The sequence below is a fragment of the Heterodontus francisci genome, unplaced genomic scaffold (assembly GCF_036365525.1).
Source record: "Heterodontus francisci isolate sHetFra1 unplaced genomic scaffold, sHetFra1.hap1 HAP1_SCAFFOLD_545, whole genome shotgun sequence".
Taxonomy (NCBI): Eukaryota; Metazoa; Chordata; class Chondrichthyes; order Heterodontiformes; family Heterodontidae; genus Heterodontus; species Heterodontus francisci.
In genome coordinates, this window is record NW_027141258.1 from 736,382 (window position 1) to 806,080 (window position 69,699).

Sequence of the window (69,699 nt, forward strand, 5' to 3'; positions counted from 1 at the left end):
CCTCTCCACTGTCCCCATCAAACACTCCCAGGACAGGTACAGTACGGGGGTTAGATACAGAGTAAAGCTCCCTCTACACTGTCCCCATCAAACACTCCCAGGACAGGTACAGTACGGGGGTTAGATACAGAGTAAAGCTCCCTCTACACTGTCCCCATCAAACACTCCCAGGACAGGTACAGTACGGGGGTTAGATACAGAGTAAAGCTCCCTCTACACTGTCCCCATCAAACACTCCGTGGACAGGTACAGTACGGGGGTTAGATACAGAGTAAAGCTCCCTCTACACTGTCCCCATCAAACACTCCCAGGACAGGTACAGTACGGGGGTTAGATACAGAGTAAAACTCCCTCTACACTGTCCCCCATCAAACACTCCGTGGACAGGTACAGTACGGGGGTTAGATACAGAGTAAAACTCCCTCTACACTGTCCCCATCAAACACTCCCAGGACAGGTACAGTACGGGGGTTAGGTACAGAGTAAAGCTCCCTCTACACTGTCCCCCATCAAACACTCCGTGGACAGGTACAGTACGGGGGGGTTAGATACAGAGTAAAGCTCCCTCTACACTGTCCCCCATCAAACATTCCCAGGACAGGTACAGTACAGGGGTTAGATACAGAGTAAAGCTCCCTCTACACTGTCCCCCATCAAACACTCCCAGGACAGGTACAGTACGGGGGTTAGATACAGAGTAAAGCTCCCTCTACACTGTCCCCCATCAAACACTCCGAGGACAGGTACAGTACGGGGGTTAGATACAGTGTAAAGCTCCCTCTACACTGTCCCCATCAAACACTCCCAGGACAGGTACAGTACAGGGGTTAGATACAGAGTAAAGCTCCCTCTACACTGTCCCCCATCAAACACTCCCAGGACAGGTACAGTACGGGGGTTAGATACAGAGTAAAGCTCCCTCTACACTGTCCCCATCAAACACTCCCAGGACAGGTACAGTACAGGGGTTAGATACAGAGTAAAGCTCCCTCTACACTGTCCCCCATCAAACACTCCCAGGACAGGTACAGTACGGGGGTTAGATACAGAGTAAAGCTCCCTCTACACTGTCCCCATCAAACACTCCCAGGACAGGTACAGTACAGGGGTTAGATACAGAGTAAAGCTCCCTCTACACTGTCCCCATCAAACACTCCCAGGACAGGTACAGTACGGCGGTTAGATACAGAGTAAAGCTCCTTCTACACTGTCCCCCATCAAACACTCCGTGGACAGGTACAGTACGGGGGTTAGATACAGAGTAAAGCTCCGAACCAGTGCAAAATCAAAACAGGCCGGAAATTAATTGCTCCTTCGAGTCTACAGCAACTTGTTAACACCTGAAGGTAGCAAAAAAGGTCACAAGGCCCTTCAGGGCAGCAAACGTGTCACAGAGCCGCTGAACGAACTTTTAAGACACGTGACGGAAAACTCAGCCAAAGGTGGTAGGTCTTGAGAGAGGCGCTGTCGAAGGAGTCTTGGTGGGTTGCTGCAGTGCATCTTGTAGATGGTACACACTGCTGTCACTGTACGTCGGTGGTGGAGGGAGTGAATGTTTGTAGATGGGGTGCCAATCAAGCGGGCTGCTTTGTCCTGGATGGTGTCGAGCTTCTTGAGTGTTGTTGGAGCTGCACCCATCCAGGCAAGTGGAGAGTATTCCATCACACTCCTGACTTGTGCCTTGTAGATGGACGGGTTTTGGGGAGTCCGGAGGTGAGTTACTTGCTGCAGGATTCCCAACCTCTGATCTGCTCTTGTAGCCACAGTATTTATATGGCTGGTCCAGTTCAGTTTCTGGTCACTGGTGATTCCCAGGGTGTTGATAGTGGGGGATTCAGGGATGGTAATACCATTGAATGTCAAGGGGTGATGGTTATGGGTGGCTGCTGGGTGCAAATTGGCTACTTCGTTTCCTGCATTCCAAAAATGACTCCACTTCGGGAAAGTTTCTTTGGTTCCATCTTAAGCACCTTGGTTACATTTACTCCTTTTAATCTTCTGAATTCAAGGGAACACGAGCCTAGTCTGTGCTCTCAAGTCTCAATTTAACCAACCCAGCCCCGGTATTGTTAGGGTGAATGTGTGCTGTTGATATCTCCTTTGAGAGTTGCGGTGCCCAAAACTGAAGGCAGTTAACACCAGGTTTGGAGGGAGGCGGGGGGGGGGGGGGGGAAACTGACTAAAGGTTGAGTAATGTCTTGGATGAGGGAACTAAATGTAACATTTCCAAGTTTGCAGACGAGACAAAGCTGGGGGGAATGTGAGCTGTGATTTGGACAGGTTGGGTGAGTGGGCAAATGCATGGCAGATGCAGTTTAATGTGGATAAATGTGAGGTTATCTACTTTGGTTGTGAAAGGCCGATTATTATCTGAACGGTGTTAGGATTGGGAAAGGGGGAGGTGCAATGAGACCTGGGTGTCCTTGGACACCAGTCGCTGAAAGCAAGCGTTCAGGTGCAGCAAGCAGTCAGGAAGGCGAATGGTGTGTTGGCCTTCATTGCAAGAGGATTTGAGTACAGGAGCAAGGATGTCTTACTGCAGTTATACAGGGCCTTGGTGAGACCACATCTGGAGTATTGTGTGCACTTTTGGTCTCCTTGTCTGAGGAAGGATGTTCTTGCCTTGGAGGGAGTGCAAAGTAGATTTGACGAGGCTGATTCCTGGGATGGCAGGATTGACGTATGAGGAGATTGGGTCGACTAGGCCTATATTCACAAGAGTTTAGAAGAATGAGGGGGGATCTTATAGAAACCTATATAATTCTAACAGGACTAGACAGGCTAGATGCAGGGAGGATGTTCCCGATGGCTGGGGTGTCCAGAACCAGGGGTCGCAGTCTCAGGATATGGGGTGTGCCATTTAGAACTGAGATGAGGAGAAATTTCTCCACGGAGAGTGTGTGGAATTCTCTACCGTGGAGGCCAAGTCGTTAAATATATTCAAGAAGGAGATGGATAGATTAATGCCAAAGGGATTTGGGGAGATAGCGGGAACAGGGTACTGAATTAGACCGTCAGCCATGATCTTTTTTGAATGGCGGAGAAGGGCCGAATGGCCTCCTCCTGCTCCTGTTTTCTGAGTTTCTACGCTTTACACCAGCTGCGTCAGAGAGACTTTGATAGAGCGTCGCTGTTTTGTGCAGCTGAAGCGATCTACCGGTTTATTGTTCTAATCGATTCCTTCCTGTTGTTTGGTGAGGCAGGGCCAGTGTTGCAACTTAAATCAACATCGTGGAAGGAGACATTGAAGGAGACCGGGATACTGCACGGCATCCAGGTAGGGGGACTCGGCGAATGTCGGGGTTGGTGGGAGGAGGGGGGGGGGGGTGGGCAATGGGGGTCGTTGACCGGAGTGTTTGCTGCAGTCTGGAGCGAGCCCTACACTGTACCCAGTTCAATTTCGCCGCCACCTGTCTCGACCCTCCTCGCCTCGAAATTATCGGGCTCCAAAGGCCGCCACGCAGGACTGCATGAACGGCACGCTCATGCCGCTGAACCTCCACAGCATCACTCGATTCCGCCCATCTCTCAGCTCATCGGCTGCTGGAACCCTCGCCCGTGCCTTCGTCGCCGCTGGGCTTGACCATTCCGAGGCTCTCCCGGCTGCTCTCCCACATTCCACCCTCTGGAAACGTCAGCTCATCCCAGAACTCCCGCTGCACACCCCCCCTGCCCCCGTGTCCTAACTCGCACCGAGTCCCGTTCACCCGTCGCCCCTCCTGCGCTCGCTGACCGACGCTGGCTCCCGGTTCGCCAAAGCCTCGATTTAAAATACAAAAAATTCTGATCCTCGTTTTCAAATCCCTCATGTCTCTTCCCAGATCTCTGTAACCTCCTCCAGCCCCGACAATCCCCTGAGATATCTGTGCTCCTTCCAGTTCTGGTCTACTTGCAGGTCCCCAATCTGGTGACCGTGTTTTCAGTTACTTAGCCCTCAAATTCCATTCTCAAACCTCTTCGTCGTCTCCTCTCTGTTTGACCAAGCGTTTGGTCAGCTGTTCACATATCTCCTTTATATGGCGCCAGGGTCAAGTCGTTAGATAATCGCTGCTGTGAAGCAGTTTGGGATGTTTAACGGTGTTAAAAATGTTTAATAAGTGCAGGAGACTGGAGCCAGCCGATGCTGTACCTGTCCTGGGAGTGCTTGATGGGGGACAGTGTAGAGGGAGCTTTACTCTGTATCTAACCCCCGTACTGTACCTGTCCTGGGGAGTGTTTGATGGGGGACAGTGTAGAGGGAGCTTCACTCTGTATCTAACCCCTGTACTGTACCTGTCCTGGGGAGTGTTTGATGGAGGACAGTGTAGAGGGAGCTTTACTCTGTATCTAACCCCCGTACTGTACCTGTCCTGGGAGTGTTTGATGGGGACAGTGGAGAGGGAGCTTCACTCTGTATCTAACCCTCGTACTGTACCTGTCCTGGGGAGTGTTTGATGGGGACAGTGTAGAGGGAGCTTCACTCTGTATCTAACCCCCGTACTGTACCTGTCCTGGGAGTGTTTGATGGGGACAGTGTAGAGGGAGCTTCACTCTGTATCTAACCCTCGTACTGTACCTGTCCTGGGGAGTGTTTGATGGGGACAGTGTAGAGGGAGCTTCACTCTGTATCTAACCCTCGTACTGTACCTGTCCTGGGAGTGTTTGATGGGGACAGTGTAGAGGGAGCTTCACTCTGTATCTAACCCTCGTACTGTACCTGTCCTGGGGAGTGTTTGATGGGGGACAGTGTAGAGGGAGCTTTAGTCTGTATCTAACCCCCATACTGTACCTGTCCTGGGAGTGTTTGATCGGGGACAGTGTAGAGGGAGCTTGACTCTGTATCTAACCCCCGTACTGTACCTGTCCTGGGAGTGTTTGATGGGGGACAGTGTAGAGGGAGCTTTACTCTGTATCTAACCCCCATACTGTACCTGTCCTGGGAGTGTTTGATGGGGGACAGTGTAGAGGGAGCTTTACTCTGTATCTAACCCCCATACTGTACCTGTCCTGGGAGTGTTTGATGGGGACAGTGTGGAGGGAGCTTGACTCTGTATCTAGCACCCGTACTGTACCTGTCCTGGGGAGTGTTTGATGGGACAGTGTAGAGGGAGCTTCACTCTGTATCTAACCCTCGTACTGTACCTGTCCTGGGGAGTGTTTGATGGGGGACAGTGTAGAGGGAGCTTTACTCTGTATCTAACCCCCATACTGTACCTGTCCTGGGAGTGTTTGATCGGGGACAGTGTAGAGGGAGCTTCACTCTGTATCTAACCCTCGTACTGTACCTGTCCTGGGAGTGTTTGATGGGGACAGTGTAGAGGGAGCTTCACTCTGTATCTAACCCTCGTACTGTACCTGTCCTGGGGAGTGTTTGATGGGGGACAGTGTAGAGGGAGCTTTACTCTGTATCTAACCCCCATACTGTACCTGTCCTGGGAGTGTTTGATCGGGGACAGTGTAGAGGGAGCTTGACTCTGTATCTAACCCCCGTACTGTACCTGTCCTGGGGAGTGTTTGATGGGGGACAGTGTAGAGGGAGCTTTACTCTGTATCTAACCCCCATACTGTACCTGTCCTGGGAGTGTTTGATGGGGGACAGTGTAGAGGGAGCTTTACTCTGTATCTAACCCCCATACTGTACCTGTCCTGGGAGTGTTTGATGGGGGACAGTGTAGAGGGAGCTTTACTCTGTATCTAACCCCCATACTGTACCTGTCCTGGGAGTGTTTGATGGGGACAGTGTGGAGGGAGCTTGACTCTGTATCTAACCCCCATACTGTACCTGTCCTGGGAGTGTTTGATGGGGACAGTGTCGAGGGAGCTTTACTCTGTATCGAAGCCCGTTCTGTACCTGCCCTGGGAGTGTTTGATGGGGACAGTGTGGAGGGAGCTTTACTCTGCATCTAGCCCCCGTACTGTACCTGTCCTGGGAGTGTTTGATGGGGGACAGTGTAGAGGGAGCTTTACTCTGTATCTAACCCTCGTACTGTACCTGTCCTGTGAGTGTTTGATGGGGACAGTGTAGAGGGAACTTCACTCTGTATCTAACCCTGTACTGTACCTGTCCTGTGAGTGTTTGATGGGGACAGTGTAGAGGGAACTTCACTCTGTATCTTACCCCCGTACTGTACCTGTCCTGGGGGGTGTTTGATGGGGACAGTGTAGAGGGTTCTTTACTCTGTATCTAACCCCCGTACTGTACCTGTCCTAGGAGTGTTTGATGGGGGACAGTGTAGAGGGAGCTTTACTCTATCTAACCCCCGTACTGTACCTGTCCTGGGAGTGTTTGATGGGGACAAGTTTAGAGGGAGCTTTACTCTGTATCTAACCCCCGTACTGTACCTGTCCTGGGAGTGTTTGATGGGGGACAGTGTAGAGGGAGCTTTACTCTATCTAACCCCCGTACTGTACCTGTCCTGGGAGTGTTTGATGGGGACAGTGTGGAGGGAGCTTTACTCTGCATCTAGCCCCCGTACTGTACCTGTCCTGGGAGTGTTTGATGGGGGACAGTGTAGAGGGAGCTTTACTCTGTATCTAACCCCGGGACTGTACCTGTCCTGGGAGTGTTTGATGGGGACAGTGTAGAGGGAGCTTTACTCTGTATCTAACCCCCGTCCTGGGGAGTGTTTGATGGGGGACAGTGTAGAGGGAGCTTTACTCTGTATCTAACCCCCGTACTGTACCTGTCTTGGGGAGTGTTTGATGGGGGACAGTGTAGAGGGAGCTTTACTCTGTATCTAACCACCCCCTCCCCTTTCTCCCTGCAGGTGGGGTGTTCTTCAGTGCCGTCGAGCAAAGCCTGGGTCAGCAGGGGACCCAGAACCTGGACAGCTCGTCCCCGAGACCGGCTGTCCAGAATGTGGTCAGCACCCAGTATGCCCTGCAGCAGGTACCTGGCATTTTGGCTGCACTGGAGCTCGCGGAGAGTGTCGGCGTCAGAGGTGGAGGAGGGTGTAAGATGCAGACCAATTCTCCTCTACACTACAACGCACACCAGAAACAGGTATTACGGTGCATTTCCAGCATCGGTATGGGCCATTCAGCCCAGCTCTTCCATGCTGGTCCACACGAGCCCCCCTCCCCGCCCTCTCAACATCTCCTCATATCTCACCTCCTGCGTTTTATCTTGGTCCCTCTTAAATGCATCCGTGCAACCACTCCATGTGTTAGGTGATCTTGTTGAAGCGTGTAAGGATGAGAGGGGGGGGGGGGGCGCCGTGATCTTGTTGAATGGCGGATAAGGCTCGAGGGGCCGAATGGAGCCTCCCCCCACCCCCCCGCTCCCTTTCCTTCAAACTTCGCACAGCCTCTCGAGCCGCCTTTAGCCATTCAGCGAGATCATGGTTGATCTCAGTCAACTCCACACTTCCTCAGCCTATCCCCAAACCCCCTAGATTTCCTCAAGTGCCTCGAAATCTTGGATATACCATTCTGGAGTCTCCGGCGAGGTTGGAGACTGGGAGGGGAGGGAGGGGAATCAACCTGAAGTGACTTACTTCCTGCTCCTACAAGGTTACTTCCTGGAGTCGCTCCCCCCACCCCCCCCCCCCCCACCTTCCGTCCTCTTGCCAGCTTCACCTCATTCAAACCTCTGCTGCCCCTCATGACAACTCGTGCCAAGTCTCGTTCGCCTCCTGCGTTGGCTGCTGGTCTGGCCGGGTCTCGGCTTTTGGGATTCCCCTTGCGTTCCGATCCCTCCGTGGCTCTCGCCGTCACCCACCTGTAACCACCTCCAGAGGCCACAACAACTCATATTTCTGTCGACTCCTGTGTGGCGCGGTGGGACGTCCCACAGCGCGTCAGGCGGAGCAAAACCATCTCGGGGTCCAATATGACACCAACAGTTGCCAAGGAGAGGGATGGAGTTTGTGTTTCGGGGGAAATGGCTTCATTCTTCCCAGTATTTAATTGGAGGAAATACCTGCTGATCCAGTACAGTTGGATAGGCAGTTCTGATCTAGAGACAGTGGAGAGAGGTGATGGTGAGGTAGAGCTGTTGTCGGCGTATGTGAAAACTGACGCTGTGTTCAAATGATGTCACCAAGGGGCAGCATGTAGATGAGCAACGGGGTGGGGCGGGTTGTCAAGGATATATCCTCGGGGCAGGGTGCGGGGACACCAGAGGTAATGGTGCAGGTAGACGTGCCATTGCAGGCGGTTCTCTGGCTGCGATGAGATAGATACAAAGAGAGCAGTCCCGCCCGGCTGGACGACAGCGGGGAGGCGTTGGAGGAGGATGGTGTGGTCAGCCACGCCAAAGGGTGCAGACAGGTCGAGGAGGACGGGGAGGGAAAGTTTACTGTTTGTCACAGTCGCGCCTTAGACTTCGATAAGAGCCGTTTTGAGGAGGTGTTGGTGGGGGAAGAGGGAAGCGTTAGTAACTGAGGAGAGCGAACCAGGAGCAATATCCGCTAACGTAGTTGTTATGGAGGGAAGAGATTAAGGGAGGGTAGGAGGGCGGTGAACTCGGGAGAGGGAGCTTGCTGAATTGTCAAGGAGTTGGGAATCACTGGTCAGAGGTGCCAAGGCTGAGGGAGGGAAGCAGTGAAGGGAGTTTGGTGCGAAAATGTATCGAGCAACGATTGCCATTTTTGCGGGAGAGAATTCCAAACGTCTCCTGCCCTTTTGCGTGTGGAAGTGTTTCCCAGTTTCACTCCTGAAAGCTCGGGCTGTCATTTTCAGTTTTTGTCCCCAACCCAGTGGAAATACTTTCTTTCCCTACCCGATCCGTTCCCCCTTCGTATCCTGAAAACTTGGATCAGATCACCCCCATTACCTTCTAAACTCAAGGGAATACAACAGCGAGTTTGTGTAACCTTGTAATTTAACCCTTGATGTCTCAGAATCTCCACTGCACACCCTGCAATAACCATTATCTCCTTCCGAAGGTGCAGGGCCCAGAACTGCTCCCAATAACTCCAGGCGTGATCTACCCAGGGCTTTGTACAGCTGAAACATGACTTCCGACCTCCTTGTATTTTGCACCTCGAGATTGAAAGGCCAGTGTTCCAGTAGCCATTGGGATTATTTTCTGCAGCTGTTGGTGACATTTTAATGATCTGTACACCTACACCGCTGACAGTGCTGCCTGCCTTTGTGTCATTGGTGAATGTGGATATGTGCCTTTCGATCCCATCATCTGAGATGTTAATACAGTGAATAGTCGAGGCTCCCACGGAGATCCTTGTGGGAGGCCCACCAGTCGCATCCTGCCACTTCGAGCACCCTCCCATTATCCCTGTGTCCTGCCCCCTCGCCCAATCTCCTCACCAGATCAATAATTCGCCTTCAGTCCCACGAGCTTGGACTGCAGCGAACAGTCTCTCATGGGGAACTTCACCAAATGCTTTGCTGAAGTCCGTGTAAATAACATCCGTGGACGTTCCCCTGTCCGCTACTCTTCAGGAAATTCACGCAGACTCGTCAGACGTGACACCCCCCCCCCCCGACCCTTTACAAATCCACGCTGGTCAACTGAAAATTTTCAGTGTTCAGCCCCCACCCCGCCATTCTGAATTGGACTGCGGCAATTTCCCAACATCACGTGCTAGGCTAATTGGTCTATAACTCCCTGCTTTCCCCCCACCCCTCAGTTATTTTTCTTAAGTAGCGGAGTGCTGCACTGTTGGCCCCATCATTTGGATGAGCTATTCGACCTTGATGCTCCGTCTACCCTTTCGAGTGGACTGCAATAATCTCGTGACACGATTTTGAAAAGAGCAGGGTGGTTGCCTCTGGCGTCCTGGCCAATTTTCATCCCTCCCATCAACATGGCGAGAAAAGAGCAGGCCACCTGGTTGTCGACACGTGGGAGCTTGCTGTGCACAAATTGGCTGTCTTGTGGGCGTGGAAGGCGGCCTCTGCTAACTGTCTGACTCTTGTCCGCAGATTACACCGAACAAGGAGAGAATGACCGGCAGCAGCCCCGTCTCGCCGGCTTCCTCGTCCTCGCCCGCCTCCAGCGCGGGCTGCTCCCCGGCCCACCTCGGCTCCCTCGCCAACGACTCGCTGGACGGGCCCGGGGCGTTCGGCTCCCCCCGGCTCCAGCCCAGGGAGGCGCTCGCCTGCGGGCCCTGGGCCCCGGACCTCGGCCACTGCAACCAGAACGTGAAGGGGCAGCCCTGGGACAAGACGCACGCGGAGATCGCCGAACAGGCCAAGCATGTGAGTAAAGGCCGGGCACCCAAACACCCCCGGGCCTGCGCCCACCAATCCCAGTCTCCGTTCCCAGCCTGTGCTGAGTGAGCTGCTGCCCCCTCTCCCCACTTTTGGTCTGACTGTGCTCCCACCACCCCCCACCCTCCCCAACCTTTCAGTTTGACCCTGCCCCCTCCCTTCCTCTTCCCACCCCCCCCCCCCCCCCCCAAAACCCTCTGACCCTCCCCCTCTCTTGCCACCCCCCCACCTTTTCGGTCTGACCCTTCGCCCTCTCCCCTTTCGGTCTTCAACTGTACCCTCAGCCGCCTTCCCCGTTTACTGTCCGTTTCTCAGGGATGGATGTATTTGAAGCTTGGGCTTTGCAAACTACTCGCAGCATGAAACCTGATATTTGTCTCTCTCTCTCCCTCTTTCCCCCGCCCCCTCTCTTTTTCTGTCTCTGCCCCGGAATCAGGAAGCCAAGATTGAGCATCGGATTGCCGAGCTGCGGAGGGAGGGGCTCTGGTCTCTGAAGAGACTGAACCGGGTGCAGGAGCCCACCCGGCCGAAGACGCACTGGGACTACCTGTGTGAGGAGATGCAGTGGCTGTCGGCCGACTTTGCCCAGGAGCGGCGCTGGAAGAGGGGCGTGGCGAGGAAGGTGAGGTCCGGCAGAGGCGAGCGGTGGCCTTCTATCTCCCGCGTGCGCGGGGTGTGGGGGGGATTGGGGCACCTGCCCTGCGACACTCCCTCCCTCAGCGTCTGTGGCAAGCCACAAACGCAGCGGGCCATTGAAAAATAGAAAGGTTCATCACTGCGGTTGACGCGTTCCTTGCTCAGGGCTCGCGTCCAGAGATGCAGTTGGCTGTTCGGTTCGACGGTTGGGCTTGTGGTGCGAGGGGAGGAAGGGCAGGGTTTCGAGGTGGATGCAGCCTGGCGATAGCCAACCGCGTACCGAGTGTGGCACTGAGCCAGGCGTGTGCCCAGTCGCCGTTTTCCCCCCACCCTCCAACCTCCTGCCCTGGCCTTGGCACACGGTTTTCTACCCCATGGTTCTGCCTGTCTACTCCTTAACCCCGTGACTCGATTGTCACCCAGGTCGCCAGGACGGTGCTGCGCTTTCACGAGGAGCAGCGGCAGAAGGAGGAGCGGGCGAAGCGGGACGAGCAGGCCAAACTCCGGCGCATCGCCTCCACCATCGCCAAGGAGGTCAAGCAGTTCTGGACCAATGTGGAAAAGGTAAGAGGGTCAGAGGTCAACGGCCGTCAATCCTTTAGGAGGCTGAACGCAAACGTTACGTTTGGCAGTCTTTCTCTTGAGCTTTCAGAGCTGAGTTTGGGGGTGTTTCGAGAGAGGGGCAGGGATTTAAAATGTGCCACGTGGATCATATGTTGGAGGAGAAACTTTTTTGTGCTTAAGGCGAGATGTTACTGTTGACTATCTTCCCATTTCGGCCAACTATTGTCCCCAGAACACTCCCAGAACAGATACAGCACGGGGGTTAGATACAGAGTAAAGCTCCCTCTACACTGTCCCCCATCAAACACTCCCAGGACAGGTACAGTACGGGGGTTAGATACAGAGTAAAGCTCCCTCTACACTGTCCCCATCAAACACTCCCAGAACAGATACAGCACGGGGGTTAGATACAGAGTAAAGCTCCCTCTACACTGTCCCCATCAAACACTCCCAGAACAGATACAGCACGGGGGTTAGATACAGAGTAAAGCTCCCTCTACACTGTCCTCATCAAACACTCCCAGGACAGGTACAGTATGGGGGTTAGATACAGAGTAAAGCTCCCTCTACACTGTCCCCATCAAACACTCCCAGGACAGGTACAGTACGGGTGTTAGATACAGAGTAAAGCTCCCTCTACACTGTCCCCCATCAAACACTCCCAGGACAGGTACAGTACTGGGGTTAGATACAGAGTAAAGCTCCCTCTACACTGTCCCCCATCAAACACTCCCCAGGACAGGTACAGTACGGGGGTTAGATACAGAGTAAAGCTCCCTCTACACTGTCCCCATCAAACACTCCCAGGACAGGTACAGTACGGGGGTTAGATACAGAGTAAAGCTCCCTCTACACTGTCCCCATCAAACACTCCCAGGACAGGTACAGTACGGGGGTTAGATACAGAGTAAAGCTCCCTCTACACTGTCCCCCATCAAACACTCCCAGGACAGATACAGTACGGGGGTTAGATACAGAGTAAAGCTCCCTCTACACTGTCCCCCATCAAACACTCCCAGGACAGGTACAGTACGGGGGTTAGATACAGAGTAAAGCTCCCTCGACACTGTCCCCCATCAAACACTCCCAGGACAGGTACAGTACGGGGGTTAGATACACAGTAAAGCTCCCTCTCCAGTGGCCAATGAAATGCTCTGTGGGTGGGGACAGCATGGGTAGTGAATGGGAATGTTTAAATTTGAAGTGCCAAAGAGAGCCCTTTAAACAGGTCACTGCCTTATTGCCGTGGGCAGGGATTTGGTAGCTGGGCTGAAAATGATTCTCCGCTGCAACCCACGGCTGGCTATTTCAGTGCCAACCGTGTTACTTAGCCGGAGGGACAATGTTTTAACATTAAAGTCTGCATGCGTGGGTTTGGGGATGGGTGTGTGACAAGCGAACAGGACTCTTGAGAGTTAGGATACTGGAGCTGCACTGCAGCAACTGGCCAAGGCTCCTTCGACAGTGCCGCCCAAGCATGCGGCCTCTACCGCCTAGAAGGACAATGTCCGCGGACGCACGGGAGCACCACCGCCCGCAGACGTTCCCCCCCCCCCCCCCCTCCAAGCCACACACCATCCTGACTTGGGAGAATATGGACTGTTCCTTCACTGTCGCTGGGTCGAAATCCTGGAATTCCCTCCCTAACAGCACTCCGGGTGTACCGGGCTGCGGGGGAAGGGCGGGCGGAGTGGAACTGGGACAGTCGTTTTGAGTTGTTTTGCAGGGAGAGCTGGCACGGACCTGACGGGCCGGGTGGCCTCATTCTGCGCTGCAACCGGTCCGGCGGTTCCCAGCCGCCTTATTTAACGGGTGTTTGTTTGTTTTCCGTATTCCTCTCCCTGTCCAGGTGGTACAGTTCAAGCAGCAGTCCCGCCTGGAGGAGAAGCGGAAGAAGGCCCTGGACCTGCAGCTGGACTTCATCGTGGGCCAGACGGAGAAGTACTCTGACCTGCTCAGCCAGAGCCTGAATGAGTCACAGCCGGCCAGCAAGCCGGGCTCGTCCCAGCTGGGCTCGTCCCTGGCTGGATCGGCCGCCTCCAGCCCCCCAGTGTCCGGCTCCGTCACCGAGGATGAAGGTGGGTCCGCGCCCCGACATCCGGTTAAATTTGAAATTCTCCCCCCTCCCTTTTGTAGGGTGGGCGGGGGTTGAAGGGCAGGGCGGGGGCTGAAGGGCACAGCGTTGTACACGCAGGGAAGAGCTAAAGGCGGCCCCCTAACTCGGGCTCCCTATTTTCCACCCCCCCCCCCCCCCCCCCCCCCCCGCCTGCAGATTTTGAGCCACACGAGGAAGAGGACGACGAGGAGACCATCGAGGTGGAGGAGAAGCAGGCCGGCAACGACGCCGAGACGCGGAGGCGGGAGATCGAGCTGCTGAGGCGCGAGAGCGAGCTGCCGCTGGAGGAGGTGCTGCGCTCCCTGCCCGCCGGCCTGGCGGAAGAGGCGGCGGGCAGCGGGGAAAGCAGCGACAGCGACTCGTCCGAGGAGCCGCGGCCCAGGTCCAGCCGCACGCCGCAGGTGGGTGCGAGGGCCGTTCACGTGGCGGCTTCCCCCCGCTGGTCGCTTTTGGCCGTCGCGCCACCCCCCTCGTCGGGGTCGTGGGTGCGAGCCGACCCTCCCTGCGCGCGTCGCGGAGACTTGAGTCCAGGCCGAGGCTTCTGTGGTGGCGCTGAGGGAGCACGGCGCCCGCGGAGGGGACGGGACGGGAGCGTGTCGCTGTGCGGGTCTCCCCAAGCGCCGTATCGTGAGCGCTCTCCCTGCCACAAGCTCTTGTACGGGCTGATTCCCGGGTTTGGCCAAGCTGAACATTTATCTTCCTTCCCGCTGCGCAGAACGCACACCAGCCGAAGAGCGGCCAAGTCCAGCAGGGGTCGCGGGATGCGTTGGAAGACAATGAGTTCACCGCCGACGAGGAAGAAGGTGAGCGCTGCGTTGCGGCCTTGTCAACAGCTGCAGGGTCCCCATGCGGGGTTTTCGGGACCTCGTGTGAAAGTCTGTTCACCAGCCAGCCCTGGACATGTGGGCCAGCAGGTCGTTTGACCTCGCAACTCATTCGTCTGAGTAAGCGGGATCTTCTCGCCTCCATTCACCCTTCAGACATAAATTGGTGAATGGGCTCGGTGTTGGAAATGCTGGATACTGTAACCGCACCTGCTCTCCTCCCCCTCCCCACCCCAGATTCCTCAGGGCTCAGCAGTACTGAGGCCCTGAAATCCAATCGGGGGGGGGGGTTTACAGAAATAATAACAGATACCCTGGAGTGAGTTACAGACTGGAATCTAATCGAGGGGTTCGGTGGGGTTTATATATAGAATAACAGATACTCGGGAGTGAGTTACAGACTGGAATCTAATCGAGGGGTTCGGTGGGGTTTATATATAGAATAACAGATACCCGGGAGTGAGTTACAGACTGGAATCTAATCGAGGGGCTCGGTGGGGTTTATATATAGAATAACAGATACCCGGGAGTGAGTTACAGACTGGAATCTAATCGAGGGGCTCGGTGGGGTTTATATATAGAATAACAGATACCCGGGAGTGAGTTACAGACTGGAATCTAATCGAGGGGCTCGGTGGGGTTTATATATAGAATAACAGATACCCGGAGTGAGTTACAGACTGGAATCTAATCGAGGGGCTCGGTGGGGTTTATATATAGAATAACAGATACCCGGGAGTGAGTTACAGACTGGAATCTAATCGAGGGGTTCGGGGGGGGTTTATATATATAATAACAGATACCCGGGAGTGAGTTACAGACTGGAATCTAATCGAGGGGTTCGGGGGGTTTATATATAGAATAACAGATACCCGGGAGTGAGTTACAGACTGGAATCTAATCGAGGGGTTCAGGGTGGTGGTTTATATATAGAATAACCGATACCTGGGAGTGAGTTACAGACTGGAATCTAATCGAGGGGTTCGGGGTGGTTTATATATAGAATAACAGATACCCGGAGTGAGTTACAGACTGGAATCTAATCGAGGGGTTCGGGTGGTTTATATATAGAATAACAGATACCCGGGAGTGAGTTACAGACTGGAATCTAATCGAGGGGTTCGGGTGGTTTATATATAGAATAACAGATACCCGGGAGTGAGTTACAGACTGGAATCTAATCGAGGGGTTCGGGGTGGTTTATATATAGAATAACAGATACCCGGGAGTGAGTTACAGACTGGAATCTAATCGAGGGGTTCGGGTGGTTTATATATAGAATAACAGATACCCGGGAGTGAGTTACAGACTGGAATCTAATCGAGGGGTTCGGGGTGGTTTATATATAGAATAACAGATACCCGGGAGTGAGTTGCAGACTGGAATCTAATCGAGGGGTTCGGGGGGTTTATATATAGAATAACAGATACCCGGGAGTGAGTTACAGACTGGAATCTAATCGAGAGGTTCGGGGGTGGTTTATATATAGAATAACAGATACCCGGGAGTGAGTTACAGACTGGAATCTAATCGAGGGGTTCGGGTGGTTTATATATAGAATAACAGATACCCGGGAGTGAGTTACAGACTGGAATCTAATCGAGGGGTTCGGGTGGTTTATATATAGAATAACAGATACCCGGGAGTGAGTTACAGACTGGAATCTAATCGAGGGGTTCGGGGGGTTTATATATAGAATAACAGATACCCGGGAGTGAGTTACAGACTGGAATCTAATCGAGAGGTTCGGGGGTGGTTTATATATAGAATAACAGGTACCCGGGAGTGAGTTACAGACTGGAATCTAATCGAGAGGTTCGGGGGTGGTTTATAAGTAGAATAACAGATACCCGGGAGTGAGTTACAGACTAGAATCTAATCGAGGGGTTCGGGGGTGGTTTTTATATAGAATAACAGATACCCGGGAGTGAGTTACAGACTGGAATCTAATCGAGGGGTTCGGGTGGTTTATAAATAGAATAACAGATACCCGGGAGTGAGTTACAGACTGGAATCTAATCGAGGGGTTCGGGTGGTTTATAAATAGAATAACAGATACCCGGGAGTGAGTTACAGACTGGAATCTAATCGAGAGGTTCGGGGGGGTTTATATATAGAATAATAGATACCCGGGAGTGAGTTACAGACTGGAATCTAATCGAGGGGTTCGGGTGGTTTATAAATAGAATAACAGATACCCGGGAGTGAGTTACAGACTGGAATCTAATCGAGAGGTTCGGGGGGGTTTATATATAGAATAACAGATACCCGGGAGTGAGTTACAGACTGGAATCTAATCGAGGGGGAGGGGTATTAATTGATGTCTTCCTCTGTTATGCTGTATCTGGTGGCTTGCATGCAGGTGAAGATGAAGAGGAGACAATCGACGCGGAGGAGGAGTTGGAAGGAGATGTCGACCACAAGGCCGAGCTGGACGACCTGGCTAAAGAAAGTAAGTGACCTGACTGAGCCACGATTTGCTTTTATATTAAACCCCCTTTCCGCTTTTCTCAAATCGCCCTTTGTTCCCTCCGCCAGGCGAGTTGCCAATGGAGGACTTGCTGAAGAAATACAGCGCGGCATTCTCGGATTCCTTCGAGACGCCCGAGTCCGACTCCGACGACAGTTCCGACATGGAAGAGGAGGACGATGAGGAAAGTGACGAGACGGCCACAGAGTACGAGGAGGAGGAGGAAAGTAGCAGTTCAACAGGTGAGGAACTCACTGCTGTTGCCCCATTGTCTTGTTTAAAAAAAAAGCAAACCAATCCCTAAACTAATCCCACTGCCCCCGCTCTCTCCCCATAGCCCTGTATCAATCCCCAAACTAATCCCACTGCCCCCGCTCTCTCCCCATATCCCTGTATCAATCCCCAAACTAATCCCACTGCCTCGCTCTCTCCCCATAGCCCTGTATCAATCCCCAAACTAATCCCACTGCCCCGCTCTCTCCCCATAGCCCTGTATCAATCCCCAAACTAATCCCACTGCCCCCGCTCTCTCCCCATATCCCTGTATCAATCCCCAAACTAATCCCACTGCCTCACTCTCTCCCCATAGCCCTGTATCAATCCCCAAACTAATCCCACTGCCCCGCTCTCTCTCCCCATATCCCTCTATCAATCCCCAAACTAATCCCACTGCCCAGCTCTCTCCCTGTGGCTCAGGCTGGTGTCTGGGGCTTTCCTATTGTGTTGTGGTCCATGGGCTCACTTGCTTCCCTTGCCCTCAGGCTCTGAAAACTCAACCGCAACAGATGAGGAGGAGGAAGAGGAGGAGGAGGAGGAGGACACAGAAGAGGACATCGGGGTGGAGTACCTGATCCAGGGTGAGCCCGGAGACGGGGAGCTGAGCAGAGATCTGGCCCAGTCTGACGCCAAAGGGCCGAAGAAGGAGATCACGGACATTGCGGCAGCAGCAGAGAGCCTCCAGCCGAAGGGTTACACGTTGGCCACCACCCAGGTACCCGAGTGCCCGTGAGGTTGGTTGGGCGGGGGAGGAAGAGGCTGGAAGGAGCAAGTAGCGAGGCGGGCAGGTGCAGCGCGGCTGAGGTGTAGTCGGTCCATGAACTGTTCCTTCTGAGACCTGCGTGTGTGCCCGGCCACCCGTGAATCGCAAAGGGACAGCGCAGCGTGCGCAGAGAACAGAAGTAAAAGGGAATGCTGGGGAGGGAAAGGCGGACAGGAATGTGGGCGAGGGTCTGAGGGGAGCAGTCGAGAAACACCCCCAAGGCCCTATGGCGCAGTTGACCGCGCGGAGAGCGGGAGAACTTCCAAAGCATGGTTGGCACATGATGGCAGTCAAGTGGGAAGGTGGAGGGGCTTGGCGGACAGGCATGGGGCAAGGAGCAGCCCGATGAAAGAGGGATGAGGAGAAGGTGCTGGGGGACAGGTAGGGAGGTGGCAGTTGCCGACGAGGTCAGCATTTATTGCCATCGAGGGTGAAGAGCTGCTGTCGTGAAGTTCGAGAGAAGTGTGGAGTCAACCATGTTGCAGGGCCTGTGGAGTGACGTCAGTCTGATCCAGCTGGTGAAGGACACCAAATTTCCTTCCTTAAAGGACATTGGTGAACCAGATGGGTTTTATAATGATAGTCCAGCAATTTCATGGTCACCATTGACGAGACTCACTTTTTATTCCAGATTTATTGAACTAAATTTTATAAATTACTCAGCTGTCATGGTCGGGTTTGTGTCCTGATCACTAGTGTGGGGCTCTGGATTGCTGGTCCTGAATCGTAACCACCATGCTACCATTTTCCTTACCGCTCCCTCCTTGTCCAGAGGAGGGCTGAGTGACATTGAGTGGGAGGATTAACTTGGCTACCGTCCCTCGGTGACCCCTTGTGGCCAACCCCCCAACCCAAGCACGCGACCCATCCCTGCTCACTTATAATTTCCCGTAAACTCGATTTGTTCCCATCTTAGCCTGTCGCGTGCCAGGACCTTTTAAGGAGGCTGGCCGTGAATTTGTTATCCCGGCCTCGCAACCCTTTGGTGCAGCGGCACCGCGCGGAGATGCTTGTGGTCGGACCGTCCTTGAGTCCCCCGCCTGTGTGTGTCTGTGTTACAGGTTAAGACCCCCGTTCCTTCGCTGCTGCGCGGGACCCTCCGCGAGTATCAGCACATCGGCCTGGACTGGCTGGTCACCATGTACGAGAAGAAGCTGAACGGGATTCTGGCCGACGAGATGGGCCTCGGCAAGACCATCCAAACCATCGCCCTCCTTGCCCACTTGGCCATCGAGAAATGTATGTTGGTTGCTTGCCCCTTTTGCGACTTGGTTTCGACGGGTGGGTTGAGGGGGGGAGTTCCCAGTGATCGCGTGGGAGGGTGGAATCTGAGGCGAATGCGTTGCTTTGGGTAGGGAGGCGGCCACTGGCCTGGCCGGTTTGGGGGGTGGGTGGGGGCCTGGTGGGCCTGAAGAGGCCGCACTGCCCTGCCCTGGGACGTGTCTTGGCCTGGCAGAGGGGCTGGTGGAGGAAGCTGCTGCGTATTTGTCCTGAGCCTCAACATCTTTCCTCCTTTCCCAGGCAACTGGGGCCCCCACCTGATCATCGTGCCCACCAGCGTGATGCTGAACTGGGAGATGGAGTTCAAACGCTGGTGCCCCTCCTTCAAGATCCTCACCTACTACGGCGTGCAGAAGGAGCGCAAGCTGAAACGGCAGGTGAGAGCGCTCGCTACGTCCTGGCCCCGTGGGGGGGGGGGGGGTGGTGGTAACGGGTGACGCCGCGGAGCTGGTGCGGCCGGGTGGTGGGTTGCGCATTTTAAGTCACGCTCTGTTCTCCTGTTTGGCCGTCCCAGGGCTGGACCAAACCGAACGCTTTCCACGTCTGCATCACCTCCTACAAGCTGGTCCTGCAGGACCACCAGGCGTTCCGTCGGAAAAACTGGAAATACATGATACTAGACGAGGCCCAGAACATCAAGAACTTCAAGTCTCAGCGCTGGCAGTCGCTGCTCAACTTTAACAGGTCGGTACGTCCCCGGACCCCCCCCCCCCCCCCCACCCCCCGTCTCCCTTCAGCTCCAAATCCTGCCCTGTTTGCAAACCGAAACAAACTCTCTATGCTCGCGTGTCCCCCTTCCCAGCTAGCACCTGGCCCCCCATATCACCTCCCCCTTCGGGCTGGCAGTTGATCCCTGTTTCTCATCAGCTATCTCTCTCTCGTCGACAGCCAGCGGCGCCTGCTACTGACCGGTACTCCGCTGCAGAACAGCCTCATGGAACTCTGGTCCCTCATGCACTTCCTGATGCCACATGTCTTCCAGTCGCACCGCGAGTTCAAGGAGTGGTTCTCCAACCCGCTGACGGGGATGATCGAGGGCAGCCAGGAGTACAACGAGAACCTCGTCAAGCGACTGCACAAGGTAGGAATCTCCGGCCTTGCTTGCAGCCCTCCCTCAGTACAGCCCAGGCCCCATCTGCACTTGGAGTGGGTGTTAAAACTCGCGGGGATACTGCTGGGAGGGGGGGGGGGGCGTTGGATTTCCTGCTGCCATTCATTCTTCCATCACTGCTGTAAAAACCTCATGAGCCCGTGTTCGGACAGTGATAGGAGGAGTTCGTTGTTCATTCTAGTTCTCCTCCTTTGTGGGTCACAAAATACATTTACATTTTTTCCCCAATACGGTCAGTCGTACTCTATCCCAGAATAAAACAAAGCAACCAGGTTTTGTTAACTAACAACAAAATGTATCAGTTTATGGTGGGGAGGGGGAATCAGACGGCAAAGTGGAGTTAAGCCATGATATTACTGAATGGCGGAGCAGACTCAAGGAGCCGAATGGCCGACTTCTGCTTCTGCCCCTCTTGACTTCTTCTATAGTAAGTTCAAGATCTAGACCAGCAGTGAAGTAAAGCATAAACACACAGAAGGTTCACCAGACTTGTTCCCGGGATGGCGGGACTGTCCGATCAAGAGAGTTTGAAGAAACTGGGCCTGTATTCTCCAGAGTTTCCAGAGAAGAATGAGAGGGTTGATGTATCTAAAATGTTTCCCCTGGTTAGGGAACCAGGGGACAGAACTTCAAAATAAGGGGGAAGCCGCTTGGGACCGAGATGAGGGGAAATGTCTTTACTCAGAGGGTTGCGAATCTTTGGAATTCTCGACCCCAGAGGGCTGTAGAAGCTCAGACATTGAGTATGTTTAATGCAGAGATTGACAGATTTCTAAATACCAGTGACCTAAAAGGATATGGGGAAAATGTGGAGAAAAAGGCATTGAAATGGATGATCAGCCATGAATAGCTAAATGGCCTATTCCAGCTGCTATGTTCATGTGTCAAAGTTCCTTTTTTACCTAAGTGCTTGCGCTCTCTCTCTCTCTCTCACCCTCTCCCCCGCACACACTCCTACACCGGTTAACCGGAGCAATAAAGGGATTTGTTTTTTTTTTTGGAGCTCTACTACAGACAGACACTTGCACTGAGTACTAGCTCATTCTTGAACAAAACAACAGATGAGATGAGATGTGTTGTGTTCCAAAACTGGCATACGGTCTACCCTCCCGAGTACACGTAGACAGGTCACTGGGATCTTGTAGAACAGTTCTTCTCGGGCGGCGTTGCGAATTAATTTAGCAGGCTTTTCTTCAAAGACCGGAGACGAGATGAGCCGACGCCGTGGACTTCTCAGGCTCTTTTAGAGAGTTGCTGGGACAGCTGAGCTGGGTTGCGGTTACCTCACCACCTTTGGAGGTTCTCTTCCTTTTTTATACAGTTCAACCCTCACTTCAAAAACAATTCAAAAGCGAAACCGACACATCAGTCTTGACCTGTCACTTCTTTGTAAGCAACTTGTCCAGAGTTCTCTGTTGCTTATTGAGCTGGAAGTCAGGTGGTTTCCCAGAAATGCTGGTCTTCCTCACAAGACCTCTCAGTGCCCCTTTGTAAACAGTCTTTGGAAATGTTTTTTTTTTTTAAAAGTCAAGTGACCTTTACATAACCCCCACTTTGGAAAACCAGAGACATGGGGCTGGAGATCGAGAGAGATCATGAGGGTTTTTTTTGTACTTTCGGCTGGGAGCGCGTTTAATTTGGAGGTGTTGGGGACCCACTGGGAGACCAGATAGGCTAGCGAACGCGGAGGGTGGTTGGTGAACGGGACCTGGTGCGAGGTCGGACATTGGACCGGCAGGAGCTGAGGATGAGCTGGAGTTTATGATGGGGGCGGGTGGTGGGAAACCAGTCAGCAGAGCATTGCGCGAGTTGCGCCTGGAACTGGTGAAGGGCACAGGCGATGGTTTTGTCAGGGTCGGTGATGACCATTGTGTTTTTCCCCCCCCCCCCCCCCTGCACCCACACCCAGGTCCTCCGGCCCTTCCTCCTTCGCAGGATAAAACTCGACGTCGAGAAACAGATGCCAAAGAAGTACGAGCACGTGGTGCAATGTCGGCTCTCGAAGCGCCAACGCTATCTATACGACGACTTCATGTCCCAGGCCTCGTAAGTGACCGCAGCACACAGGGAGAGAGCTAACGGGAGCTTCAGATTCCTGGGTCAGTGTAGAGGGAGCTTTACTGTGTATCTAAACCTGTACTGTACCTGTCCTGGGAGTGTTTGATGGAGGACAGTGTAGAGGGAGCTTTACTGTGTATCTAAACCTGTACTGTACCTGTCCTGGGAGTGTTTGATGGGGGACAGTGTAGAGGGAGCTTTACTGTGTATCTAACCCCCGTACTGTACCCGTCCTGGGAGTGTTTGATGGAGGACAGTGTAGAGGGTGCTTTACTCTGTATCTAACCCCCGTACTGTACCTGTCCTGGGAGTGTTTGATGGGGACAGTGTAGAGGGAGCTTTACTGTGTATCTAACCCCTGTACTGTACCTGTCCTGGGAGTGTTTGATGGGGGACAGTGTAGAGGGAGCTTTACTCTGTATCTAACCCACGTACTGTACCTGTCCTGGGAGTGTTTGATGGGGACAGTGTAGAGGGAGCTTTACTCTGTATCTAACCCTGTATTGTACCTGTCCTGGGAGTGTTTGATGGGGGACAGTGTAGAGGGAGCTTTACTCTGTATCTAACCCTGTACTGTACCTGTCCTGGGGAGTGTTTGATGGGGGACAGTGTAAAGGGAGCTTTACTCTGTATCTAACCCCCGTACTGTACCTGTCTGGGAGTGTTTGATGGGGGACAGTGTAGAGGGAGCTTTACTCTGTATCTAACCCCCATACTGTACCTGTCCTGGGAGTGTTTGATGGGGGACAGTGTAGAGGGAGCTTTACTCTGTATCTAACCCCCGTACTGTACCTGTCCTGGGAGTGTTCGATGGGGGGCAGTGTAGAAGGAGCTTTACTCTGTATCTAACCCCGTACTGTACCTGTCCTGGGAGTGTTTGATGGACAGTGTAGAGGGAGCTTTACTCTGTAACTAACCCCCGTACAGTACCTGTCCTGGGAGTGTTTGATGGGGATAGTGCAGAGGGAGCTTTGCTCTGTATCTAACCCCCGTACTGTACCTGTCCTGGGAGTGTTTGATGGGGACAGTGAAGTGGGAGCTTTACTCTGTATCTAACCCCCGTACTGTACCTGTCCTGGGGAGTGTTTGATGGGGACAGTGTAGAGGGAGCTTTACTCTGTATCTAAACCTGTACTGTACCTGTCCTGGGGAGTGTTTGATGGGGACAGTGTAGAGGGAGCTTTACTCTGTATCTAAACCTGTACTGTACCTGTCCTGGGAGTGTTTGATGGGGACAGTGTAGAGGGAGCTTTACTCTGTATCTAACCCGCGTACTGTACCTGTCCCGGGAGTGTTTGATGGGGGACAGTGTAGAGGGAGCTTTACTCTGTATCTCATCCCTGTACTGTACCTGTCCTGGGGAGTGTTTGATGGGGGACAGTGTAGAGGGAGCTTTACTCTGTATCTAACCCACGTACTGTACCTGTCCTGGGAGTGTTTGATGGGGACAGTGTCGAGGGAGCTTTACTCTGTATCTAACCCTGTGCTGTAACTGTCCCAGGAGTGTTTTGATGCGGACAGTGAGAAACTGCATGCCAGGTGTTTTGATACTTGGTTATATCACACTTGGACCACTGTGCACAGTTCTGCACTCTATTATAGAATGGGTACAGAGGCACTGAAGGTGCAAAATGGTTTTACCTGAATGATACCAGAACTGAGAGGTTAGAACTATCAGGAAAGATTGACCAGGCTGGGGCTCTTTCTTCTAGAAAAGAGCAGGTTGAGGGGTGACCTGATTGAGGTCTTTAAGATTATGAAAGGGGTTTCGATCGGGTAGACGTGGAGAATATGTTTCCACTTGCGGGCGAGACCAGAACTAAGGGGAGGGGGGGGTGGTGGGCATCGATATAAGACGGTCACGAATGAATCCAGTGAGGGAATTCAGGCGAAACGTCTTTCCCCAGAGAGTGGGGAAAATGTGGAACTCGCTCCCACCGGGAGTGAAACCCTATCGATGTATCGAAGAGGGAAGTTAGTTGAGATGGGACGGAAGAAAGAGTTTGTTCGGAGCGTTGCGTCCAATTCCGGGCAGCACGAGTTGCCCAGGACGCCGAGGAGAGAGAGGGGGCAGAGGAGATTTACTGACTGGATTGTTGCACCAGACAGCTAGCACAGACACGATGGGCTGACTGGCCGTCTCCTGTGTTGCGGGGTCGATCCGATACAGTTGAGTTTTTCTTGCCCCTGCGCTGATGGACGCAGCAGCTGCCTCTCCATCCTGTACCCCCTGCTCCGATGGGTGAGTAACCTGTGTTTTCTTTTTGTTATCTACACCGACCAGTACCAGAGAGACCCTGGAAACAGGGCACTTCATGAGTGTCATCAACATCCTGATGCAACTGAGAAAAGTGTGCAACCATCCGAATCTCTTCGACCCCCGTCCCATCCACTCCCCTTTAATCACCGCAGGCATCTGCTACACCACCGCGTCCTGCGTCCTCCGCGCCCTGGAGTACGACCCCTTCAAGGTAAGGTTTGCGCAGGGACGCGTGTCTATATACGCACGCCGCGCCCAGGAGGTTGAGAGGCGGGAAGGATCTCACCAGCCCCAGCTGAATAGAGGGCGGTGGGGGGGGCGGCAGAAGGAATCTGCCTTCCGTGCCTGTTCTTCAGCTGGTTCCCCCATTTGCGGGGGGTGTGACATACTGTGGGGGGGGGGGGGGTGGTGGCATGTGGAAGTGGTGGGCGTGCAGTCCTGCTGACCTGGAGACCCTGACTGTGCTTGTCGCTTCTCCTCAGCAGGTGGACCTTGGCATCTTTGACCTGATCAACATTGAGGGCAGGCTCTCCAAGTACGAGTCGGAAGTGTTTCTGCCCAAGAACAAAGTGACCAAGAAGCTGATTGAAGAGATCGCGGAAGCCCCCGACCCACCTCCGCGCCCCAAACCTGTCCGCATGAAGGTCAACAGGTGGGTCCTCCATGTCTCCTCCTGTCTGTATTTACAGCACCGATTATTCCCCCTCCCCTCCCCTTTGTGTCTGTCCACCCCCCCCCCCCACCCCCTCAAAATTCTTCCTCCAAATATTTCTCCTCCTCCTGCCTCAACCACCTTCATTCCTTTCGTTGTCCCTGTCTTCTGAAATGTATCCTTCGGTGACCGGCTTCTAGCAGCCACCTCACCGTCAGATGCAAATCAGGCTGAACCTTTCACCGTTGCCCGTTTCTCTCGCTCTCTCCATTTCAGGATGTTCCAACCGGCACAGAAGCCTGATGGCCGAACGGTGGTGCTGGTCAACAGCCCACGGCCCCCAGTCCCGGTGATACAGCATCCATCGCAGCCGCAGCGCCCGCCTGGGAGCACCATTGCTGAAATGCTCCAAACAGTGCAGACCACCAACTCCCTCCACTCCATCATCAATCCCGTAACGCAGGCAGTTGTCTCGTCGCATGGTAAGGTTCCGTCTCTCCCTCTCCCTCCCTCTCTCTCTCTCTCTCTCTCTCTCTCCCTCTCTCTCTCTCTCTCTCTCTCTCTCTCTCTCTCTCTCTCTCTCTCTCTCTCTCTCAGTCCTCCTCTCAGGGCGATATCTGTACACTGACTGGTGTCTCTCAGTTCCCTCTCTCTCTCTCAGGGTGATATCTGTACACTGACTGGTGTCTCTCAGTCCCTCTCTCTCAGGGTGATATCTGTACACTGACTGGTTTCTCTCAGTCCATCTCTCTCTCAGGGTGATATATGTACACTGACTGGTGTCTCTCAGTCCCCTCTCTCTCAGGGTGATATCTGTACACTGACTGGTGTCTCTCAGTCCCCTCTCTCTCTCAGGGTGATATCTGTACACTGACTGGTGTCTCTCAGTCCCCTCTCTCTCAGGGTGATATCTGTACACTGACTGGTGTCTCTCAGTCCCCTCTCTCTCTCAGGGTGATATCTGTACACTGACTGGTGTCTCTCAGTCCCTCTCTCTCAGGGTGATATCTGTACACTGACTGGTGTCTCTCAGTCCCCTCTCAGGGTGATATCTGTACACTGACTGGTGTCTCTCAGTCCCCTCTCTCTCTCAGGGTGATATCTGTACACTGACTGGTGTCTCTCAGTCCCTCTTTCTCAGGGTGATATCTGTGCACTGACTGGTGTCTCAGTCCCTCTCTCTCAGGGTGATATCTGTACACTGACTGGTGTCTCTCAGTCCCCTCTCAGGGTGATATCTGTACACTGACTGGTGTCTCTCAGTCCCCTCTCAGGGTGATATATGTACACTGACTGGTGTCTCTCAGTCCCCTCTCTCTCAGGGTGATATCTGTACACTAACTGGTGTCTCTCAAGTCCCCTCTCAGGGTGATATCTGTACACTGACTGGTGTCTCTCAGTCCCTCTCTCTCAGGGTGATATCTGTACACTGACTGGTGTCTCTCTGTCCCCTCTCTCTCAGGGTGATATCTGTACACTGGTGTCTCTCAGTTCCTCTCTTTCAGGGAGATATCTGTACACTGACTGGTGTCTCTCAGTCCCTCTCTCTCAGGGTGATATCTCTACACTGACTGGTGTCTCTCAGTCCCCTCTCTCTCAGGGTGATATCTGTACACTGACTGGTGTGTCTCAGTCCCTCTCTCTCAGGGTGATATCTGTACACTGACTGGTGTCTCTCAGTCCCCTCTCAGGGTGATATCTGTACACTGACTGGTGTCTCTCAGTTCTTCTCTTTCAGGGAGATATCTGTACACTGACTGGTGTCTCTCAGTCCCCTCTCTCTCAGGGTGATATCTGTACACTGACTGGTGTCTCTCAGTCCCCTCTCTCTCAGGGTGATATCTGTACACTGACTGGTGTCTCTCAGTCCCCTCTCTCTCAGGGTGATATCTGTACACTGACTGGTGTCTCTCAGTCCCCTCTCTCTCAGGGTGATATCTGTACACTGACTGGTGTCTCTCAGTCCCTCTCTCTCTCAGGGTGATATCTGTACACTGACTGGTGTCTCTCAGTCCCCTCTCTCTCAGGGTGATATCTGTGCACTGACTGGTGTCTCTCAGTCCCCTCTCTCTCAGGGTGATATCTGTACACTGACTGGTGTCTCTCAGTCCCCTCTCTCTCAGGGTGATATCTGTGCACTGACTGGTGTCTCTCAGTCCATCCAGTGGCCAAATGTGAAGTGTGTGGACGATGCCCTCTGCACTTCTGCAAGTGCCATGGTGTTTGTGTTTGGGTCAAACATGTATGCCAATTGACTCTTGTTTTTTGCTTTGTCTCTTTGCAGGTCTGTCCGCCCCCCTCAGCCTGTCGCACGTGGTGACCAGTGCCCCCCGGACCATCCTGACCACCTCCCGGCCTCCCCTGCCCGTGGGAGCGCTCCACCACACCCTCCCTGTCACCACCGCCACCACCACAGTCCGGCCCTTGCCCCTCTCGACGCTGCGGGTGAACGCTGCCGCCCTGGCACCGGGCACCGTCGGGAGTCTGCTGGCCCCTGCAGCTGTGCAGAGCCCCCCGCCGCAGCAGCTGACCTCCTACACGGTGCAGGGCCCCAGCAGCACCAACGCCACCGCTGTGCCCCAACGTTTCATCCTGTCGCCCGACATGCACGCCAGGCTGCCCAGTAAGTCACGGGCGGTGTGGCAGGGAGTGGATTCGGGGGCGTGGGGGACGGTATACAGTAAAGCACGGCTTGGGTATCATCCCTGGATTCTGAATTGTCGGCTCGCGTCTGAAGGGGAGGAAGGAATTGGTGCAGTTTGGTGATGCCGTCGTGGTGGAAGATCCCGCTTGGGTGCCGGGAGGGGGCCAGGGAGGGGGGGGCGAGCACAAAGTGAACTGGGATAGAACGACTTTCGCCTGACGTGGGACTGGATTCCGGGGATGGTTTGAGGGGTATGGAGCTGTTACATCCGCCATGTGTTGACTATTCTTGTTTGTGTTTTGTTATTTCCGTTTCGCAGCCGGTGAGGTCGTCAGCATCGGTCAACTGGCCTCGCTGGCCAACAGACAGGGCGGTCACCAGGCCACCCAAGGCAGTAAGCCGGTCACCTTTCAGATTCAGGGCAACAAGCTGACGCTGGCCGGGGCGCAGGTCCGGCAGGTGGCCGTGGGGCAGCCTCGGCAGATGCAAGGTAACAACGCCGCCACCTTCCTGAGACTAACAACGCTGCCGACGTTTCACTCCACCAGCCTGCATGGTGTTAACTCTTGCACACGTACATGCATTCCTGCGCGTCTATGCCAATATTTTGCGGCAGAGTCAGGCCCCTTGTGCGTGCGGGAGAAGAGTGGGTGATATTTTTCCCCCAGTGTCCCGGGATCAACATTTATCACTCAACCAAAGCAGATTATCTGGTTGTGGCTGATGTCTGTCTGTCTCTGCATCTCAACTGCCGTGTTTCCTCCATTATAACACTGACCGCAGAGCTCTTGATGGGAGTGTGAAGTGCCTGAGGGTTGTGGCAGACGCTTGATGTAATTGCAAGTCTTTCTGACTTGTACTGTCTTACCTATGTGTCCTCTTGCTAACTTGTCTGTGTTGAGCTCTATCTGAACGGCCCAGTTCACTGAAACTCTCTCCTCTCGCTCTCTCTCTCTCTCTCTCTCTCTCTCGTCCCAGGCAACATGGTTCACCTGGTGTCCACTGGGGGGCATCACATTATCGGGCAGCCTGCTCAGCTGGCCCTCATCCAAGCTATGGCCCAGCAGAATGCCCAGCCCGCTGTGGGAGTACAGGCCTCACTACAGACACTCGCCAGCCCTCAATCCGCAATCTCTACTGCTGCTACTGCCTCGCCCGGACTGACTGTTCCACTCACCGCCACACAAGGTACGAACTCTTGCGCAGTTTTGGCGCGCTCAGCGTGCGCGCCCTCCCGCTGGCGAACGGGCGCCGGGTGGGGACTTGTGAAGAACCGCCGAATGCGAGGATGTGTCAGGAAGTGATGAGGACTTGGAGCGTTCGGAGAGGGATCGGGGTGGGGTGAGAGATTTGTGGCGTGAGAGGGGGAGGGGAATCGGAGTGGTCGGGGGGCGGAGGAGAGATTTGGGGCGTGTGAGGGACATGGGGAAATGAGGCGGGGATTTGATTTTTTTTGTCTTGTCTTATTGTGTCTTTTCCCCTTCTTCCACCCCCCCCCCCCCCACAACAGTCCCCAGCTCGGTGGTGACCAGCGCCGGTGTAGTGAAGATCGTGGTACGCCAGGCGCCCAAGGAGGGGTTCCCGCTGGCCGTCCACTCACCGAGGCCCCTCACCGTCTCCGCCGCCCGCTTCCCGGCCACTGTGGTGACCCCAGCCCGCGTGCAGCTGCCTGTCGGCGCGCTGACCCTGAGCTCCGCCCAGCTGTCTCCTGCCCCCCGTCCGGTACTGAGGGTGGTCCACGCACCAACTGTGAACGCCGAGCAAGGTAACTACGTGCCTCTCCATCCTCCGGCCGCCATTTATGAGCGCGGTAGGGAGGGGGGGTGGTGGTCGACGGAGTAGTCAACGGGGCGGCCACGTAGTTGGAAAGAAAGCAAGTCTTCTCACCAAGGGGAGACCCTCCACCACTTGCCTTAGGGGCGCAGTTCTTCAGAGGGTTGTGAATCTGCGGAATTCTCTCCCGTCGGAGGGCTGGGGATGCTCAGGAGTATCCTGAGTATATTCAGGACGGAGACGGATAGATTGTTTGGGCAGTAAGGGAATTGAGGGATGGTGGTGGGAAGGTGGAATAGAGGCAGAGCAGGCTCGAGGAGCCGAATGGCCATCTCCTATTTGCGCCCTCGAGGTTTAAGACTTGCTTGCGGGCAATTGAGGTCAAAGGGACCGAGCGTACTGCAGCCAGATTTACAGACGATCGAAAGATAGGGTGGGGAAGCTAGTTGTGAGGAGGACACTGTCTGCTAAGAGATGTTAAGCGCCCGGGCAAAAAATTTGGCACGTGGTGCGTCACGTGGGGAAAGTGTCAACTTATCCACTTGGGCAACGGGAAGAATGGAAAAGCAGAATATTATTTACGTGGGGAGAGAGACCGCAAAGCTCCGCGGTGCCGAGGGAGCTGGGTGTCCTGGTACATGAATCTCAAGCAGTTAGCACGCAGGCACAGCAAGTGATTAGAAAGACAAGTGAAGTGTTGGTCTTTATTGCAAAGGGAATTGAGTGTAAAAAGTAGGGAAATCTTGCTACGACTGTACAGGGTGTGGGTGAGATTGCAAACTGTACGCTGTACGCAAGTTTGGTCTCATTACTTCAGATCTGTGTCCTCTGATTTTATTGATCCATCTGCCAGCGGAAACATTTCTCGCTGACATCCCCTCTCAAAGGTCTTCATGATTTTGGAAACTTGGATCAAATCTCCCCCTTATCCTTTTCCTGCTCGAAGGAGAAAAATCGCAGTTTCTCTCGTCTCTCTCCGCGCAGGTCAGATTGGTGTTTATACTAAAGCACGTGCGTGATTGTAACTTCTCTCCTTCTTTCTCTCTCTTTCTCTCTTTTTCCGCCCCCCACCCCCTCAGCTGCGCCTACCGTGACACGGCTGGTGGTGGCAGGGCCCAACGCCGCCGAGAAGGAGGACGCGGAGCTGCCGACGCTGCGCCCGGTGCTGGCCAGGGCCCCGGCGCCCGCCGAGCCGGTCTCATCTACCTCACTGGCTGCCCTGAGGCCCAGGCGGCAGCCTGCACCGCCTGCCAAATCGCCCTTCCAGCTGGTGAGCTGCCCCCGCAGTCTGGGCTAGCGAGTGTGGGGGGGTGTGGGGTGGACCATCGCCTTCAGGTGCGGCCGTCCCGTGAGAACAGGCTCCCACCTTGCTACGCAGGGCTTCTGATGTCACCGCTGCTGCAGTAGAGATGCTGTGTGATTGCAAGCCATTGGAGGGGCGCGCCTTCCCGCTTAGCGGCAGGATGCTGCAGTGCCGGCGGGTCCTGTCAGTGTGCCCTCCCCCAGCCTCACTATTAGCAGAATACTGCAATGCTGTTGCGCCCGCTACCATTAGCAGCAGAATACTACAATGCTGACGCGCCCGCTCCCTTTAGCAGAATACTACAATGCTGACGCGCCCGCTACCATTAGCAGCAGAATACTACAATGCTGACGCGCCTGCAACCATTAGCAGCAGAATACTACAAGGCTGACACGCCCGCTCCCTTTAGCAGTAGAATACTACAATGCTGACGCGCCCGCTCCCTTTAGCAGCAGAATACTACAATGCTGACGCGCCCGCTACCATTAGCAGCAGAATACTACAATGCTGACGCACCCGCTCCCTTTAGCAGCAGAATACTACAATGCTGACGCGCCCGCTGCCATTAGCAGCAGAATACTACAATGCTGACGCGCCCGCTGCCATTAGCAGCAGAATACTACAATGCTGACGCGCCCGCTGCCATTAGCAGCAGAATACTACAATGCTGACGCGCCCGCTCCCTTTAGCAGCAGAATACTACAATGCTGACGCGCCCGCTACCATTAGCAGCAGAATACTACAATGCTGACGCGCCCGCTACCATTAGCAGCAGAATACTACAATGCTGACGCGCCCGCTACCATTAGCAGCAGAATACTACAATGCTGACGCGCCCGCTCCCTTTAGCAGCAGAATACTACAAGGCTGACGCGCCTGCTCCGTTTAGCAGCAGAATACTACAAGGCTGACGCGCCTGCTCCGTTTAGCAGCAGAATACTACAAGGCTGACGCGCCCGCTCCCCCGTTAGCAGCAGAATGCTACGATGCTGACGCACCCACTCCCCCGTTAGCAGCAGAATACTACAATGCTGACACACCCGCTTGCCCGTTAGCAACAGAATACGACGATGCTGACGCACCCACTCCTACGTTAGCAGCAGAATACTACAATGCTGACGCACCCACTCCTACGTTAGCAGCAGAATACTACAATGCTGACGCACCCACTCCTACGTTAGCAGCAGAATACTACAATGCTGGCGCACCCACTCCTACGTTAGCAGCAGAATACTACAATGCTGACGCACCCACTCCTACGTTAGCAGCAGAATACTACAATGCTGACGCACCCACTCCTACGTTAGCAGCAGAATACTACAATGCTGACGCACCCACTCCCGTTAGCAGCAGAATACTACGATGCTGACGCACCCACTCCCCCGTTAGCAGCAGAATACTACAATGCTGACGCACCCACTCCTACGTTAGCAGCAGAATACTACAATGCTGACGCACCCACTCCCCCGTTAGCAGAATACTACAATGCTGACGCACCCACTCCCCTGTTAGCAGCAGAATACTGCAATGCTGACGCACCCACTCCCCTGTTAGCAGCAGAATACTACAATGCTGACGCACCCACTCCCCCGTTAGCAGCAGAATACTACACTGCTGACGCGCCCGCTCCCCCGTTAGCAGAAGACTACAATGCTGACGCACCCACTCCTACGTGAGCAGCAGAATACTACAATGCTGACGCTCCCGCTCCCCCGTTAGCAGAATACTGAGCTTGCCTCGCTGTGCGTCCCAGCAATCTACAATCCCGGTTAGGACCCAAAGAGTAGTCTTATTGGGGCGGGGGGACGGCGGCGGTGTTATGTCTCAACTCCCCCCTCCTTTCCCCCCCCACCCCCTTTAATCTGCAGCCTCGGTTACAGGTGGAGCTGGAACAGAAGAGGCGCCGCCATCGCCAGGAGCGGCTGCAGCGGATCTTCGCCGTCAACGAGCGGCGGTGCGCGGCGTCGCCAGTCTACGGCACAGAGGTGCTGCGGCTCTGTGCCATTGTGGAGCGGGCGGCGTTGGCGCTGGAGAGCCCCCCTGAGAGCGCGGGCTGGCGGGGACTAGGCTATGCGCACTGCCTGGCAGCCCAGGTGGGCAGGGGCAACCGTCGGCCAGAGGCCTACTGGAGGACCACACGAGCACTGGACAGAGTAGTGCACAATCCCGAGGAGAGGATCGAGGAGCTGACGGACATTATTGACAGGTGGGAGCGTTGAGAGTGTTGGATGGGGACAGTGTAGAGGGAGCTTGACTCTGTATCTAACCTCCGTACTGTACCTGTCCTGGGAGTGTTTGATGGGGACAGTGTAGAGGGAACTTTACTCTGTATCTAACCCCCGTACTGTACCTGCACTGGGAGTGTTTGATGGGGACAGTGTAGTGGGAGCTTTACTCTGTATCTAACCCCCGTACTGTACCTGTCCTGGGAGTGTTTGATGGGGACAGTGCAGAGGGAGCTTTACTCTGTATCTAACCCCCGTACTGTACCTGTCCTGGGAGTGTTTGATGGGGACAGTGTAGAGGGAGCTTTACTCTGTATCTAACCCCCGTACTGTACCTGTCCTGGGAGTGTTTGATGGGGGACAGTGTAGAGGGAGCTTTACTCTGTATCTAACCCCCCGTACTGTACCTGTCCTGGGAGTGTTTGATGGGGACAGTGTAGAGGGAACTTTACTCTGTATCTAACCCCCGTACTGTACCTGTCCTGGGGAGTGTTTGATGGGGACAGTGTAGAGGGAGCTTTACTCTGTATCTAACCCCCGTACTGTACCTGCACTGGGAGTGTTTGATGGGGACAGTGTAGTGGGAGCTTTACTCTGTATCTAACCCCCGTACTGTACCTGTCCTGGGAGTGTTTGATGGGGACAGTGTAGTGGGAGCTTTACTCTGTATCTAACCCCCGTACTGTACCTGTCCTGGGAGTGTTTGATGGGGACAGTGTAGAGGGAGCTTTACTCTGTATCTAACCCCCGTACTGTACCTGTCCTGGGAGTGTTTGATGGGGACAGTGTAGAGGGAGCTTTACTCTGTATCTAACCCCGTACTGTACCTGTCCTGGGAGTGTTTGATGGGGACAGTGTAGAGGGAGCTTTACTCTGTATCTAACCCCCGTACTGTACCTGTCCTGGGAGTGTTTGATGGGGACAGTGTAGAGGGAGCTTTACTCTATCTAACCCCCGTACTGTACCTGTCCTGGGAGTGTTTGATGGGGACAGTGTAGAGGGAGCTTTACTCTGTATCTAACCCCCGTACTGTACCTGTCCTGGGAGTGTTTGATGGGGGCAGTGTAGAGGGAGCTTTACTCTGTATGTAACCCCCGTACTGTACCTGTCCTGGGAGTGTTTGATGGGGACAGTGTAGAGGGAGCTTTACTCTGTATCTAACCCCGTACTGTACGTGTCCTGGGAGTGTTTGATGGGGACAGTGTAGAGGGAGCTTTACTCTGTATCTAACCCCCGTACTGTACCTGTCCTGGGAGTGTTTGATGGGGACAGTGTCGAGAGAGCTTTACTCTGTATCTATCCCCCATACTGTACCTGTCCTGGGAGTGTTTGATGGGGGACAGTGTAGAGGGAGCTTTACTCTGTATCTAAACCAGGTGCCTTGCTGATGGTAATGTTGCTTTATCTGTGTCTCTGTCTTTTGCTGATAGATTTATTTTCGTTATACCTCCTGTGGAGGCCCCAGCTATCCATATGCACGTCTCCCACCCTCACCCCTCCTACCTGCATCAGGAGGTCATGCTGGCAGACGCCCTACACCGTGAGTTCTCCCCCAGGACAGCCCGGCTGCATCGCACCATCTGTAACATGAGGACGCAGTTCCCAGACCTCCGGCTCATCCAGTACGACTGCGGTGAGTGGGTGAAGGGGGTTGGGCCGGGAGGCGCTTGTTGGCCAAGTTACGACTTTAATCTTTGAAGAGTGGCGGCCGGGTGGGGTCGGTAGTTTGTGCGTATCTTGTTCGGTCCAGCACGACCCTTGGCGTGGGACTGAGCCCTGCGTGCGCAGCAGGGAACAACCCAGGCCTCATCGCTGCCTGTTGCTCAGTTAGCTGATGTCAGGCAGTCCCACAATTGGGTTCAGCGCTAGGTTAAAGAGGCGAGGAGGGGGGGGTGCGGTTTATCATCCAGCGTACTTGCTCTTTCTGGCTGCCCAGAGACTCTTGTACGTGGCTGGCCACCAACTGTTACCTGGACTTTGCAGCGTTTGAAGAGTTTGACGCTTGACGCTCTGTGTAACAGAGCAGTACGGCCTCCGTGGGTAACTGGCTAACCGGCCTGCCTGTAGAATTGAGCAGGCCCCCGGCTCCGATGATAAGTTTGAAACCGGCTTTACGGGGCCTAAGCCACGTAATCTAGGCTGCCGCCCGGTCGGCAGGGATGCACTGAGGGCGCGGGAGGTTTAAACTCTGTGCCCTGTGGGCCCTCTCGCTTATTCACACCCCTATGTAAATCCACGTCTCTCTCTCTCTCTTCCTGTCCCCCTCTCTCTGTCTGTCGTTACCCCTTCTCTCCCTCTCTCCCCCCCCCGGCCAAATATAGGCAAGCTGCAAGTGCTGGACATCCTGCTCCGGAGGCTGAAGATGGGCAGTCACCGCGTGCTGCTCTTCACCCAGATGACGCGGATGTTAGACATCCTGGAGCAGTTCCTCAACTTCCACGGCCACATCTACCTGCGGCTGGACGGCAGCACCAAGGTGGAGCAGCGGCAGGTAAAAACCGCCCCCAACCCGGCTATCGGCGGGCGCGCGAGGTTGTAGGGCAGGGTCTGTGGCGGTGGCCAAGGGGCCGAGTCTGGAGGTCGCGAGTCCGAGACGCTGGGTGGGTGGGAGGGGGGGCGGGGTTTAGAAAAGGCCCGCGGGGCCAATCGTGGTCAGATTGGCATTTTGGAACAAGTGGCGGCCAGTCAGGCACCCCCCGCCGCCGCTGCCACCGAGCCTGATTGCAGCTACCATTTAGAGGAAGCAGTTTATCTGTATTATTTCTCATTACTGTCTGTGGGAGCTTGCTGTGCGCTAATTGGACTCCTGCTTGACTGCCTCCTTTCCATCCCCCCACCAGATCCTAATGGATCGTTTCAACGCTGACAAGCGCATCTTCTGCTTCATCCTGTCGACACGGAGCGGAGGGGTGGGGGTGAACCTGACGGGGGCCGACACTGTGCTCTTCTACGACAGTGACTGGAACCCCACCATGGACGCCCAGGCACAGGATCGCTGTCACCGCATCGGGCAGACTCGAGATGTGCACATTTACAGGTGAGAGCAGGGATGGGTAGAGAGAGGGGACAGACTCTGGAGGATGGTGGGTGGGGGTGGTTGTCGGCACAATCCGGAGGACAGCTGGGGGAGTTTGGGGGGATGGTCGTAAGTCGGAGTTGGGGGGCACATGGCTAATCTGGATATGAGGGGCATCGGGATGGGGTTGAAGTGGATTGGGGCCTGGGGAAGTGGAGAACCACAGTCGGAGATTTCCCCTCCCCTGGGCAGGAGGGCGGTGCTCTGGAGGGGTTAGCAGTGGGCCCTCCCCGGAGGTTGTGTTTTTGGGGGGGCGGGGGGGGGGGGGGAGGTGGTTGTGGAGGCAGAAAAGGGGGGACAGGGGGTGTACTGGACGCGAGGGGTAAACCATCAGGGGAGGTGGCGGGGGAGGCCCCGCAGAGCTCCCCTCTTTGGAAAGACTGCGGGGTGGTGAGGGGGGTGCGTTTTCCCCGCTTGCGTCAGTGCTTCCGAGCTCATCCTGTGCTTCTCTCGTTCTCTGCCGACCAGGCTGATCAGTGACCGGACTGTGGAAGACAACATCCTGAAGAAAGCCAATCAGAAGCGAATGCTGGGAGATCTGGCCATCGAAGGAGGCAATTTCACTACGGCCTTCTTCAAAGAGGTAACTGGGAAACTCAGTGTTGCCCAAGGCGCAATGGGGAGAGAGCTGTGCGTAGACGTGAGTATGGGAGAGGTGTACAGAGAGGGTTGGAGAGAACAGTCCAGGTGAGGAAGGTGCAGGAGAGGTGTGGGGTTAGAGAGAGAGAGCGCTGTGCTGGTGACAGTAGTGTGGGAGGCACAGTGTTAGTGAGGGTGACGAGAAAGTGAAGTGTGAGAGTGCAGGGACACAGAATTGGGGGATTGGAGAGTCTGCGCCTGACCCTCCTGTCTGATTTAGACTTGAATCACCAGCTTGGACGCCTGTCCGCCGCATCCTGATCCCCGTCCCGCCTTAGCGTGCAGACGTTCTGGAGTGCGCCTGCGTGTGATCGTTGGCGGCCTGGGTCCTGTGGATTTGAGGGAGAGCGGGGACGCGGCTAGTGAGGGTTCCTCTGCCACGTACCGCCGTTTTCCGGAAGGTGAACTGATGGGAGGGGGGGGGAGCCTAACTCGCTGGCCTCCGAGCTGTGCGGCACCACGCTCGGGCGACGCCTTGGGGGTGGGGGGGGGTGGGGAGAGAGGTCCGACGCGTGGGAACCGACTGCCGCGTTTACGCGTCTGTGCTCGCTGGGTGCAAAGACCAACGGTTGGCCGTCTGTCGGTTTTGGGCTCGCATCAACCCGTCCCATCGCAAACTGCTCTCTTCCCAAACAGCAAACGATCCGTGAACTGTTCGACCTCCCGACGGAAGAGCCAAAGAAGGAGCCGGATCCCCCGCCCCCGCCTCTTCCGCCACCTCCGCCCCACCCGGAGGAAGAAGATTCCATGTCGGCCAAGCAGACGCAGATCCTGGAACAGGTGAGAGTTGCCGGTGGCCCGTGTCTTCCTTCACTGCGATGGAGCTGCTTGGGCGGGTGGGTGGGCTTCCTTTGCGTGTTGGGTTGTCGTGGTTGGCCACCAGGTACGCAGATGTCAGGCAGGGGCGCGTACCAAGTGAGCAGGTGTGTCGACGCCCAGGCTGGCATTTGGCACACTTGTCCACCCAAGGGTCATGTTGCAATCATTCATCGAAGGATTGGATTCAATTCCGGCCGACTGTCTGCTCACAAGAGGTGCCAGTGTCCGTCCGTCCGTCCCCCCCCCCCCATCGCTGGTCGCCTTTGGTGGATGGTCGCAGATTAACCTTACTGCATTGCTGTCGGGAGGGGAGTGCCCGTTCTCACGTCCGACATCTCAGCAGTAAGACAAGTGTACCGTTAATGATTGCATCACCCTGTGCCAATCCAACTCCTTTTGAGGAACCCGACGTGATGCAAGTGCCACGTGCAGGTCCCTGGCCTTGAGCACAAATAGCTGAACTCGGAATGTGCCGAATCACCACTGAGCTGACAGCAGGGCTCATACCAAACAGCGTTTAATCGGCCCCTCCCGGCGGTAAACAGTCTGTTTAATCGGCCCCCCCCCCCCCCCCACTCTCGCCCTGCCCCCGCCTTTTCTTGAATAAATCCAATAATTTTTTCTCCGCTTCTGTTTCCCTCGCTCCCCACGATCAGGCACTCTGCCGGGCTGAGGATGAAGAGGATATCCGGGCAGCCTCCCAGGCCAAGGCGGAGCAGGTAGCTGAGCTGGCTGAGTTCAACGAGAACATCCCCCTGGACGGGGAGGACGGCTCCACACGGGAGGAGGAGGAGGAGTTGTCCAAGGCTGAGCAGGAGATCGCCGCCCTGGTTGAGCAGGTAACGTGTGCGGCTGCAGCCACCCCCCCACCCGAGTTCCCTGCGTTTGCACCCCTCTCCCTCCCTCCCTCCCTCCCTCCCTCCCTCCCTCCCTCCCTCCCTCCCTCCCTCCCTCCCTCTCTCTCTCTCTTTCCTCGCTCGCCCCATCGTGCCTGTGTGCCAACCGGAGTCCCTCTTTTCCCCGCTCGGACACTCGAATGACTGACTCCAATTTCTCCTGCGTCTTTCACCACCTTGCCCAGTCCCGAAGCCAGTTAAGTACACGTTTTGCCCGAAGTGTCTGTGTCTGTGTGTCTCTGCTCTTTTTCGATCGCTCGCTGTCTTCTGCTTCGGTTTCATGTGTTTTGTCCCCCTGTTTCACAGCTCACCCCAATTGAACGATACGCTATGAACTACCTGGAAGCCTCACTCGAAGCTGTCAGCAAAGAGGAGCTAAAGCAGGCAGAGGTATGTGATTTTCCAAACGTATTTATTCCCTATAACGCCCCTATTCCGCTTGCCGTCCTGTCTCATTGGCCTGGTGTCGAGAACTCCCTCGGAGTAACATGGTCGGAGCCGTTCTTGACGCATGTCTGCACGTCGAATGACAGGTTATTGGCGGTAAAAGGGCTCTGGGTCATTGTGAAAGGCGATATAGAAATGGGACTCCCTCCCTCTTTATTTTTCCTGTGCTTTGCGTACGTTCTGCATTACATCTGAAGCGCAGCGGCGGGCCTGCCTGCCTCGATACTGAGCTGGTTTTCCCTTGTGTTTTTTTTTCCCCCGCAGGAGCAGGTGGAGGCTGCCCGTAAGGACCTCGACCAGGCCAAGGACGAGGTGTGGAAGTGGGCGGAGGAGGATGCCCGTGGGCTGAGCGAGGAACTGCACGTCAGGAGGCAGAAGAAGGCCCGTCCTCCGCCCAGGGCTCAGGCCGAGAGACCCTGCACCCGGATGAGCGAGAGGCTGCGGGGGGCGCGTCTGGGCGCCCGGGAGGCGGAGAGGACGCCTGGCGACCCCCTCGAGGCCCCGGCCAAGCCGATCAACAGCCACCTCCTGCGCTACGAGGTGCCGTCCCATGACCTGCAGATCCACATCAGCGCCAAGCTGCCCGACGAGCTCTTTGAGGAGGAGCCCGCGGCCCCCGAGGAGCAGCCCGCTGGAGAACCCCGCGAGGCAGAGTATCACCGCATCCCGCCAACGGAACCAGAACCAGTTCCTGAGCCGCCACCGGTCAGCGCAGAGGCCCGGGAGCCAGCCGAGGGAGCGGAACTGTGGCCTGAGGAAGATACTCGCCTCGAGGGCCTGCCGCCGTGCACGGACCCGGTGGCCAACGGGCGCCGCGATGACGCAGCCCCCACGCCTGATGAGAGGCAAACTGAAGCTGCTGCCCCGAAGACACGTGGGCTGGAGCTGACGCCCATGGCAGGAGGAGAGTGTCCGCGGACCGTCGGTGCGCTCCCAGCGCTCAGGCAGGCCTCCGAACCTCCCACCACCACCACCGACCACCTGAAGGAAAGCCCTGCCCAACAGTCCCCAGATGGGGGCGGACTGACTCCCAATGGTTTCTGCCTGGACAACGCAGAAAGTCAAAGTTCGGAGGAGCGTGCCCCAAGGGCGTTGGTTGCCTTGGATGCAGGAGGTCAAAGTTCGGAGGAGCGCGCCCCAAGGACGTTGTTTTCCTCGAGTGCAGAAGGTCAAGGTTCGGAGGAGCGTGCCCCAAGGACGTTGGTTGCCTTGGATGCAGGAGGTCAAAGTTCGGAGGAGCGCGCCCCAAGGACATTGGTTACCTCGGATGCAGGAGGTCAAAGTTCGGAGGAGCGTGCCCCAAGGACATTGGTTACCTCGGATGCAGGAGGGCAAAGTTCGGAGGAGCGTGCCCCAAGGACATTGGTTACCTCGGATGCAGGAGGTCAAAGTTCGGAGGAGCGTGCCCCAAGGACATTGGTTACCTCGGATGCAGGAGGGCAAAGTTCGGAGGAGCGTGCCCCAAGGACATTGGTTACCTCGGATGCAGGAGGGCAAAGTTCGGAGGTGTGTGTCCCACGGACATCGGTTACTGTGGATATGGGAAGTCAAATGTCGGAGGAGGAACAGATCCCGAATGCTCTGGGTAAGCAACCGGCGGAGGGGCCGGTTAACTTCGGTGCTGCCCTTGTCCCAGAGGGAGGCGGGGAGCCTGAGGCGACAGGAGGCCGAGAGATGCGGACTGTTGAGGCTGTTTGCCTCAGCCCGGCAACCGAGCTGCCTTCGGTCAGTGAGGCTGGTGTGCCCGAGGAAGCGCCTGAGGAGCGAGAGTCTTCACGTGGTGTCGGTCGAGGCAAGATGTTGCCAAGCGGCTCTGCGGCCTGCGCAGCGGCGAGAGGGGAGGATGAGCCGACAGCAAGCGCTGAGCCAGCGCCTGAGACCACTGATCGCAACCATCAGTGGTCGCAGCGCGCGGCCGAACCTCCTCGCCGGGACTCCGCGTCTCCTCTGCCCTCACCCAAGAGGGAAGCCGAGCAGAAGCGGACGGCCTCCGACCAGGAGGCGGAACCTTCGGCCGTGGAAGCTCGGCCGGACAGTGGCCGGAGGGAGAAGAAGCGAAGGCGGACGGCTGATCAGGACCTGCTGTGTGACCGAGTCGGCGCCGGCCAGGACTGCGCCCAGATGACTGCCACGGTGCTGCGGAAGGTTCCGGGCCGCATCAACGTCATTGTGGAGAGGCGTGAGCCCACTAAGCGGGCACGGCGAGCGGTGGCAGTGGCGGGAGATGGGGGCAAAGCCGCCGACCGCGAAACCCCAACGTCCCCCCCTCCTCCTCCTCCTCCCCCTCTGCCGCTGCCCAATGACCAGCAGGGCCCGAGGCGGCGGGAGGTGCCGGCGGTGGAGTCCAGTCCGAGCAGCGAGTCGGGCAGTGGGAGCTCGGCCGAGGGCCAGCAGCCTCCAGTCAAGCGGCCGCGGCCAGCAATAGCCAGCCGGTGCCCGGACACAGAGGCCGAGAGCCCTGCTGCCCGCACTCGCGACCGGACCAGAAGGTGGATGAAACAGCGGAGGGAGGTTAGCTCCTCCTCTTCCTCTTCCTCCTCCTCTTGCTCTTCCTCCTCGGAACGGAGGCCGGCGGGAAAGCCTCCTCCATCCTTGCCGGTCCCCAGGTCCACACGGCAGCGTCCCGGTGACCTGGTGCCGCCCCTGGAACGCAAGCGGTACAAACCGCGGGGTTGTCGGGCTGTGCCGGGCCGCCCGCCGCCAGAGGAGGCAGGTGGGGAGGCCAAGAGGCGGAGGGGCCGGTCCGGCGGGGAGGAGACCCCCAGTGCCCAGGGCTCCTCGTCGTCCTCCTCCTCTTCGTCCTCCTCCTCCTCCCCTTCTCCCTCCGCCACCCCGGACCGTGTCCTGCGCAGCCTCACGGCTGCCGCCGCCATCGCGGCTGCTTCCCCCGCTGCCAACACCCGCTCCGCCCAGGGAGGCTCACCCGCTCCGCTCCCCTCTGCCAAGAGAAAAGGAAGGCCCCCCTCCTCCAGTCGCTGCCCAGCCCCTCCGGGCCCCGGCCGGGGAAGGCCACCGAAGGCCAAGAGGAGCCCAGTCCTCCCTTCCTCCCCTCCACCTGCCGCCCCCAATCCCCCGAGGCGGGGGCGGCCTCCCAACCCCCAGCCCAGGAGGGGGCGCCCCCCCAACCTTCCGGCGGGGGTGCAGCAGCGTCGGAGGGGCCGCCCCCCAGCTTCCCCCCCAAAGAGGAGGGGCAGACCCCCGTCTGCTGGCCTCGGTTCCCAGAGAGCGGGCAGGAAGCAGCAGACTTGATGGTCAGCGTTGGGCAAGGGGACGGTGTCATCCGGCTGACTCGTGTGCGCGCGTGTGCAATAAAGGCCGTGGGAAGGGCAGGGTTTGTTTGGCCGCGACCAAAGAGGCAAGACCGCAGGGTTCAGATGGAACGCTCTTGGTGCCGGTTTTCATCTGGGGTCTCGAGTTTATTTCTCTCTCTCTCTCTCTCTCTCTCTCTCTCTCTCGCATTCTCCTCAGCATTCCTTCAACTTGAATATTCCGCTGTGCAGCTTCACCCCGCACTCACTCTCTTGCGAGTGTTGATCCGCACCCTTACCCACTCCCAGCTGCTCAGATTACCCCTCTCTCTCTTCTTCCCCTTTCCCCCCACAGTGGGTTTATTCCCCAATTGTTCCTGAGGTCGGGCATTGGTCGCCAGCTCCCTGTTGCATGGCATCGGCAGGCTGCTCCGTGCCGAGTTACTGGGGTGGAAACCGGGGTCCGTGTACTCCTGTGCACCCGTCCTTCCCAGTCAATTTTCAACCCTGTCTCTTGCACCCCCACCACCCGTATCAGTGCAGTCTTGTTTTATTGCCTTGACATTGCAGTATCTGTGTCTTTGTCGCTCTCTTTCTCTCTCCCTCTCACTTCTCTCTCTCGCTCTCCCTCCCATCCCTGCTCTCTCTCTCTCTGCCCTCCGTGTCTGCCTCCACCCCCCCCCCCCCCCCCTTGTTCTGTCTGAATAACACTGCAAGTTTAAGGTTCAATTTCTGTCTTCCGCTCTTTCCCCGTGTTGCCTGCACAATTTCTCGACCTGCCCAGAACGGTGAAAGGTTAGTCGCTGCGGAGGGCCCCTGCGCTGCTCGTCCTGCAAACCCGTCAGCCTCCCTGGGGTGGGGGGTGGGGGGGGTGAACACTGCTCCCCCTCCCCCGTGGGTTACTGTGACGTCCCTCCTGCCGCAGGCTGTCTTACTGACTGCATCCAGGGGGGTCATTTTACTCTGAGCCCAGGTCCCATTGGATCTTTCTTCAGCTCCAGTTCGTGTGTGTGTGTGCGTGCGTGCGCGCGCCTGTTTTATTTGTTTTGTGGAGGAGGGAGAGGAGGTGTTTACGGTGGTGGTGGTGGTTTTAAATTTGAGCCCCGGGTGTGGTCTCGCCTGACCTACGTTGGTGGGGAAAACGCACTGGGGTGTTGGTGGGGGGGGGGGAAGAGAAGCTTTCGGGGAGGGGGGGGATGTGGGGTGGTTGCACGGGAAGATCCCGCGTACTGGCGCCGGATGACACCCCAGAAGCCCTTTGCGCCCCGGGCTCCCGCATTACGCACACTTAATTTTTGACGTCAGTCGCTCGGTCGTGTGATCACAGAAGGAGCCAGCTCGGGAGTGGGCGGCAGTTGGAGACCCAGGGTGGTGTTAGGGAGCGGGTGGAAAGTGGGAGGGTAAAAACATGTCATGGCCGTCCTTCCTCTCCCCCTCTTTCCCCCCCCGTGCCTCCGAGACGATTTTTTTTTGTGCGCACAAGTGCGACTGGTGTACAGCTTCAGACCTTTTACCAACTGCTCGCTGTTAACTGATTATAAATTATGTGACCAAATACTTGCGGCGGGCGGGCAGGCAGCCGCCCACCGTGTTTTGGGGGTGGGGGGGGGGGTGGGGGGAGGAGGAGGAGGAGGGCAGGCGGTGCCCTCAGCCGCCCGCTGGGAACCAGACGCTCGGCAGACGCCCCAGTTCTAGACGGTGTGGACTATTATTGTTTGTTGCAAATGGACAGAGGGGAGCGTGTGTGTCTCTCTCTCCCTCTCTGCTCCAGAAACTTAGCTGTTTTAATTATGTAATTATCTGAAAATGAGAATTTTCGATGTGTGCTCCTTTGTACAGCAGTTTTTTTTGCGGGGGGGGGGCTGGTGGAGGAGGTGGGGGAAGTTCTTTCTGCACCCTTTTCCCCCCCCTCCCCCGTTTTCCCATTACCTCCCTTTCCCCTTGTATTATATATGTATCTTTTCAATAAAATCTATGCAAAGGTTATTTTGTATGGAAAGTGACGGAAGTGTCTACATGTATGAGGGGAATAAAAAAAATTAAACAAAATTAATACCCAGCTGTTTAGCCTGTTCTGTTCCGCTAGCGATACACGTATAAAAGGGTAGAAAGGGGAAGCAAGACTCCGAATACCTAACATTATTGTATGGCTGCTGTAATCGTACGAAGCAATGCTTGTAAATATCTAGGGTGGGGAATGAATGAGCATTTGGTTTGGTTTCGTCCAAGGTTGGGTTTATGCAGGGTTAGATACAGAGTAAAGCTCCCTCTACACTGTCCCCATCAAACACTCCCTGGACAGGTACAGTACGGGGGTTAGATACAGAGTAAAGCTCCCTCTACACTGTCCCCATCAAACACTCCCAGGACAGGTACAGTACGGGGGTTCAATACAGAGTAAAGCTCCCTCTACACTGTCCCCCCTCAAACACTCCCTGGACAAGTGCAGTACGGGGGTTAGATACAGAGTAAAGCTCCCTCTACACTGTCCCCATCAAACACTCCCAGGACAGGTACAGTACGGGGGTTAGATACAGAGTAAAGCTCCCTCTACACTGTCCCCATCAAACACTCCCTGGACAGGTACAGTACGGGGGTTAGATACAGAGTAAAGCTCCCTCTACACTGTCCCCATCAAACACTCCCAGGACAGGTACAGTACGGGGGCTCGATACAGAGTAAAGCTCCCTCTACACTGTCCCCCCTCAAACACTCCCTGGACAAGTGCAGTACGGGGGTTAGATACAGAGTAAAGCTCCCTTTGCAAAAAAAAAAAACTGGGGTAGGCTGCTGCCTAATTGGAGGTGCTGAGTGGTTAATGAGGTTCAGCTGACTGTAGCTCTGTGCAGAGGCTGGAAGCTGTGTGACTGCTGCAAGAGGGAGACACAGATTGAAAGAGAGGTTTTCCATCTGTCATTATTCTGAAAGAAGAAAGCAGGAGGCCAGAAGAACTGACAGCTCTTGTGAGTTTGGGTTTTTGTTGTGGGGAGGGGGGGGGGGGGGGGAAAGGAAGAGAGCGGAAGACCTTGGGTGGGAAACTCCTGTGTTTTAACAGCATTGAATAGGAGTTCCCTCCCCACCCCAATGAGCTAGCCTGGGATAGCTGGAGCTGCCCAGATGAAGAGACTTTCTCTTAACTGTTCTAAACCAGATCAGAAGCAATGTGCGCCTGGGCACCTACAGCTGTCCCAAGTGAAGATATCGCACCCCCTCCCACCACCAACTGGAAGACCAGCAAAAGGACTGCCTGAATTAACACCTGCAAATAGACTGATTCCTTCTAACCCTCCTCTCGTTCAGCCTCTCTCCCTAGCCAGTCTGGGCTTTTTGGGATAATTTGTTGCTGTTTGTTCCTTTCTCTCGATTTCTATTTTTGTTTTTTCTCTCAATGGCGGGTGTGACTCTTCTGCCCATGGCATCACAGTCCTGTCCGGTGGCAGGGCCCTCTTAGGCTGCAGCAGCTGCTCCTGTGGCACCGTCACCATTGCACCTCCTCCCACTACCCCTCCCCCTACCCCTCCCCACATATCCTGCAGATACCGCTCAATCGGTTCCGGAGGCTGTGGTTTTCAGGGAGGGGAGTGCCCGTCCGAGTGGAAGGAAGGCGCAGAGGAAAAATAAACAGAGGCTCATCCCCTGGACACAACCGGAGCCGCACCTCAGCCCAAGGCCCACTCTCAGGGAATCCACCTGTCGCAGGGCTGGGCTCAGGCCCAGAGTAACCTTTTTTTTAAAAAAAAGGAGGGTGCGGAGGCCTGTGATGACATGGAGGTCTCTGCGCCCTAGCGGGAAAAAGAGAAGGCACCCCTCCACAGCGGTAACACAGGGCCCATCTGTTGGAGGGGAGCTGTCTCCTGGTTCAGGTCCCCGGGATCCCCAGCTACCATAAAGGCTGCAAAGTCTGGGCAGGAGCTCCCTACCCCTCAGGAAGGAGGGGAGGGGGAGGCCCCTCTTGTGGGAGCAAGTGGAGCCCTACTTGTGGGGGAGCCTCCGATTCTGCCACTGGCTCGGGTGCCCGGAGTGGAGGGGAGGGCGAGGCCCCAGAGGGTCAGCTCTCCCAGCCAGAATCCACTCACAACCAACAGACACCCGACCAGGTAATAACTGAAAATGCTGCCCCATCTGCTGGGCCTGCGGGTGCTGGCGGAGCGGGAGATGGCCTCCTCTCCACCTCCAGTCTCGGCTCCGGCTGGATTTCCGGAGTCGGGAACTCCCGTCTCCCTTGGACAGCTCATTGGCTTGGGGACGGAGGTGGAGAGGGGTCCTGAACTGCTACCGCCCACAGGCTCCAGTTCCATTCGAGAACCCAGAGAGGACTCCTCCGCCATTGACCCTGGGGGTGGGATCGTGACGGAGGCGGGACCAGCTGGCGCGGCCGGGATGTCCGCCCCACAGTGTGTGGTGGATGTGTCGGCCGCTGGCGGTGACGACCCGGAGGAGGATGGGGATTCGGTGCGGGGCACGGAGGATGACCTTGATTCCATCACCAGTGAGGTGGTGGACTCCCTCGTGCCTCCCACCGAATCGCCCCTCATCCCCACGGCGGAATTCCGGGATTTCCTCGCAGCTTGCAGGCGTTGCCACAATAAAGTTCAGCTGCCCCTCGGCCGTTGGTCGAATCTGGCGTTGATCGTTCAGTCCGTCCGTGCCACCCTCAAGAAAGCGGGGAAGGGCACGGGCGTGAAACTGGTTGAGGGGTGCCAATTTAATGCGTTCCTCAATGGGTTGCTGGGGGAGTGGAAGGCCAGGTGCACTTCCACTCCCTCCTCACAGTGAGCTGTTGGTGACGGGTTTTAAGTACCTTTGACATGAAGATAACCATAGCCAGCCTCAACATCAACGGCAGCAGGGGGTCTCACCGCAGATTTCACAATCTCTCCTTCCTTAGGGAAGGGAGATACGCGGTGAGCTTTCTGCAGGAAACCCACACCGTTCCGGGAGACGAAGCCACCTGGCTCCTGGCGTGGCAGGGTGGGGTCTACATGAGTCACCTCACCCCTATTTCTAGTGGGGTGACTATCTTGTTGGTTCTGACTTTTCAGCCAGAGATCTTGGGGGTCAAGGAGCTAGTGCCGGGCCGTTTGCTCCACCTCGCTGTTCGCCTGGGTAGCGTGCCGCTCCACTTTGTGAACGTGTACGCGCCCAGGCCCCGCGCGTTGCAAGCGCGCTTCTTTGAAAAAGTGTCCGCTCTCTTGAGCTCCATCGATAGCGGCGAGTGCACCATCCTCGGGGAGGGGGGATTTTAACTGCACCCTCGAGGTGGGGGATCGTTCCGGTCCCCAGCGCGGCCAAGTGTTGGTGGAGTAGTTGAGGGAACTGATCGGCTCCCTTAACTTGGACGTCTGGCGGAATCTCCATCCCGACTCCAGCGCCTTCACGTGGAGGTCTGGAGGATGCGCACCGGTCGGGGCCTGCCCCTGGCCAAGGTGGCAATTCACAGGTCCAGGCTGCGGGCCGTCGGGGTGTCCGTCCTCCCTGATCGCCTGCCCCTCTTCCGTGGTTACGTTCGTGCCCGGGTGTCCCTGGAGAAGGAGTGGGCGGTGTCCCCCGGTACGCTTGAGGCCATCTGACACCAGTGGGCACCGCAGGGGCTGGAGTGCATCGTCGACGCCGAGAATGCTATTTTAATTTGAGTTTTTTGTTTGTTTTATTTTTATATAGTTATTTAAAATAAAAAGTATGGAAAAGGGGCCTGGGCTATAAAGGCCACCTCAACATAAACTGTATGAAAGGGGCCTGGACTATAAAGGCCACCATAAGAAAAAAAACGGGGGTCAGATACACAGCTAAGCTCGCTCTGTTGCAGTCGCGGTGGTGCTGCAATGCTGCAATGGTTCCAGGGCTGAGGAACTTCCGTTTTCAAGACAGATTGGAGAAGGGAAGGCTGAGAGGTGATTTGATCGAGGTATTCAAAATCAGGAGGCAGTCTGGACAGAGTAAATAGAAAGTGTTCCCGCTCGTATGATGATCGAGAACGAGAGGGTACTGATTTAAAGTTAACGGGTAAGAGAAGCAAATGCGACACGAGGAAAAACGTTTTCATGCAGCGAGTGGTTAGGGTCTGGAATGCGCTGCCTGAGAGTGTGGTGGAGGCAGGTTCAATTGAAGCATTCGAAAGGGGAAGTAGACTGTTATCTGAAAGGAAGAATGTGCAGGGTTACGGGGAGAAAGCGGGGGAGTGGCACTAGGTGAATTGCTCATTCGGAGAGCCAGTGCAGACACGATGGGCCGAATGCGCTCCTTCTGCGTTATAACAGTCCTGTTTGCATCAGGGTGAGTGATACGTAAACCGCAAATTTACTGACGTTGAAATCCATTTGCTGCAGTTTTGCTCACTCATTTTACCGATATTTTTGTAATTTTACTTTTCAATCTATAGTGCTACTGATCTTTGTATCATCTGCAAATGTGGATCTGTGGCCTTCCAGCCCATCATCTAGGATGTTCATGAATGCAGTGAATAGTTCAGGGATACTGCCAGTCACGTCCTGCTAATTTAAGTCTCTTCCCATTATCCCCACTCCCTGTCTCCTGCCCCTCAGCCAATCTCCGCACCAGATCAACAATTTGCCTTCAATTTCCGTGAGCTCTCGCTTGAGCGAACAGCCTCTCGTGGGGAACCTTATCAAATGCCTTCCTGAAGTCCATATAAATAACAGCCATTGTCATTCCCCTGTTCGCCACTGGGCAGTTTCCTGACCACCGATGTTTGGCTCGCCGCCCCAGTTTGTAGTCAAGTCCTCGAACTCGAGAGTCTGTCGTGACAGGGCGTGCCCCTCTCTCCATTCCCCGCTCACTCCTCTCCCAGACACACACACACACTTACACGCTGACCATTCATTTGTAGGTACGTCCACGTTTGGCCGTTTTAGCAAACACAGCGGTCACTCTGTGAACAGCAGACTTGCGACAGACGCCAAATGTAATAACTGTTTATTTAGTGATGAGGGTTTGGGCATAAAAATATTAGCTCTAGCATACCGGGGAGAATTGCCCCCCCATCCCCCCACTCCCCCCTTACCCCTTCCTCCTCCAATAGTGACCGTGGGAACTTTAATGTTCACCTGAGAGGGGAGGACAGAATCCGAAAGGTGATATTGCCGACAGGGTGGCCCTCCCACACCGCTGCGCTCCCTCGGCACCGACCCTCTGACGGTATGCTGCTCCCTCGGCACTGACCGTCCGACGGTGCGGTACTCTTATTTGTACTGGCACGGGCAGGAGTGTGAGGCCTGGAGGGTTGTTTTGGGGTTTTTCTTTTCTCTCTGGTTCACCACCCTGTGAAAAACAGTCCCTCGCACTCTTATCGGCTCCAGAGGAACAAAGTCCGATTCGGGTCTCGGGTGCTTGACCGGCCTGAAACCCAGCCCTCTCGTGCTCAGGAGATGGTCAAGGCCCCTGTCCCATTAGAGGTCGGTCACGTCAGAGAGGATCATGGGAGAGCCCAGTTGCAGCTCCTGTTGCAGTGACTCCATGTCCGCTGGGTTCATACGGTGGACTTCCAGCCAATCAGCAAGGAGGGAGGCGGAGAGAGGAGCCGAGTCACCCTGACTGCAAGAGAGAACAAACAAACGTAACCTTTCACACCAGCACAACAAGGGCTCAGAGACAGAGGAAAGCTTCCTCTACACTGTCCCCATCAAACACTCCCAGGACAGGTACAGTACGGGGGTTAGATACAGAGTAAAGCTCCCTCCACACTGTCCCCCATCAAACACTCCCAGGACAGGTACAGTACGGGGGTTAGATACAGAGTAAAGCTCCCTCTACACTGTCCCCCATCAAACACTCCCAGGACAGGTACAGTACGGGGGTTAGATACAGAGTAAAGCTCCCTCTACACTGTCCCCCATCAAACACTCCCAGGACAGGTACAGTACGGGGGTTAGATACAGAGTAAAGCTCCCTCTACACTGTCCCCATCAAACACTCCCAGGACAGGTACAGTACGGGGGTTAGATACAGAGTAAAGCTCCCTCTACACTGTCCCCCATCAAACACTCCCAGGACAGGTACAGTACGGGGGTTAGATACAGAGTAAAGCTCCCTCTACTCTGTCCCCCATCAAACACTCCCAGGACAGGTACAGCACTGGGATTGGCTGCCCACTGATTTGGCAGCCTGAGTGCATCAACGAGGTGCAGCTGAGAGTGCTGGTGGCAGTTGGAGGTTGCAGAGGTGGAGAGAGGAGCTGCACTGAGCAAGGGAGAGCAGCTACCAACAAGCAGAGGAAAACTCCAACAACAGTCTCCATTAAAGAGAAGAAAGGGACATTTTGTGGAAACAAGGCTTTGTCTGGAGGTGGGTGCTGAACACCAGTAATTTACTTTGGACTGTTGGGGGAGGAACAAGTGGCTGGAACAACAAGGGGTGGGGCTGCCAATTCAACAGGAATCTGTGCTGCTGCAAAAGCACACAGGGAAGCTCCCTCCCCACCCCAATTGCCAAGCCTGGGTCAGCTGAAGCTGCCCAGCTAAACAGACGGAAGGGGATAGATAGTGCCTGGGCAGCTTCAGCTGACCCAGGTGAAGACGACTCCCCCAACCAGAAGACCGGAAGACCAACTTCAAAGACTGTTTGTTTTAAGTGTACTGTGAGCACCACCTCCAGAAAGCAAGTCATCCCTTCCAGCCTGCCTTTGCCTCTCCTCTCTTACCTCAGCCTCTCCACTAACCTGTTGTTTGTTTGTTTGTCTTTTCAAATTTTTCTGTGAATCTGTTATTTAGTGTGCAAGTCCACAATTTGGGGTGGGTTTAGCTCTTGGACCCATGGCAAGCCCTTCATCACCGGTGGCGGGGCCCTCTACTACCTACGCAGCTGCAGCTTCTGTGGCTGCCCACGTGGCCCCGTCACCCTTTAAATTATTGACATGCAGCCATGGGGTGAAGAGCTATCCCCACCCCAACATGTCTATTGAGGCCTGCGTTAAGGCAATGGCCGTGGTTGTCGGCCCCTCGGCCATTGTTGCGGCCTCAAAGATGTATGGGAAGGCTGTGTTCTTTTTGAAGACCGAGCGGGCGGTGTCCCTGGCCCTGAGTAAAGGGCTCACTGTGGGGGGGACCTTCCTGCCAGTGGACCCTCTGGGGGCCACTGCGCATCGGATAATGTTGTCCAACGTCCCACCCTTCATTCCCAGTGAGCTCCTCCTCCCCCACCTGCACCATCTGGGGGAGGTGAGGTCGGGGATCACCCCAGTCCGGCTTGGTCTTCGGGAGCACAGCCTCCAACATGTCTACTCCTTCCGCCGCCAGTTATTTATGCAGCTGGCGCGGGAGGAGGACACGGAGGGCCAATTTAATGTGGAGTTCCAGGGGACGGCCTACCGCGTCTTTTGGACCTCGGACGGGGCGCGGTGCCACGTCTGCAAGGGGGTGGGGCATGTTCGGAAGAACTGCCCCAACCTCCCGGCCGCCAGCTCCACCTCGGCGGCCCAGAGTGGTTCCACAGCACCTCCTCCCACTCCCCCCGCACATCCAACAGACACCGCTCAGTCGGTTCCGGAGGCTGTGGTTTTCACAGCCTCTGGCGGGGAGGGGAGCGTCCGTCCGAGCGGAAGGAAGACGCGGGGAAAAAAGAAACATCGTGAGGCGCGTCCCCTGGACACTTTGACTCAACCCGAGCCTGAGCTCAGCCCAAAGCCCATTCCCATGGAATCCACCTGTCCCAGGGCTGGGCTCAGGCCCAGGGTGACTAAAAAAGGAAAAAAGGGTGCGGAGGCGGAGGCCTCTGATGACATGGAGGTCTCTGAGTCTCCGCGCCCAAGTGCGAAAAAGAGGAGAAGGCACCCCTCCACAGAAATAACACAGGGCCCTGAAGTGCAGGGCCCATCTGTTGGAGGGGAGCTGCCTCCTGTTTCTGGTCCTCAGGTGCCCCCTACCGCCACCACCAAGGCTGCAAAGTCCGGGCAGGTGCTCCCTATTCCTCAGGATGGAGGGGAGGGGATGGCCCCGGTACGTGAGGCCCCTCCTAAAGGAGTAAGTGGGGCCCTGCTTGTGGTGGGGGAGCCTGGGGAAACCGCCCATTCCGCCACTGCTACTGGGTCGGGTGTCCTGAATGAAGGGGAGGGCGAGGCCCCAGAGGGTCGGGCCTCCCAGCCGGAGTCCACCACCAACCAGGAGACACCCGACCCAGTTATAACTGAGAATGCTGCCCCATCTGCTGGGCCTGTGGGTGCTGGCGGAGCGGGAGATGGCCTCCTCTCGCCGCCTCCAGTCTCGGCTCCGGCTGGTTTCCCGGAGTCCGGAACTTCTGTCTCCCCTGGACCACTCATTGGCCTGGGGATGGAGGTGGAGGGGGGTCCTGAACCGCTGGTGCCGACAGGCTCCAGTTTCACAATAGAACCCAGAGAGGACTCCTCCGCCATCGATCCTGGGGGTGGGATCGTGACGGAGGCGGGACCAGCTGGCGCGGCCGGGACGTCCGCCCCACAGTGTGTGGTGGATGTGTCGGCCGCTGGCGGTGACGACCCGGAGGAGGATGGGGATTCGGTGCGGGGCACGGAGGATGATCTTGATTCCATCGCCAGTGAGGTGGTGGAGTCCCTCGTGCCTCCCACCGAATCTCCTCTCATCCCCACGGCGGAACTCCGGGATTTCCTCGCGGCTTGCAGGGGTTGCCGCAATAAAGTTCAGCTGGCCCTCGACCGTTGGTCGAATCTGGCGCTGATCATCCAGTCCGTCCGTGCCGCCCTTAAGATAGCGGGCAAGCGCGCGGACGTGAAACTGGTTGAGAGGCGCCGGTTTAATGTGTTCCTCAATGGGTTGCTGGGGGAGTGGAGGGCCAGGTGCACTTCCACTCCTTCCTCACAGTGAGGTGTTGGTGACGGGTTTTAAGTACCTTTGACATGAAGATAACCATAGCCAGCCTCAACATCAACGGCAGCAGAGGGGCTCACCGCAGATTTCACAATCTCTCAGTCCTTAGGGAAGGGAGATACGCGGTGAGCTTTCTGCAGGAAACCCACACCGTTCCGGGAGACGAAGCCACCTGGCTCCTGGAGTGGCAGGGTGGGGTCTACATGAGTCACCTCACCCCTATTTCTAGTGGGGTGGCTATCTTGTTGGCCCCGACTTTTCAGCCGGAGATCTTGGGGGTCAAGGAGCTAGTGCCGGGCCGCTTGCTCCACCTCGCCGTTCGCCTGGGTAGCGTGCCGCTCCACTTTGTGAACGTGTACGCGCCCAGGCCCGGCGCGTTGCAAGCGCGCTTCTTTGAAGAAGTGTCCGCTCTCTTGAGCTCCATCGATAGCGGCGAGTGCATCATCCTCGGGGGGGATTTTAACTGCACCCTCGAGGTGGGGGATCGCTCCGGTCCCCAGCGCGGCCAAGCGTCGGTGGAGAAGTTGAGGGGACTGATCAGCTCCCTTAACTTGGTGGACGTCTGGCGGAATCTCCATCCCGACTCCAGCGCCTTCACGTGGAGGTCTGGAGGAGGGGGGTCGCGAATCGACCGCCTCTACATTTCGCAGGCGTACGTCTCCCGCGTTTCGGCGGCCTCCATGCGGCTGGTGCCGTGCTCGGACCACCGCCTGGTGTGGGCGGAGTTTACTCCGCTCCGCACGCGGGCGGGGTCCGCGTACTGGCACTTTAACAACCGGCTGCTGGAGGACGTGCGATTTCGGGACTCGTTCTGTCGATTCTGGGCCGACTGGAGAAGGAAGCAGGGGGGCTTCCCCTCCTTGAGGCTATGGTGGGATGTGGGCAAGACTCACATCCGCGTCTTCTGTCAGGAGTACGCGAAGGGGTCGACCAAGAGGCGGGAAGCCGAGATCGGGCGCCTTGAGAGGGAGGTGCTCGACTTGGAATCCCGCCTCGGTCATGCCGTCGTGGACCCGGCCCTGTGGCAGGCGTACAAAGAGAAGAAGGGCGCGCTGAGGAACCTGCAGCTCATAGGGTCCCGAGGCGCGTACGTGAGGTCGCGGATCCAGATCCTGGAAGATTTGGACCGCGCCTCTCCCTTCTTCTACTCGCTGGAAAAATGGCGGGGGGTCCGTAAGCAGCTCGTCGAGCTGCTGGCCGACGACGGATCCTCCATCACGGATCCGGAGGGAATGGGCCTCCTGGTCCGGACGTATTACAGTGCGTTGTTCTCTCCGGATCCGTCCAGCGAGGATGCGCGCAGAGTTTTGTGGGAGGACCTGCCGCAGGTCAGCCCGGAGGGCGCCGAAGGATTGGAGGCTCCGCTCACGTTGGCGGAGCTGACTGGCGCCCTCCACCAGCTCTCGAGGGGCAAATCCCCAGGGCTGGATGGGTTGACCGTGGAGTTCCTCAGGGCGTTCTGGGACGTCCTGGGGGACGATTACGCGCGGGTCCTGGGGGAAAGCCTGGCGACCGGGGAGATGCCCCTCTCGTGGCGCAGGGCGGTCATCGTCCTGCTGCCGAAGAGGGGCGATCTCCGCCTGCTTAAAAACTGGCGTCCGGTCTCCCTCCTCAGCACGGATTATAAGATCTTTGCCCGGGCTATGTCTACCCGCCTGGGCTCCGTGCTGGCCCACATGATCCACCCCGACCAGTCCTACACGGTCCCGGGCCGGTCCATCCAGGACAACATCCACCTGGTCCGGGACCTGATCCATCTTTCCCAGAGGACTGGTCAGTCGGTCGCCTTTCTCTCCCTCGATCAGGAGAAGGCGTTCGACAGGGTGGATCACGATTACCTTTTCGGGACTCTGCGCGCTTTCGGACTCGGGCCGCATTTCGTGGCCCGGGTCCGACTTTTATACGCCGCCGCAGAGTGTCTAATCAAGGTTAACGGGTCCTTGACGGCGCCCCTTCGATTTGGGAGAGGAGTGCGTCAGGGGTGCCCCATGTCCGGCCAATTGTATACCATCTGCGTGGAGCCCTTCCTGTGCCTGCTTCGCAGGAGGTTGACGGGATTGGCTCTGCGCGAGCCGGCCATGCGGGTCGTCCTCTCGGCTTACGCCGACGACGTGCTCCTCGCAATCACAGATCCCGTTGACTTGCGGAGGATGCGCGACTGCCAGCAGACCTTTTCTGCCGCGTCCTCCGCGAGGATCAATTGGGAGAAATGTTCCGGACTCCTGGTTGGTCAGTGGCGGGTGGACTCCCTGTCGGAGGAGATGACACCTTTTGCGTGGAGCACCACGCACCTCCTCTATCTGGGAGTCCACCTTAGCCCCGCTGAGGAAGCCTGGCCGGCAAACTGGCAGGAGTTGGAGGCGAAAGTCACCGCTCGGCTGGGGCGCTGGACAGGACTGCTCCGAGTGCTTTCCTACAGGGGCCGAGCGTTGGTCATAAACCAACTGGTGGCCTCCATGCTGTGGTACCGGTTGGTCACTTTGGCCCCGCCCCCTGTATTTGCCACCAAGATCCAGAAGAAACTCGTCGATTTCTTCTGGGGCAAGAGGAAACACTGGGTCTCTGCCGCGGTCCTGAGTCTCCCGATCGAGGAGGGCGGTCAGTCGCTGGTGTGCGTCCGCACCCAGGCTGCGACTCTCCGCCTTCGGACCCTGCAGAGATACCTGTACGTCGAGCATCCTCCCAGATGGTGTGCGCTGGCGACGTATTTTTTCCGCCAGTGTCACTGCCTTCAAGACGACACGCAGCTCCCGGTGGAGTCCGTTAGCCGCGCCTCTCTGAGGGAGTTGCCTGTCTTTTACCGGGATCTTTTCCGAGTCTGGAACATGGTCGCCTCCAGTCAGGGCGCTCCCCCGCCGGCGGAGGAGAGCGCCTCGGATGTCCGGGCGGCCGACTCCGGGGACGGTCCGGCGGGCGGAGGAGTAGCCGAAACCCCCGGGACGCCCCTCACTGCGGGTGGCGAGGGGGCTCGGGAGTGCGGAGCGATCCCGGCCGAGCTGACCCCCGCTCGGCCGGAACTGCTCATCGGACCCAGGCCCCGAAACCCTCCTCGGGAGCCGGTCCCGCACAACCCGAGCCGCCTCTCGGAAATGCCCTCCGTGCCATTCCAATCGGCGCGGAGGGGTTTCCTGTACGGGCTGCTCCTGCACACTCTCCACTTCCTCGCCCTCGTCAGCCGGCCGGACACGCCCTGGCGGTCCGCGTTGCCATCTGGCGGCGAGGGGAAACCCCGATGGAGGTCTCTCTACGCGGGAGTCTTCCCCCTTTACATCGGGGACCTGGGGTGGAGGGTGCTGCACAGAGCAGTCCCGTGCAATAGGCTTTTAAGTAGGTTCACGGACTCCCAGGCCAGCTGTACTTTCTGTGGCCTGGACGAGTCCGTGTTCCACATTTATATGGAGTGTGCGAGGTTGCAGCCCCTATTTGAGTATCTGAAGGGGCTGCTCCTCAAATTCTGGCTGCACTTCAGTCCCACGCTCCTGATCTTTGGGCACCCGGTGCGGAGGGGCTCGGGCCGGGAGGAGGATCTCCTCGTCGGTCTGCTCCTGGGCCTGGCCAAGGTGGCAATTCACAGGTCCAGGTTGCGGGCCGTCGGGGGGTCCGTCCTCCCCGATTGCCTGCCCCTCTTCCGCGGTTACGTTCGCGCCCGGGTGTCCCTGGAAAAGGAGCATGCGGTGTCCGCCGGTACGCTTGAGGCCTTCCGCGACCGGTGGGCACCGCAGGGACTGGAGTGCATCGTCGACGCCGAGAATGGCATTTTAATTTGAGTTTTTTGTTTATTTATCTGGTTTTAATAAAGTTATTTTAAAAATATAAGTGTGTATATAAAGGGGGCCTGAGGAATAAAGGCCCCCTCGATAAAAAAAAAAAAAAAAAAAAAAACGGGGGTTAGATACAGAGTAAAGCTCCCTCCACACAGGGAGAATGCAGCAGACAATCTGTGCACAGTAAGCTCCCCTGAACAGCCATGAGCAAAATGATCACTTTAGCTCTTCCCAGCGAGGGACAAACCTTGGTTCCTGCGCAGTGCTGCCCTTTCCTCTTCGAATAGTGACTGTGGACTCTTTTACATCCACCCAAGAGGTCAATCACGGCCTCAGCTAAACATCTCACCAGTAAGACGACACCTCAAATTGTGCAGCACTCCCTCAGTACTGACCCTCCGACAGTGCGGCACTCCCTCAGCACTGACCCTCCGACAGTGCGGCACTCCTCAGCATGACCCTCCGACAGTGCGGCACTCCCTCAGTACTGACCCACCGACAGTGCGGCACTCCCTCAGTACTGACCCACCGACAGTGCGGCACTCCCTCAGTACTGACCCTCCGACAGTGCTGCACTCCCTCAGTACTGACCCTCCAACAGTGTGGCACTCCCTCAGTACTGACCCTCAGTGCGGCGCTCCCTCAGCACTGACCCTCCGACAGTGCGGCACTCCCTCAGTACTGACCCTCCGACAGTGCGGCACTCCCTCAGCACTGAGCCTCCGACAGTGCGGCACTCCCTCAGCACTGAGCCTCCGACAGTGCGGCACTCCCACAGTACTGACCTTCCGACAGTGCGGCACTCCCTCAGTACTGACCCTCCGACAGTGCGGCGCTCCCTCAGCACTGACCCTCCGACAGTGCGGCGCTCCCTCAGCACTGACCCTCCTACAGTGCGGCACTCCCTCAGCACTGACCCTCCGACAGTGCGGCACTCCCTCAGCACTGACCCTCCGACAGTGCGGCACTCCCTCAGCACTGACCCCCCGACAGTGCGGCACTCCCTCAGCACTGACCCTCCGACAGTGCGGCGCTCCCTCAGTACTGACCCTCCGACGGTGCGGCACTCCCTCAGCACTGAGCCTCCGACAGTGCGGCACTCCCTCAGCACTGACCCTCCGACAGTGCGGCACTCCCTCAGCACTGACCCTCCGACAGTGCGGCACTCCCACAGTACTGACCTTCCGACAGTGCGGCACTCCCTCAGTACTGACCCTCCGACAGTGCGGCGCTCCCTCAGCACTGACCCTCCGACAGTGCGGCGCTCCCTCAGCACTGACCCTCCTACAGTGCGGCACTCCCTCAGCACTGACCCTCCGACAGTGCGGCACTCCCTCAGCACTGACCCTCCGACAGTGCGGCACTCCCTCAGCACTGACCCCCCGACAGTGCGGCACTCCCTCAGCACTGACCCTCCGACAGTGCGGCGCTCCCTCAGTACTGACCCTCCAACGGTGCGGCACTCCCTCAGCACTGACCCTCCGACAGTGCGGCACTCCCTCAGCACTGACCTTCCGACAGTGCGGCACTCCCTCAGTACTGACCCTCCGACAGTGCGGCTCTCCCACAGTACTGACCTTCCGACAGTGCGGCACTACCTCAGCACTGACCTTCCGACAGTGCGGCACTCCCTCAGCACTGACCCTCCGACAGTGCGGCACTCCCTCAGCACTGACCCTCCGACAGTGCGGCACTCCCTCAGCACTGACCCTCCGACAGTGCGGCACTCCCTCAGCACTGACCCTCCGACAGTGCGGCACTCCCTCAGCACTGACCCTCCGACAGTGCGGCACTCCCTCAGCACTGACCCTCCGACAGTGCGGCACTCCCTCAGCACTGACCCTCCGACAGTGCGGCGCTCCCTCAGTACTGACCCTCCCACAGTGCGGCGCTCCCACAGTTCTGACCCTCCGACAGTGCGGCACTCACTTAGTACTGACCCTCCGTCAGCGCGGCGCTCCCTCAGTACTGACCCTCCGACAGTGCGCCGCTCCCTCAGTACTGACCCTCCGACAGTGCGGCACTCCCACAGTACTGACCCTCCGACAGTGCGGCACTCCCACAGTACTGACCCTCCGACAGTACAGCGCTCCCTCAGTACTGACACTGCGACAGTGCGGCACTCCCACAGTACTGACCCTCCGACAGTACAGCGCTCCCTCAGTACTGACCCTCCGACAGTGCGGCACTCCCACAGTACTGACCCTCCGACAGTGCGGCACTCCCTCAGCACTGACCCTCCGACAGCGCGGCGCTCCCTCAGTACTGACCCTCCGACAGTGCGGTGCTCCCTCAGCACTGACCCTCCGACAGTGCGGCTCTCCCTCAGCACTGACCCTCCGACAGTGCGGCACTCCCTCAGTACTGACCCTCCGACAGTGCGGCACTCCCTCAGCACTGACCCTCCGACAGTGCGGCACTCCCTCAGCACTGACCCTCCGACAGTGCGGCACTCCCTCAGCACTGACCCTCCGACAGTGCGGCGCTCCCTCAGCACTGACCCTCCCACAGTGCGGCGCTCCCACAGTTCTGACCCTCCGACAGTGCGGCACTCACTTAGTACTGACCCTCCGTCAGCGCGGCGCTCCCTCAGTACTGACCCTCCGACAGTGCGCCGCTCCCTCAGTACTGACCCTCCGACAGTGCGGCACTCCCACAGTACTGACCCTCCGACAGTACAGCGCTCCCTCAGTACTGACCCTGCGACAGTGCGGCACTCCCACAGTACTGACCCTCCGACAGTGCGGCACTCCCTCAGCACTGACCCTCCGACAGCGCGGCGCTCCCTCAGTACTGACCCTCCGACAGTGCGGTGCTCCCTCAGTACTGACCCTCCGACAGTGCGGCGCTCCCTCAGCACTGACCCTCCGACAGTGCGGCACTCCCTCAGTACTGACCCTCCGACAGTGCGGCACTCCCACAGTACTGACCCTCTGACAGTGCAGCACTCCCTCAGCACTGACCCTCCGACAGTGCGGCGCTCCCTCAGCACTGACCCTCCGACAGTGCGGCTCTCCCTCAGCACTGACCCTCCGACAGTGCGGCACTCCCTCAGCACTGACCCTCCGACAGTGCGCCGCTCCCTCAGTACTGACCCTCCGACAGTGCGGCGCTCCCACAGTACTGACCCTCCGACAGTGCGGCACTCACTTAGTACTGACCCTCCGTCAGCGCGGCGCTCCCTCAGTACTGACCCTCCGACAGCGCGCCGCTCCCTCAGTACTGACCCTCCGACAGTGCGGCACTCCCACAGTACTCACCCTCCAACAGTACAGCGCTCCCTCAGTACTGACCCTGCGACAGTGCGGCACTCCCACAGTACTGACCCTCCGACAGTGCGGCACTCCCTCAGCACTGACCCTCCGACAGCGCGGCGCTCCCTCAGTACTGACCCTCCGACAGTGCGGTGCTCCCTCAGTACTGACCCTCCGACAGTGCGGCGCTCCCTCAGCACTGACCCTCCGACAGTGCGGCACTCCCTCAGTACTGACCCTCCGACAGTGCGGCACTCCCACTGTACTGACCCTCTGACAGTGCAGCACTCCCTCAGCACTGACCCTCCGACAGTGCGGCGCTCCCTCAGCACTGACCCTCCGACAGTGCGGCGCTCCCACAGTACTGACCCTCCGACAGTACAGCGCTCCCTCAGTACAGACTCACGTGGTAAAGCAGAAGATAGCACCTCACCTGTCCTGGCTGTCTCCCACCATGTCGAAGGACTGATTGAGGAACTCCTCCAGATCGAACCCCACTCCGTATCCTGCGCCACTGCCCTTCGGAGTGACCGAGAAAACCGGTGGTAATAAGTCCTTTACCTGCGGGTTAAGAGACACAAACACACGGTCAGGGGAGATGGGCGAGTACAGGCGGTAACTGAGCAGATTGCCATGGGCTGGGACCAATGGGGGAGCCTCTCTGAGGCAGAATGATGGGAAGGAATTTCACAACCTTGCGCTACGAGACAACGCCACCTTGTGACCAGGGCCTGACACTACAGTGTGACGTTGACATAGGAAAACCGAATGGGAAATAATTGTCGATGGCAAAGCTTTTATCTCGACAGAGAGATGGAGGAAACTAATTGAGTGGAAAATGCCCCGCGGTGAAAGAATATTCACAGCTAAAATCTGGGTCTGTCGGAGGGTAGGACGGATGTTGACAGTGTTAAAGGAGAAGGGAATGAGGGCTGGGAGAAGGTGGTGCTGAAGGGGGTAAGAACATTAGAAATAGAAGCAAGGGGAGGCCATTCGGCCCCTCGAGCCAGCGCCGCCAATCAACAAGGTCACAGCCGATCAACCTCGACTCCGCTCTCCCGTCCGATCTCCGTAATCCCTCGCTTGCCTTTGTGTCCAACAAACTATCAAACGCAGTCTCGAATGTGTTCGACAACAGAGTGTCCGCGACCGTCTGGGGTAAAGATTCACCACCCTGTGAGTGAAGAAAGCTCTCCTCATCTCGATCCGAACTGGCGACCCCTTATTCGGAAATCTCGGTCACCCCTCCCACCTCCTCCAGTGTCCAGCCGGGGGGAGGGGCGGGGGGAGCTTCCTCTGACTGTCTACCCTGTCAAACCCACTTAAGAGGTTTATACGTTTCAATGAGATCACCTCTCATTCCTCTCACCTCCAGGGAACACAGGCCTATTCTACTCAATCTCCCTCTCATTCCAGGAATCAGTCTTGGGCTCGGGGGTGGGTGGGGGATGGGGTGGAGGGGGCAGGTGCCGATGCAGGTCAGGGAGCACTAGCAGCGACCTCCCACGGCATTGCTCACAGCGAGGGCGACGCCGATTTACAATCGGGGTGTCGTTGAAGGAGCAGGAACTGGGCCTTTACGTCAGACAACGTCCCGTGGCATTGCTCGCGGTGATCACGACGCACAGTGCCACGCCCGGTCAATTAGTGCGGCTCACATGAGACCTGGGGGTGGTGGGGGGGGTGCGTCAGCCCACCTCCCAAGCCGTTCACCGTTGATCGTGAGTTCAGGGCGACGCCTGTTTTTTTTTTTGGGGTGGGGGTGCAACAGCGACAAGGGCAACACAACGTGACGGGAAGGAAAGGAAGGACATGCCGTGTGCAAGACTTGCTAACGTTTCATAATACTCTACAGGAAAAGACAATGAGTGGGAACGCCACAAATTGCCTTTGCCGAAGCCGAAATTGGACCAACGTTGATCCTGAGTCACACAGGGAAATATTAGGACAGGTGACCAATAGCTCGGTCAGTTGCGTGGGTTTTAAGGAGTGTTTTCAAAGCACCAAAATCCGATCTGGCACCAAGTCCTGTTCACACGTCACCCCCATCACCCTGTCCTTGCTGACCCTCACTGGCTCCCACCACTTCCCACCCACGTCTCAATTTCAAAATTCTCACCTTGGTGTTCAAATCCCTCCTTCACCTGCACCTGCCCCATCCCTAAATCCGTAACCTTCTCTAGCCCCTACAACCCTCCCTAAATCCGTAACCTTCTCCAGCCCCTACAACCCTCCCTAAATCCGGAACCATCTCCAGCCCCTACAACCCTCCCTAAATCCGGAACCTTCTCCAGCCCCTACAACCCTCCCTAAATCCGTAACCTTCTCCAGCCCCTACAACCCTCCCGAAATCCGTAACCTTCTCCAGCCCCTACAACCCTCCCGAAATCCGTAACCTTCTCCAGCCCCTACAACCCTCCCTAAATCTGTAACCTTCTCCAGCCCCAACAACCCTCCCTAAATCCGTAACCTTCTCCAGCCCCTACAACCCTCCCTATATCTGTAACCTTCTCCAGCCCCTACAACCCTCCCTAAATCCGTAAACTTCTCCAGCCCCTACAACCCTCCCTATATCTGTAACCTTCTCCAGCCCCAACAACCCTCCCTAAATCCGTAACCTTCTCCAGCCCCTACAACCCTCCCTAAATCTGTAACCTTCTCCAGCCCCAACAACCCTCCCTAAATCCGTAACCTTCTCCAGCCCCTACAACCCTCCCTATATCTGTAACCTTCTCCAGCCCCTACAACCCTCCCTAAATCTGTAACCTTCTCCAGCCCCTACAACCCTCCCTATATCTGTAACCTTCTCCAGCCCCTACAACCCTCCCTATATCTGTAACCTTCTCCAGCCCCTACAACCCTCCCTATATCTGTAACCTTCTCCAGCCCCTACAACCCTCCCTAAATCCGTAACCATCTCCAGCCCCTACAACCCTCCCTAAATCCGTAACCTTCTCCAGCCCCTACAACCCTCCCTATATCTGTAACCTTCTCCAGCCCCTACAACCCTCCCTAAATCCGTAACCTTCTCCAGCCCCTACAACCCTCCCTAAATCCGTAACCTTCTCCAGCCCCTACAACCCTCCCTAAATCCGTAACCTTCTCCAGCCCCGACAACCCTCCCTATATCTGTAACCTTCTCCAGCCCCTACAACCCTCCCTATATCTGTAACCTTCTCCAGCCCCTACAACCCTCCCTAAATCCGTAACCTTCTCCAGCCCCTACAACCCTCCCTATATCTGTAACCTTCTCCAGCCCCTACAACCCTCCCTAAATCCGTAACCATCTCCAGCCCCTACAACCCTCCCTAAATCCGGAACCATCTCCAGCCCCTACAACCCTCCCTAAATCCGGAACCTTCTCCAGCCCCTACAACCCTCCCTAAATCCGGAACCTTCTCCAGCCCCTACAACCCTCCCTAAATCCGGAACCTTCTCCAGCCCCTACAACCCTCCCTAAATCCGTAACCTTCTCCAGCCCCTACAACCCTCCCTAAATCCGGAACCTTCTCCAGCCCCTACAACCCTCCCTAAATCCGTAACCTTCTCCAGCCCCAACAACCCTCCCTAAATCCGTAACCTTCTCCAGCCCCTACAACCCTCCCTATATCTGTAACCTTCTCCAGCCCCTACAACCCTCCCTAAATCCGTAACCTTCTCCAGCCCCTACAACCCTCCCTAAATCCGGAACCTTCTCCAGCCCCTACAACCCTCCCTATATCTGTAACCTTCTCCAGCCCCAACAACCCTCCCTAAATCCGTAACCTTCTCCAGCCCCAACAACCCTCCCTAAATCCGTAACCTTCTCCAGCCCCTACAACCCTCCCTAAATCCGGAACCTTCTCCAGCCCCTACAACCCTCCCTAAATCCGTAACCTTCTCCAGCCCCTACAACCCTCCCTAAATCCGTAACCTTCTCCAGCCCCTACAACCCTCCCTATATCTGTAACCTTCTCCAGCCCCTACAACCCTCCCTAAATCCGTAACCATCTCCAGCCCCTACAACCCTCCCTAAATCCGTAACCTTCTCCAGCCCCTACAACCCTCCCTAAATCCGTAACCTTCTCCAGCCCCTACAACCCACCCTAAATCCGTAACCTTCTCCAGCCCCTACAACCCTCCCTAAATCCGTAACCTTCTCCAGCCCCTACAACCCACCCTAAATCCGTAACCTTCTCCAGCCCCTACAACCCTCCCTAAATCCGTAACCTTCTCCAGCCCCTACAACCCTCCCTAAATCCGGAACCTTCTCCAGCCCCTACAACCCTCCCTAAATCCGTAACCATCTCCAGCCCCTACAACCCTCCCTAAATCCGTAACCATCTCCAGCCCCTACAACCCTCCCTAAATCCGGAACCTTCTCCAGCCCCTACAACCCTCCCTAAATCCGTAACCTTCTCCAGCCCCGACAACCCTCCCTAAATCCGTAACCTTCTCCAGCCCCTACAACCCTCCCTATATCTGTAACCTTCTCCAGCCCCTACAACCCTCCCGAAATCCGTAACCTTCTCCAGCCCCTACACCCCTCCCTAAATCCGGAACCTTCTCCAGCCCCTACAACCCTCCCTAAATCTGTAACCTTCTCCAGCCCCTACAACCCTCCCTAAATCCGTAACCTTCTCCAGCCCCTACAACCCTCCCTATCTCTGTAACCTTCTCCAGTCCCTACAACCCTCCCTAAATCCGTAACCTTCTCCAGCCCCTACAACCCTCCCTATCTCTGTAACCTTCTCCAGTCCCTACAACCCTCCCTAAATCTGTAACCTTCTCCAGCCCCTACAACCCTCCCTAAATCCGTAACCTTCTCCAGCCCCGACAACCCTCCCTAAATCCGTAACCTTCTCCAGCCCCTACAACCCTCCCTATATCTGTAACCTTCTCCAGCCCCTACAACCCTCCCTAAATCCGGAACCTTCTCCAGCCCCGACAACCCTCCCTAAATCCGTAACCTTCTCCAGCCCCTACAACCCTCCCTATATCTGTAACCTTCTCCAGCCCCTACAACCCTCCCTAAATCCGTAACCTTCTCCAGCCCCTACAACCCTCCCTAAATCCATAACCTTCTCCAGCCCCAACAACCCTCCCTAAATCTGTAACCTTCTCCAGCCCCTACAACCCTCCCTAAATCCGTAACCTTCTCCAGCCCCGACAACCCTCCCTAAATCCGTAACCTTCTCCAGCCCCTACAACCCTCCCTAAATCCGTAACCTTCTCCAGCCCCTACAACCCTCCCTAAATCCGTAACCTTCTCCAGCCCCTACAACCCTCCCTAAATCCGTAACCTTCTCCAGCCCCTACAACCCTCCCTATCTCTGTAACCTTCTCCAGCCCCTACAACCCTCCCTAAATCCGTAACCTTCTCCAGCCCCTACAACCCTCCCTAAATCCGTAACCTTCTCCAGCCCCTACAACCCTCCCTAAATCCGTAACCTTCTCCAGCCCCTACAACCCTCCCTATATCTGTAAACTTCTCCAGCCTCTACAACCCTATCTCTGTAACCTTCTCCAGCCCCTACAACCCTCCCTATCTCTGTAACCTCCTGCAGTCCCCACAACCCTCCCTATCTCCGTAACCTTCTCCAGCCCCTACAACCCTCCCTATCTCCGTAACCTTCTCCAGCCCCTACAACCCTCCCTATCTCTGTAACCTTCTCCAGCCCCTACAACCCTCCCTATCACTGTAACCTCCTCCAGCCCCTACAACCCTCCCTAAATCTGTAACCTCCTCCAGCCCCTACAACCCTCCCTATATCCGTAACCTTCTCCAGCCCCTACAACCCTCCCTATATCTGTAACCTTCTCCAGCCCCTACAACCCTCCCTATCTCTGTAACCTCCTCCAGCCCCTACAACCCTCCCTATCTCTGTAACCTCCTGCAGTCCCCACAACCCTCCCTATCTCCGTAACCTTCTCCAGCCCCTACAACCCTCCCTATCTCTGTAACCTCCTGCAGTCCCCACAACCCTCCCTATCTCCGTAACCTTCTCCAGCCCCTACAACCCTCCCTATCTCTGTAACCTTCTCCAGCCCCTACAACCCTCCCTAAATCCGTAACCTGCTCCAGCCCCTACAACCCTCCCTAAATCCGTAACCTTCTCCAGCCCCGAGATCCCTCCCTATCTCTGTAACCTTCTCCAGCCCCTACAACCCTATCACTGTAACCTTCTCCAGCCCCTACAACCCTCCCTAAATCCGTAACCTTCTCCAGCCCCGACAACCCTCCCTATATCTGTAACCTTCTCCAGCCCCTACAACCCTCCCTATCTCTGTAACCTCCTCCACTCCCCACAACCCTCCCTATCTCTGTAACCTCCTCCAGCCGCTACAACCCTCCCTATCTCTGTAACCTCCTCCAGTCCCTACAACCCTCCCTATCTCTGTAACCTCCTCCAGGCCCGACAACCCTCCCTATCTCTGTAACGTCCTCCTGCCCCTACAACCCTCCCTATCTCTGTAACCTCCTCCACTTCCCACAACCCTCCCTATCTCTGTAACCTCCTCCACTCCCCACAACCCTCCCTATCTCTGTCACCTCCTGCAGTCCCTACAACCCTCCCTATCTCTGTAACCTCCTCCAGCCCCGACAACCCTCCCCATCTCTGTCACCTCCTCCAGTCCCTACAACCCTCCCTATCTCTGTAACCTCCTCCAGCCCCGACAACCCTCCCTATCTCCGTAACCTCCTGCAGTCCCCACAACCCTCCCTATCTCTGTAACCTCCTCCACTCCCCACAACCCTCCCTATCTCTGTCACCTCCTGCAGTCCCCACAACCCTCCCTATCTCTGTAACCTCCTCCAGTCCCGACAACCCTCCCTATCTCTGTAACCTCCTCCAGCCCCCTACAACCCTCCCTATCTCTGTAACCTCCTCCAGCCCCTACAATCCTCCCTATCTCTGTAACCTCCTGCAGTCCCTACAACCCTCCCTATCTCTGTAACCTCCTCCAGCCCCCTACAACCCTCCGAGATCTCTGTAACCTCCTCCAAATCCGGCCTCTTGAACATCCCCCCATTCCCATCGCTCCACCATTGGCAGCTGCCTGGGGGGCCCGAAGGTCTGGAATTCCCTCCCTAAACCTCTCCGCCTCGCTCTCTCTCTCTCTCTCTCTCCTCCTACACGTTTCTCCTTAAGTCACCTGTCCTAATATCTCTATACGTGACTTGGTGACCCATTTTGTGCGGGGCTCGTGCCCTGAGACACGACAGGCACCGTGTAAAATCTGCGCCCTCGTGACCGACCCTTACCTGTGACTTGGAGAGTTGGTGCGTCACCGTGTTGATGTCTGGCGCATCGGTGCTGGAGGCATCAGAGGCCGGGACGGCGAGTGCCGGATGAGACCCCGCCAGCTGGGCCTTCCGTTCCGCTGCCTCTGGCTCCTGGGGGAAAGCAGAAGGTTCCGAGGCTCCATCCTGAGAGACAAGTTGAGTGAACGGGGTGCTGTCCTGAGGGAGGGAGGCCCGGGGGAGGGCCTGGTCTGCCCCGGCGAGGGCAGGAAGGTTGGAGGCCTGTGGATTACGTCTGGGCCACGGCCCCTCCTGGAGACCTGGGGGTAGAAGGGGAGATGGGCCCAGCTTGGCCCAGGGGTTGCCCATCCCCATTATGAACGGCTGGGGTGGAGCGGGGAATGCCGGGCCAGGGCACTGGCTGACGCCTGTGTCGCCTGCGCCGGGAAGGGGCTTGAGGCCCTCGCCTTGGGGCTTGGCCGTTTCCCTAACTGTCGCAAGGCCCGGGACAGGCACTTGGAACGGACTGGCCGGGAAGCAGCCTGCTGCACTGGGAGGGACGTCGTTCTTGGGGGTGACAGCAGCCGAGGGGGCCTCGCGGTCTGACGTGGCAGGCCCGAAGCCTATAGCAGGCCCGAGGCCTGATGCTGGTCTGAAGTCTATTGCAGGCCTGAGGCCCACACTAGGCTCGAGGCCTGAGGCAGGCCCAAGGCTTGCGCTAGGCCCAACACCTACACCAGGCCCCAGGTTTGAGGCAGGCCTGAAGCCTATAGCAGGCCCAACACCGAGACCAGGCCCCAGGTTTGAGGCAGGCCTAACACCTACACCAGGCCCCAGGTTTGAGGCAGGCCTGAGGCCTAAACTAGGCCTGGGCCCTGCCGCGCCCTCCTGAAGGCTCCCCAGGCCTGGCCAGGGCTGCAGGCCTTCGAAACCGGGGGCCGGCAGACCAAACCCCCCGTTGATGGCCGGGGCGACCCCCTCCCCTGCCTCGGGCCTACCCCGGCCTTCCATCATCTTCATCCAGCGCTCCAGCAGGCTCTTGTCGCCCTGGCTCAGCACCACGCCCCCCAGGATGTCACCCTCCTTCAGCTCCCTGCGTTCCCGCTCCCTCTGCTTCCGCTCTCTCTCCTTCGCCCTCTCCTGCCGCCTCCGACGCTTCTCCTCACGCTCCCGTTGGCGCTCCTGGGCGGTGATGGGGCGTCGGGGCTCCGCGTGCTCCTGGCTGCAGTTGGCCGTTTCTGCTGTGGAGGGGTAGGGGGGAGGGGGAGGCGACAAAAAAGGAAAACAGACTCTGTGTTTCTAAAGGCGGCTTTCACCAGCTCGGGCTGTCGCAAAGCATCTCTCACCCCCCATCGGGAAATCCCACAGCGCTCCTCAGACCACAGGGCAATGGCTGTTTGAATGTACACAACGGAGGGGGCCCTGGGTTTAGGGTCAACGGTCCCAGATCCAAGCTCGGACGCCTGTAATCGTAGGGAGTACTGAAACGGGGCTGAAAGGAGGGCGGGAAATGGCAGGTCAACATTCCCGGCTACAGGGTTTCCAGGCGGGATACAGAGGGGGGATTAAAAAGCCAAAAGGAGGCGGGAGGAGGCGGTCGCAATGCTGGTCAAAGAAACAATTACAGCTTTGAGGAGGGATTTTGTGCTGGGCAATCACACTGCTGGGAGTGTACTACAAACCCCGAAACAGTCAGAGGGAGAGAGGGGAAGTGCAAAAAGAATGTACAATGCGTTCGGGGGCAATTTTTAGCCAGTATGTGGCAAGCCCAAGAAGTGACGGCTCAGGACTTCCTTTTAGGGAATGGGGCTGGGCGGGTGGAAGGGATATCAGCCGGGGAGCATGTTGGTAGCAGTGACCATAATTCAGTTAGATTTAGGGTAGTTATGAAACAGTATAGGAAGTGCGGGGGTGAAATTAAAAAGGAAATTGGGAAAGCAAAGAGAGGGCATGAAAAAACTACTGGAAAATCCCAAAATGTTTGAGAAATACATGTAGAACGGGAGGATAGCGAAGGAAAGAGTAGAGCCAATTAGAGACCAAAAAGATCACTTGCATGCAGAGGCGGAAAACGTGGGCGTGGTTCTAAATGAATACTTTGTGTCCGTCTTCACTGAAGAGGGGATGACGCAGATATAGGAATGAAAGAGGAGGAGTGTGAAATGTTGAATAAACACAGCGAGGGAGAGAATATTCAGGGCTTTAGCATCTTTGAAAGTGGATAAGTCACCAGGCCCAGATGAAATGTATTCCAGGCTGTTCAGGGAAGCAAGGGGAGAAATAGCAGAGGCTCTGACCATCATTTGACAACCCTCCCTGGCTACGGGTGTGGTGCCGGAGGACTGGAGGACTGCTAACTTTGTACCGTTGTTTAAAAAGGGAGGAAGGGATAGGCCGAGTAACGAC

At 56.5% G+C, this 69,699-nt stretch overlaps 2 protein-coding genes across 6 annotated transcripts in view; one reads left to right on the forward strand and one right to left on the reverse strand.

Moving 5' to 3' along the window:
- The first annotated feature begins 3,019 nt into the window (after nt 1-3,019).
- srcap (Snf2-related CREBBP activator protein) lies at nt 3,020-44,295 on the forward strand. Of its 2 annotated transcripts, XM_068026954.1 has the most exons (33): nt 3,197-3,277; nt 6,747-6,982; nt 9,868-10,143; nt 10,592-10,777; nt 11,215-11,355; nt 13,205-13,433; nt 13,628-13,872; nt 14,187-14,274; nt 16,658-16,747; nt 16,834-17,007; nt 17,527-17,756; nt 18,866-19,043; nt 19,326-19,462; nt 19,600-19,769; nt 19,974-20,166; nt 22,106-22,242; nt 24,539-24,725; nt 24,997-25,166; nt 25,443-25,648; nt 27,451-27,789; nt 28,130-28,300; nt 28,789-28,998; nt 29,321-29,575; nt 30,663-30,853; nt 32,767-33,092; nt 34,542-34,744; nt 35,433-35,602; nt 35,952-36,148; nt 36,656-36,770; nt 37,463-37,606; nt 38,302-38,484; nt 38,848-38,931; nt 39,253-44,295. In XM_068026954.1, the coding sequence occupies exons 2-33, from the start codon at nt 6,938-6,940 to the stop codon at nt 42,235-42,237; spliced, it is 8,655 nt and encodes a 2,884-aa protein (XP_067883055.1). In that variant the 5' UTR covers nt 3,197-3,277; nt 6,747-6,937; the 3' UTR covers nt 42,238-44,295. The 2 variants fall into 2 exon arrangements, with proteins under 2 accessions (XP_067883054.1, XP_067883055.1); XM_068026953.1 differs by lacking the exon at nt 6,747-6,982 and having other exon boundaries at nt 3,020-3,277.
- Nucleotides 44,296-49,152: 4,857 nt separating this feature from the next.
- The window catches only part of mapk7 (mitogen-activated protein kinase 7), a 38,213-nt gene continuing 17,666 nt past the window's right edge, over nt 49,153-69,699 (reverse strand). For 3 of the 4 annotated variants that reach the window (XM_068026942.1, XM_068026940.1, XM_068026943.1), the window contains 3 exons: nt 67,315-68,534; nt 60,502-60,629; nt 49,153-49,787 (listed from right to left, as the gene is read on the reverse strand). In XM_068026942.1, coding sequence (XP_067883043.1) covers nt 49,643-49,787; nt 60,502-60,629; nt 67,315-68,534 — 1,493 coding nt within the window. In that variant the 3' untranslated portion in view covers nt 49,153-49,642. The remainder of the gene's footprint in view (nt 49,788-60,501; nt 60,630-67,314; nt 68,535-69,699) is intronic. The other variant, XM_068026941.1, reaches the window with a different exon arrangement.

Excerpts from the sequence above, each read along its gene's own strand:
- srcap (XM_068026953.1), top strand. The coding sequence starts at position 3,035 with ATGGCGGAGAAGGGCCGAATGGCCTCCTCCTGCTCCTGTTTTCTGAGT. Across the intron at positions 22,243-24,538 it reads GACTTCATGTCCCAGGCCTC|TACCAGAGAGACCCTGGAAA; the intron begins GTAAGTGACCGC and ends TACACCGACCAG. Across the intron at positions 29,576-30,662 it reads AACTGTGAACGCCGAGCAAG|CTGCGCCTACCGTGACACGG; the intron begins GTAACTACGTGC and ends CCACCCCCTCAG.